This window comes from Somniosus microcephalus, chromosome 8 (assembly GCF_052327205.1).
Source record: "Somniosus microcephalus isolate GS21.2 chromosome 8, FLI_Smic_1.0, whole genome shotgun sequence".
Taxonomy (NCBI): Eukaryota; Metazoa; Chordata; class Chondrichthyes; order Squaliformes; family Somniosidae; genus Somniosus; species Somniosus microcephalus.
This window is the reverse complement of record NC_140994.1, coordinates 181389823-181461911: the sequence shown is the minus strand read 5'-3', so window position 1 is coordinate 181461911 and position 72089 is coordinate 181389823.

The window sequence follows — 72089 nt, the reverse complement described above, 5'->3', positions numbered from 1 at the left end:
CAGGTGAAGTACAGATGACAGAAGCATTCTGTCAATGGTGAGAGAGTTCTTCCAATGAGGTGAGACTGGATGGACACTTTGCTGGAAACACTTGCAGCCTGCAGAATCTGTGCTGGAAATGGACTGAGCAACAGGTTCTGCCTGAGAAAAGTGATCATCTGTCTGCTGGGAGCTTTTACTGTACATTTCATGCTGTCAAGTAATCAGCTGAAACAATGGCCACTGAACTCCTGCCTCAGGTTGACAGACATGGTTCCCGAGCTGCATGAATCCTGTGGCCATGCAGGGAAATTTAAAAAGTAAGTGAAAAAAGGCTCTTAAGTGCCTGTAAGGTACCTGATAATCATCTCAATTGGGTCGCCCGCCGCTGCTGGTCGGGTCGGCTCCGTGATGACAGACGTGCCACCCAACCCGCCACCGATCGCGCTCGCTACCACCCCAGAAAATTCCAGCCTATATGAGGTGTTATATGGGTAAATAGCTACTCAGTGCTACCACTAACAACAGTGTGACTCAGTTCAAACTTGAGAACTGAGTCAGAATTGGGACTGTCCTGGACAAGCATAATGGTTTTATTATTTTATTTCTGGACTGCTCAGGCTTTAGCTGCCAAAGGCAAAGCAGGTTTGTACAAGTGATTCAGTTTTCAACACCAATCAGACAGAAGAAACCTTGATAGAGTCTTGGAGAAATCCTGTTTTATTTTAAATTACCTCCAGGTAGGGCAGTGGAGGCATGAAACCCTGAAAGGTTCCTGTTGACCTAAACCCTTTTTCTTGGTTCCAGGGCATTATATAATCCAGTAATAAATACTAATTTGTCCATTATTGAAAATAAAGCAATTGAAGGCTATTTGCATTATCAAAAAAGACCTTTCCTGTTAATTATATATTAAAGCAGGTATACTGTCATATACTCACTACTCACATAACCAAATTCACTTTTAGATTTAAATTACCTCATCACTTCAGGCAGGCCCAGTATCTAGCATTTAGAACACGCAGGGAACACTGAGGACTTCAATAAATTTGTCTCATTTAGTCGGGCCCTTTTGTAGTCTGGTTTACTTCATCTGCTTGGAGCAATCATGGTGGGTTTCTACTCCAACTGAAAACACTGGGTGAACAAGGAAGTCATCAAAATCAGAGAATCTCATAATGGCAGTAATCTCCGACAACAAAATGGAAAACCATGCAAGACAAGAATGAAAGCCAGCCCTTTAAATTTCACGGCAAATACGTATTCACCATACAAAAGTAACAAACTTTGCTTAAACTGAAGAAAAGTGTTTAATTTGATAATTGTGAATAATGGATACTGGTAATTGAATTACAAGGTAATAATCCAATCAAAGGCCCATAGATGATGTCTTAAATTGTAAGAGTGAAACTTGATTACAATCTATTTCTATTCTGAACCCAGGATTGAATTGCTGCCTGAAATTCACTTACGGCTATTAGTTATCACTTGTACGTCAAGTACTGCAGTCTGGTCTCTACTCTAGCAGTGGTCCATTTACTTGCTAGACAGGTTTCCTGATGTCATCTGAATTTCAATTTTCTGTGTTTTGTATAATGTAGGGCAAAAAATGTGTCCAATGTTATACTGTATAGCTAAAGGTGCACTGGGTTCCACGATAGGACGTGCAGTTCGCCAGCTTTTGTGAAAAGAAGAACACATCTCAGTGTAAATATTACAATAATTGCACTTCACACAGAGCTTTTAGCAATGCCACACAAAACTCATTACGGCAACGTAACAAAACCTTGACTACACTCCCAGAAATCTGAATCATACCAAAGTACATGGTGAATCTTTTAAAAAATGGACAGTTTGTTAAGTACTTCTTGTTTTTCTGTCTTTGTGATATGATAGATGATATATCGTCAGATTTATTAAAGTGGGAATTTAATTGAGGCAACACTAAATTAAAATAAATATTTAATGATTCCTATACAGCTTTTAAAAAAAAATCTGTCAAAATATTGCACTTCTGACTAATGCAAAAAACCTTATGAAATGCCAGAAGGGTTATGGGAAAGGTTATTATGGGTTGGTGTTGCCATCTATTGGGTTTGATTTGGTCTACTCACTGCTTTCACTTCATAACATCAGCTTTGTGGTTTCTCTTCAGACCAAGACCAGTGTGTACATCCTTACAGATGTGAACTTTAATCTCCTCACCACTGGCATGCTGAGTGAGACTATATGCACTCAAACATTTTCATTTCATCAGAGTGACTCACAAACATACGTGTTTCTTTCCTTAAAACGTACTCAAACTTGAACCTAAAACAAATAAAATGTTTTGACAAAATATGCTTTTAAAAAACATCCGTAATTGGTCTTTAGATTGTGCTCTTGTCAACTGCTCATTTGTGTACTTGAATAGTCGACAAAGTATTGAAATGATTAATTGAAGAATTGGATGCATTTCACTGTTGTAAAAAAGGACGCGATGACCTGGGTTAAATGTGGATTAATTCCAGAGATGAGTACTGCATGTGAGAAGGGTGGGGGTGGGGTGGGTGTGAGAACAGGAGGGACTGAGGCAGTCAACTGGAATACAGGGCACCGCAACTGTCAACATTGTTCTGGGAAAGTATAACATATCCTCTGTGGAGTGGCTGCAAGTGGGAGGGAAAAATACACTAAAAGCCATAACATGCTCCCAACATGTTCTATCACTTAGAAGTACATGAGAGCAGCCTACATAATATTGCTTGCCTTTTTCCTGCATTCTGTCTCACCTCCATTTAGTGTGTCTTCCTAGTGGTGAACATGGGACGGAAAAGACACTAATGTGGAATCTTATCACTTCATGGCCAGCCCCAAGAAATAATTTTATACCCAAATCTTTTTCCCTTTCTGCCCTCCTCTTCTGGAGGGATTCACTTGCTGGGCACAGTTCCATGGATGCTGCCAATTCTCAGCTGCCTTCTATATGTAAGAGTGTAGACACCGAGTGTGATAAGGCTATTTGATAATGAAGGGTATCAGAGTTAAGAGCAATCATGTACGCATGGGTGCACTTCTTCCAGCAGGAGTGCAGTCAGGAATAGAGACTCTTGCCGATTGTTCCCTCCTTGGCCCAAGGACACTGAGGCAAACTAAAACCCTCAAGCACTGCCCCAGCAAAAATCATTCTTTTTTCTTTCCTTCCTTCCTTCCTTTCTTTCTTGCCGTTAAAATGAAGCAGTTCCATTTCCCACCGACCTGCAATTTTAACACTGATGGTTTTGGTGATCGATGAATCTCCCACTGAACATCGGCTTACATGGGACCCCAGTGGAATTTTAATCGGCTCCTGAGTGGACCACCTGTTGCGGCCACCCTGCCAGGTGTACTTGTTGGAAAGTCAACGAGAGCCGCTAAGATAAGTTTAAAAAAACTTCCCTTGGTGGGGCCTGAAGCAGCACACTTGCTCCACAGGGCCTAATGAGGAAAGTCAGTCCTCTGTTGCCCCGGGTTTTCCCCCTCTCTCCAACCCCGAGATGATTGGAACACCCCCATCCCAGATTTACCTTGCTGCTGGTAATGCAGTTCTGATGCTGGCAGGCCAGTTGCTGCTTTCTGTCCAAAACAGCTGACCAGCTGACCAATGGCATTTAAGTGAAGCCTGGCAGGTAAAATTTGCCGGGCCTCCGACTCCCTCTCCCACGCGGGACAACCGTCCTCTCCTGCTGGGAGTTAAAAACAGCATTGTCATCTTCCACAGATATAGAATTGGATATTGGCTTATCAGGCCTTAATACCTTGGGGCAAAACTTAGCATACAGCCACATAATTACAACCAAACTATATGAAATAAGGATTTTCTTTTGGACAAAACAAGATTATTTATGAAACAAAAAGAAAATTTCCCATCCCCTTTAACACAAAAATGTGAATAAACGAAGTAGTGTAATGCAATTCAAATTTCTCCAAGGGCTATGAACCCACAGGGAACAGCACTAACTCTCCAGCCATTCATCCCCATAGCTTAGGAGCCCACAGGAAATCACTCAGAGTGCACTCTAGCTATTCATCCCTGTAGCCAGATGACCCACAGGAAACAACACAAAGCCATTCAAGGAAAAGCAAACAAAACTACTCCCACTGACTTACAAGTTCCCACAGGATTGTACTGTTGAGGTCCATTACTTCTTTTAAAACTTACCACATCCCAATCGATTTTGAGATTTCTGTGGTTAACATCTTGCTGCATAATTTATGAAATCTGACTGAAATATGGACAATTCTACCCTAATGTTCTGGAACGAGGGATATAGAAAAAGGATATTTTCCAAGTGAGGTTGTTGGATCTCCTTCTTCTTAGGCAGTCCCTCAGAACCAAGGATGACTTGCTTCCACATTAAAGATGAGATCTCAGGTGACTGATGAGTCCAATGCAGGACCTACAGTCTCTATCACAGGTGGGGCAGACGGCGGTTGAAGGGGCGGGTGGGTGGGGTGTTTGGGTTGACATGCGCTGCTTGCGCTGCCTGCGCTTGGTTTCCGCTTGCTCCCGGCGAAGAGACTCGAGGTGTTCGGCGCCTTCCCGGATGCCTCTCCTCCACTTTGTGCGGTCTTGGGCCAGGGATTCCCAGGTGTCGGTGGGGATGTTACACTTTTTCAAGGAGGCTTTGAGGGTGTCCTTGAAGTGTTTCCTCTGCCCACCTGGGGCTCTCTTGCCGTGTCGGTGTTCCGAGTAGAGTGCTTGTTTTGGGAGTCTCGTATTGGGCATGCGGACAATGTGACCCGTTCATCAGAGCTGATTGAGCGTAGTCAAAGCTTCGATGCTGGAGATGTTGGCCTGAGCAAGAACACTGACATTGGTGCACCTATCCTGTCAATGGATTTGCAGGATCTTGCGGAGGCAGCGTTGGTGGTACCTCTCCAGTGCTTTGAGGTGCCTGCTGTACATGGTCCGTGTCTCTGAGGCATACAGCAGGGCAGGTATCACTGCTGCTCTGTAGACCATGAGCTTAGTGCCGGGTTTGAGGTCCTGGCCTTCAAACACTCTCTTCCTCAGGCGACTGAAGGCTGCACTGGCACACTGAAGGCAGTGTTGGACTTCGTCATCGATGTCTGCCCTTGTTGACAGTAGGCTCCCGAGGTATGGAAAGTGGTCCACGTTGTCCAAGGCCTTGTCATGGATTTTGATAATCGGGGGGCAGTACTGTGTGGTGGGGGCAGTTTGGTAGAGGACCTTTGTCTTACGGATGTTTAGTGTAAGGCCCATGCTCTCATATGCTTCGGTGAAGGTGTTGACGATGGTTTGGAGTTCAACCTCCGAGTGAGCGCAGATGCAAGCTTTGTCTGCATACTGTAATTCGATAACAGAGGATGGGATGACCTTGGATCTGGACTGGAGGCGACGGAGGTTGAACAGTTTCCCGTTTGTTCTGTAAATTAGCTCCACTCCAGCGGGGAGCTTACTGAGGGTGAGATGGAGCATTGCAGCAAGGAAAATCGAGAAGAGCGTTGGTGCGATGACACAGCCTTGCTTGACCCCTGTTCATACGTGAATTGGGTCTGTGGTGGAACTGTTGGTCAGGATTGTATTGATTTGTATGTGGGTTCAATGACGACACATTAATGAAAGAGATGTCTTTTTATCTAAAATATGTTCAACTCAGTTAACAGCATTACAGGAGACACCATCTTAGAGATCCATCTAAAATGAAACTAAAACTAAACTGCTTGTCTCTCACATGCCCTCTGCTGGTCAGGCATAAATAATCAATCAGGCAAATATGCTGGTAAGGCATAAATAATCAAACAGGCAAATACCATCACTATTTGCTGATATCATTACATCTCCCTTTCTTAAAACAAAAGTATTTTACTTTTATCTAACAACATGTTTTCTTTGTATTACTCTGCATTTTAACTGTAACACTTAATGAACTTACATTATCATTATCATGATCAAGGTTTTTTAACCTTGTTTTGTGTGTTCACATGAAATATGAAAATACACTAGAACTTGAAGAGAGAATAAGATAACATTACTTCCTTCTATAACAAGACTCCTTAAATTTGCTCAATGAGTCTCTCAGGAGGCTTCACGCGTCTTGAGGATTTTCTGATTGATTGTCTTTGAATCTGAGTTGTTGCCTCAGATGATGATTTCTCAGCTGTGTGATCAGGTTGTTCAACAGTATCAGTCTTTTGACCTGCTGTGTGATCAAATTGTTCAACAGTATCAGTCTTTTGACTTGCTGTGGCTGGTCCCATGAGAAGATCTCGACGATTTCTTCGCAGAACAGCACCCTCATCTGTCTGAATGGTGTATGATCTTGGTTGAACTTCACTCAGGACAGTTCCCTTCTGAGTCCATATGTTTGTTTTGTCTTTGAACCTTACTTGGTCACCAGTGTGGAGTTCAGGTAGGTTTTGTGTTCCTCTGTCATAGTAGTACTTTTGTTTTCTTTCTGTTGTTCTTTGAACTTCCTCACTTTCTCCCCCTCTTTTGTTTTCAGGAGGTTCTCCGGGATGGGTAGGTTTGACCTTAAGCAGACGTCCCATAAGGAGTTGGGCTGGTGACATACCACACTCGAGCGGCGTTGTGCGGTATACAAGCATGCTCTGGTAGAAGTCAGTTCCACTGTCTTTTGCCTTGTACATCAGTCTTTTCACTGTCTGGACTGGTTTTTCCACAAGTCCATTGGACTGTGGAAAGTGAGGACTTGACGTTGTGTGGACAAAGTCCCACTCTTTGGCAAAGTGTCGGAAACTTGCATTGTAAAACTGGGGTCCGTTGTCTGTGAAGACCTCGCTTGCCACGCCATGTCTGGAGAATATGGCTTTCATACATGTTATCACAGCATCTGCAGTGGTGGTGTACAGTCTACAAACCTCTGGATACAGGGAGTAATAGTCTGTGACTACAAGATAGTCCTTCCCTTGACATATGAATAGGTCAGCGCCTACCTTCTGGTAAGGTCTGTCTGGCACTGGGTGTGGCTTTAGTGGTTCTACCGGATTGCTTGCACGATATTTCAGGCATATTGTGCAGTTTGACACCTCATTTGTCACATCTTGGTTGATTCGTGGCCAGTATATCACCTCTCGTGCTCTTTTCTTACACTTTTCAATTCCCAGATGTCCTCCATGGATCCTTTTTAGCATCTCTTTTCTCAGACTCTTTGGGATAACTATTTTACTTCCTTTGTAGATGATGTCTTCGACCACTGATAGTTCCGCCCTGCAGTTCCAGTACTCTGCCATGTCAGGTGAGCAGTCTTGCTTCATGTTGGGCCATCCATCCAAGATGCTTTTCCTCAGTCGTCTCAGTGTTTCATCTTTGTTTGTCTCAGTCTTTATGAGCTCCATTTTTGCATCTGCTATGGGCAGTGCACTTGTGATCATGTCCACGTAGGCGTTCACTTTTTCATCCATTGTGGTGCTTGCGGGCTCACTTGGGTCAACAGCTCTGGACAACGTGTCTGCTGTATACATCAGCTTACCCGGTGTGTACGCAACATTCAGTGTATAGCGTTGCAGCCTGATCATCATTCTTTGTATTCTAAGCGGACATCCATTTAGTGGCTTTTGGAACAATGCAATCAAGGGCTTATGGTCAGTCTCTACACTGATTGCTTGTCCTGCCACAAACTGGTGAAATCTTTCACAGGCGTATGTGATGCTGAGCAGCTCCTTTTCTATTTGAGCATATCGCATCTCCGCGTCTGTCATTGAGCGCGATGCATATGCAATAGGTTGCCAGTAGTCATATTTTTGCAGAAGAACAGCACCGAGCCCACTCTGTGATGCATCTGATGATATCTTGATGGGTCTCGCTGGGTCATAAAACCTCAGAACTGGTTCCTCTGTGAGCAGTTTCTTTAGATCGCTCCATGACTTCTCATGCTCATGATTCCATTCCCATTCTATGTTCTTTTCAGTTAGTCTTCTCAGTGGCGCCATCTTTTCTGAAAGTTTGGATATGAATTTACCCATGTAGTTTATCATTCCATTAAACCTCTGCACGTCCTTTTTGCATTGTGGCTTTGGCATATTCTCAATGGCGGACACCTTTCTGGGATCTGGTCTGATGCCCTCACTGCTAAGGATATCTCCCACGAATGTCAGTTCTGTCACCCCGAGCTGGCATTTCTCTCTATTCAGCTTCAGGTTTGTTTTTCTTGTTGCTTCCAGCACTTTTTTCAGTCTCTCGTCATGCTCAGTTCTCATGGTTCCCCATACTATGATGTCATCCATTGATGTATCAACTCCCTCCAGGTGCTCATAGATCATATGGATAGTTTTGTGATACACTTCAGGAGCTGAGGCAATGCCAAATGGTAACCTTAGGAATCTGTATCTGCCAAATGGACTGTTGAACGTGCACAGTCTTGAACTTGCCTCGTCCAGTTTCATCTGCCAAAATCCTGATGATGCATCTAACTTGCTGAAATACTTTGCATTTGCAAACTGTGACATGATTTCCTCACGTGTAGGAAGCTTGAAGTGCTCTCTCTTTATTGCTTTGTTTAGATCTCTTGGATCCAGGCAAATTCTGAGCTTTCCATTCTTTTTGTCCACAACGACAAGGGAACTCACCCACTCAGTTGGCTCATCTATCTTCTGAATCACGTTCAGGCTTTCCATCCTGTCCAACTCTGCCTTCAGTTGCTTTTGAAGAGCAAACGGAACTTTTCTGCATGGATGTATGACCGTTGGCATACTTTTATCTACTCTGATCGTGTGTTCTCCTGGAAGGCATCCTAGACCCTGAAATAGGTCGTTGTACTCTTTCATGAGTTCATCATAGACTGTCTCTCCTTCGCTTTCCACAACGAGGACTCTCTTTACCAGGTTCAGTCTCTCACAGGCTATTAAACCTAGTATGGCCTGCACATCCTTTGGCACCACGATTAATGCTAGCGTGTGCTCTCTGTCCTTGTGTGTCACTTTGACAATGCATTTTCCTTTCACTGGTATATCAGTACCTGAGTATCCTGTCACTTTCACTTTTATTCCATGTATCTTTGGTCTGGGTCTAATTTCCTTAAAATCAGTCTCTGATATCACATTAACTTGTGCTCCAGTATCCAATTTAAATGGAATGTGTATGTCATTCACCTTTAGTGTCAACATCCAGTCTCTTTTTTCTTTTTTGTTTTCAGACACAACATCTACAATAGAACTCCTCTATCTCGCTTTCATCCACTGCATGGACCTTGCTTTGCTGTGCTTGGTTCTTACAGCAACGGGCATAATGGTTGTTTTTGTTACAACTATTGCATGTTTTACCATATGCTGGACACTTTTTTGGTGTATGCTGTGTACCGCATCGACTACATGACTTTCAATTGCCCCTTTCATTTTTGTTCGCTGGCCACGCCTCTTTTTTCACATTGGCGCTCTTTTTGTTAAACGGTTTGTGTCCGTTCTTACTCACTGCATCCACGTTGCAGCTACTGTCACTGAACAGCTCCTTTGCCTGCGACTTCACAGTCTCTGTCGCCCTACACAGTGCTATGGCTTTTCCCAGGTCTAGATCTTGCTCTCTTAGCAGTCTTTCCCTTAGACCATTATCTGGAATACCACACACCAGTCTGTCTTTTATCAGCGAGTCTGTCAGTCCCCCAAATTCACATGTTTTGCTTTGGTTTCTCAGTTCAGTCACATACTGATCAATAGTCTCTCCCGTTTTCTGTACACATGTGAAAAATCTGTGCCTCTCAAACGCCACGTTATGTTTAGGTATACAGTAGGCCTCAAACTGTTCCATTATTTTATCCAGCTTCATTTTGTCTCCATCAGCAGCGAATGTGAAGTTATTATACACCTCCAGCGCTTCATCACCCACGACATGTAAGAACACTGACGCTTTCATTTTATGACTTTTCTCGTCAGCTCCGATTGCCGCTAAATACAACTCCAAACGTTGTTTGAATCTCCTCCAATTTTCAGCCACATTACCTGTCAACTGAAGCTTCACCGGTGGGTGTAATCCTACCATTTTTCACTTCATTAGCTATTCTCCAAAGGTAAGTAACGATGTTCTCTTTTGGCTTGCTAATATGTGGAGAGCTGATTTAACTTCAGATTTTTCCTCTTCATCTCTTTCAATCACTTCTGTCACCATGTATTGATTTGTATGTGGGCTCAATGACGACACATTCATGAAAGAGATGTCTTTTTATCTAAAGTATGTTCAACTCAGTTAACAGCATTACTGGAGACACCATCTTAGAGATCCATCTAAAACGAAACTAAAACTAAACTGCTTGTCTCTCACATGCCCTCTGCTGGTCAGGCATAAATAATCAATCAGGCAAATATGCTGGTAAGGCATAAATAATCAAACAGGCAAATACCATCACTATTTGCTGATATCATTACAAGGATCACAGCTTGCATGTTGTCGTGAAGCAGGCGGAGGATAGTGACAAACTTTTGAGGGCAGCCGAATTTGAGGAGGACACTCCATAATCCCTCACAGTTGACAGTGTTGAAGGCCTCTGTGAGATCAATGAAGGCCATGGACAGCAGTTGGTGCTGTTCCCTGCATTTCTCTCGTAATTGACGTGCAGTGAAGACCATGTCCATTGTGCCCCTTAGTGGGCGGAATCCACATTGCAACTCTGGGAGGAGCTCTTCGGCCACTGGGAGAAGACGATTGAGGATGATTCTTGCAATGACTTTCCCTGTGGCAGACAGCAGGGAAATGCCTCTGTAATTACCGCAATCAGACTTGTCACCTTTCTTGAAGATGGTCACAATTACGGTGTCACTGAGATCCCCTGGCATGCTTTCCTCCTTCCAGATAAAAGAAATGAGTTCATGAATTTGCACCAGTAATGCTTCTCCGGCATGCTTTAGTGCCTCGGCAGGAATTCCATCTGCTCCTGAGGCCTTGTTGTTTTTCAGTTGTCGGATGGCCTTTTCAACCTCATACTGGGCTGGGGTTGTGCTGAGATGGTGGCGGGTAGCATGCTGTGGAATGGAGTTGAGGACACTCGTGTCGAAGACAGAGTCATGGTTAAGGAGATCTTCGAAATGCTCCTTCCAGCAGGCACTGACAGCCTCTCTGTCCTTGATGAGTACCTCTCCGTTCTTGGCCTGCAGTGAGGTAGGGCCTTGGGTGCTTGGGCCGTAGACGGTCTTGACTGCGCTAAAGAATCCACGCACGTCGTGGTTGTCGGCTAACTGCTGGGTCTCCTGTGCTTTCTCCACCCACCATCTGTTCTTTATAGAATATAGAAAAAGGATATTATCCAAGTGAGGTTGTTGGATCTCCATCGACTTTACATCATGCGCAGTTTTCAGAGGTGGAGAACACCAGTGTTGGAAGCACCCACCTCAAACAGGCAGATGTTTTATTTAAGTATTAATTTGGAGGGCTGGGTCATCCTACACACAAGGTTCCAATATTCAAATATCTTGGACATCATTTCTAAGTCGTGTCCCTGTGAAATAGGTGACCAGAGTTCGTAGGCTATGGTGAGTACAGAGAAGGTCATGGAAAGGACACAGTAATTTTATTTCACCCACTTCGTCTCCATTTTTTTGCTTTCATTTTTGTTTTTCCTGTTGGCTCTTAAGTTTTCAGGTGTCTATGTGGCAATTGTTTTTACTTTTTTTGCCCTCTGCACCATTACTGACACCAATGGGTTTCCCAATGAACATTCCCTATTTGAGGTGCTTGGATAAAGATGAGGAGTGCCACTGGAGGAATGCTAGACAGAGATGCCCACATGCCCAGTTGCCAGTTCTCATATCTGTAGAGAGAGGTAACAATTCCCTGTTTTTCCCCGTAACATGTTAATTTGGGGATCAACCAGGTAATTTGAATTTCCATTTATCAATCGATATCAGAGATTCTGTGTACCTTAAGGATTCCAGATCAATTTGCCAATGACTGGTACCCATAATGAATGTGGGGGAGGGGGCAGACTTTATACAGACAAAAGAAGCACGTGCACTGCCAGGTTAGCCTCACCAACAGTGTATCATCCACTTCCTTAGCATACCCTGTGTGAGAAAATTTCACATGTATTTCCTTATTAAATTAAACTATCACTGTCGATTATGTAAAGTTATCAATTATGGACTTGAAAATGATTAATTAATTAAAAATAGAAACACAAAAATAAAACAAAATTAATTTTGATCAATTTCTGAATTTTTCAAAATAATTTGTTTATTCATTATTTTACTTAGTTGAGTTAGTTGATTCAGCATAACATCAATTGATTTATATTATGTACTAAGCTGGCAATCGTTTTGTAACTGGGTAAAACTTTACAACTTTTTACTTTGATAGGTTATTTCCTATTATCTCTGTATGGATGAACCAATCAACACCCCAGGAGAAAAATCCAAGAGGGATGGCTAACATTTTGAGGTGGGAAAAAAAGCATACTTTGTGCTCAGGTGAAATTCATTGAACTAAATCATTTCTTACATTAGTGATACTCGAGCACAGTGCATCCTCCTCCAAGGATAGTTTAACAGACACCAACGTCATATAAACCCAATCAACACTCTCTTTTCATTTGAAGTGTAGCTAATGATGGAGTATCTTCAAAATATCCACATACATGCAAGGTATCCAAATCTTGCTGTATAATTATATTTTGGGGGTATGAGACCCTTCTATTCCTCATCTATTTTTCTCTCTGCCATTATTATGTATCAATGGTGTACAAATTTGTCTTGTTCAGTAGCACAAAACAAGTGACAGAGAATTGGCAACCCTTTTTGCACTCGGTCTGAATCAGGTGAAGTGTGTAGGGTTCTCAAAATTCCCACATTCCCCAAAAGTTATAGATAAAGGGATCCTGTATGGACAAGTTATTAAAAAGGGTACCAAAATGGCTTCTGAAACCTCGTGACCAAGGCTTGCAGGATTTTAAAAGCAAGGCCCTGCAGAAGGCAGGCCCATTCAAATCCTGAAACAAAACCTAACATGCATGGATCTGTGAAAGACTTTGTCCTTTTCTAAAGCCAGACAGCTAGGTAAGCACAGAATATGCATTCTTCACCTTGGAACAGATCAAGTCAGGATGGCCCTAATCTTAAGGCCATTAATTTCTTCGCATAAATAATCGGTAACAGCTCACAGGTAGCTGCCAAGCCAGGAAAGACGATTACATTTTCATAAATAACAAACGGCCAGGATATCGAAGCCATTAAACAAGGAGACAACCGCCCCAGAAGTCATTAAAGTAAATGACTGTAATCATTTTAGACGAGCCCGGCAAAAGTTAGACAAAGAACTGACCTGATTTGGCGTACAGATAAGGGGTGAAGAACCGGGTATAATTGTAGGCCCACCGGTAGCTCTCGCTCTCTTGCCTCTCGCTCTCTTGCCTCTCCCGACACCGAGGATGCCCATTACAACACCGGGAGCCAAACATGGGGAGGAGAACAAAACCGAATCGAGCACGCACAGGACACACAGGCCGCAACCGGGCAGACGAGATGAGGCGAGACGAACGGTAAAACCGATAGGCAGAGAAGGGCAGCAAGAAGAAGCGTTGGGGGACAAACGGCCTAGTTATAAGCTGGCGTTTGATGCATGGATAGTAAAGTCAATCAAGAATAAACTGGCGTTTGAAGCTTGGGTAGAAAAATCATATTAACGGTAAAAACCGCCAACCGAGCCCCAACCGCAGCAAAACCGTTGGCGACCAAACCGCCTCCAGAAGAACAACCATTTCCCGCAAGGTGAAGTACCCCACAAAAGACTCTTAACTGACAAAGAAAAGGAGGGGTACTTCGCACAGACAACTCCATCACCGCACCCTGTGACCACGTGATGACGGTAGGCCCCAAAAGACAACACAAGCGAACCCCAAAACCAACCAGCGTAATCGACAGGTTTCGAACCGTAAGAGAAGCCCCATCTGGTGAGCATGAATTCCTGGCCCCTCGTAGCTTAATCTAGTTAGGTATTGGGGGTGGCATAAGGATAAGGGGATTCTTAATGTATTTGTTTCCCTCGATGTGCCGTGTGTTCCCCATTCCCAAATAAGTGTAATTTTATATGCCTGTAATTATTCCAGTAATTCTCAGTATTGTGTTTTATTGTGCCTTTAATAAAAATTGCGGTTTTCTTGCACCAAACCACTTGTCTACTCGATTTTCTGTATCGCCGCCTGTACCTAAGTCCGGTGTCTAGAACCCAGGGGTGTGGGAGCGATTCGAACTGGGCACATGCCACCTCCTACAAGTGTAAAACAGGCTGCTGATTTGTGAGGCTGGTAGAAATGGAATCAGGAAAAACTGGCAAAGCACAGCAGGCTTCAGTGGGCCAGAAGCCTGGGAGAAGTAAAAAGCAGGTCGACACTGTGCTGGCAGTGTGGTCTGCACCTGTTCTTTTCTTCTGCAGGCTCCTGGTCAATGAGCAAAAAGTCTTGTCCATATAAAGTGGCCCAATCTCACAGAGGCAGGAAGGCTTTGTATTCTATTGAATGTTCCCTTCAAGTTTTAACTGCTGTTGCTCCCGCTTGTAGTATCAGCTGAAATTTGATGTAACTGCCAACAGAAAAATCCTGGATAGTCAAATATGTTTTTTTAAAATTAATGCCCAGGGGCTGGGAATCTCAGGATCTCTGTTTGAAGCCTGTTTATTTTTTTTGCCAGTAAAATTAGAACACAAAATATCAAAACATCTTCTAATCACGTGTTAACCAAACCTAAACAAATGATTCTCATCAGAAACTGCGGCAGAGGTTCATCTAAGTTTGGCTAACGCCTACGCTTTCACTCAGGGTGAATACAAGTTCATCCAGTCCTCATCAAGTCTAGTACTACCACTGCAGGGTCCTGTTTTTACAGTCTTCTTCCTTTTGTTTGCTTCATATGTTTACGATTTGGAAAGCATAAACTGTGCACAACTGTACAATGACATAAATAGTAGAGGGTGGGTATAGTGGTGTAGCACAGTGGAGGTCTAATTCATGGTTAAACATGGTCTCATATCTTTATAAGGATCGCCTATAGACACTAAGCTCTTCCCCACCATGAGAGAAAACGATGAGGGCCAGTCACACCAGGCTGCTGCCAGACATCCCTTAGTTGCTGATAACAGTACAGTTGTGGAAGTCTAGGAGGTCTCCACTCTCTCCGTTTGGCCAAAAATGGTGTGTAATATAGGGAAATACCAAAGCTGACAGGAAGAAAATAAAAGGATCTATGAATGGAGAATTTACTGATCATAAGAAAGTTATAAAGTTCTACAGGAAACTTTTTTTTATCCGGCACCGATGGGACTGACGTGGTGCCGGTTCATCAAAAATTCCGGATAACCGAAAGCTATAGTAAAAGATATGGAGAGCTGAGAGCTCCGTATAAAGCAACAAAACCTGTTGCTTAGCAACAGGTTCAGAACAATGGCCACAAGTTCCAAGCATCTCTGTAGCTTAGCAACAGCTGCAGCCACACCCTTGCACAGCAACAGATGGAGGAAGGCAAGTACAATATGAAGTAAAACTTATCTGAACCTACTCCTGAATTTTGCCGGTTAACCGAGATTTCCGGTTATTTAGGTGCCAGTAAATCAAAAGTTTCCTGTACCATATAAGTTTAATTAAATGTTCTATTCTGCAGATCCTGGCTGTGTATTCTATTGATACAATACATGCTTTATATGACAAAACATGAAATGTTGACTATTTCATACACTATGGGGGCGATTTTTTCACTGGGGGCACATTGGAGGCGGGACTGCTGCTTGTCGGGTCGATGTCCCGCCTTCATCGATTTGTGGCCAACCCACACTATTTTCCCTTGATTGACCTTGTTAAGCCCGCCCAGTGGGCTTAGCAGGCCAATTAAGGGAAAGCCGGTTGCAGAGCACGTCAACGTATGACGAGTCATCTGTCAAAAATTTTTGACAGATGAATTGTCATCGTTTGACAGCTCTGTGAAGCTGTCAGACAGTGACATTTTCTGCAGTTTGATGAGATCTTGAATACAAGACCCCATCAAACTTCTTTCTTTAACAGAATTGAGATGGTTGCTGCATCTGTGAATGCAACAGCCACCTGTCAATCCCAACGCGGAGGTCCGAGAGTCTCCGCATACAAACCGACTGAAGCCTGCAGGAAGAAACAAAGGTAAGTACAATTTTACTAACTCTTTGCACTTACCTCAGATACTCACCTCTCCACACTTGCACCCATCACTTACCTTCACACCACACCTTTGCAACTGCCCCCCCCTCACGACCCCCACAGACCCAGTACTCGCCTTGCTGAGTTGGTGGGTTTTAGCGCCTTCGGGAAGCCCGCACTTGGGAGGGCAAAAAGGGGGTAATCCTACTTTCTGCCTGTTAACTACCTGTTAATAGACTATGGGCTAGATTTTCAGTATAGGCAGTTTTGGGGCGCTAACCTTAGCGCCCGCCCGAAGTTAGCGCCCGCCCCAAAGTAGCGCCCCGTTGCCGGGAATTCAGTGGCTTTGCCCTAAGAGGTTGGTGGAGCGCTAAAAGAGGCGTTCCACTACTATCTTTAGGCGCTAAGCCGGCGGTCCAGAGGGATAGCGCCCAGGCGGGGCGCAACGCGGGTGCGGTCATTTTTGGACTGACAGCAGACCCCGTGGCGCCGACCAGCTCTTAAAGGGGGAAGGGACGAATTGGTCTGCTGCCACGCCCTGCACACTGCAGCCTTGCAAAGAGGCCTTAACACTGCTGCTCAGCCCCAGGGAGTCATGGCAACGCCAGAGAAGGCCCGTCAGCGTGCCCTGCGCTTCTCAGAGGGTGATCTGGACATAATGGTCACAGCTCTGGAGGTGAGGCGCAAGATCTTGTTCCCAGAGAGTGGGAGGAATCCAACCCACCATGACTACACCAAAGCCTGGAAGCAGATCGCCCAGAGGGTGACGTTCACCGGCGATGCCCCCAGGACCCACAAACAATGTCGTAAAAAATACAACGACCTGACCAGGATTGTCAAGGTGAGTAGCCTTTCCAGTCTCCTCCTCATTCTTGCATGTACACCTGACATGATGGGCAAAGGGAGCTGAAAGTCCTATTGGCCAGCCCTCAGCCAGCAGCATTGGGACAGTCATGAGCATCAAATGGCCATTCGGCACTCTGCACTTTGGCCAAGCTATTCCACCATGGGAGGCTGTGCACACTACATCAGGGCTTCACTCTGGCCAAGCTATTCCACCATGGGAGGCTGTGCACACTACATCAGGGCTTCACTCTGGCCAAGCTATTCCACCATGGGAGGCAGTGCACACCACATCAGGGCTTCACTCTGGCCAAGCTATTCCACCATGGGAGGCTGTGCACACTACATCAGGGCTTCACTGCGCACTTACAGCCCGTCCTTTCTCTTGCAGGCTAAAGTAGCCTTTAATCGCCAGGCCCGTGCCAGGGGTGGCCGCGCCAAGCTGCAGAAGCTCACTCGGCTGGAGGAGCGCGTGTGTGTGCTCATGGGAGCCCGTGTGATCGTCCCCACAGCGTGCGGAGTATCCGACCCTCCACTGCCCGGCAATGGTAAGGACCTCGCCTTTTGGCCCTCTCGCGTCGCACTGGCCTATCCGAGCTACCTCCTTTGCCACTGTCCCACCAATGCGCTGAATGCCACCAGTCCTAACTCCCTCGCTGACGCCGTCTCCTCACTCTGAAGCTACTCTTGTGCATTCCTGCTTTCAGCTGGTGACGACCAGGACCCTGAAGCTGCCAGTGACAGCACCTCCGAGCAGGAGGAGGAGGAGGAGCAAGCCGGACCATCGGGGGAACAGTCACGTCCCGCAGGAGAGGAGGAAATGCTTGACACCTCCTCACTGGACGAGTGCCTGGAGGAACTGTCGCAGGGCAATGCAGCTTCTGGGGCCAGTGGCGTCCAGCCACCCAGGAGCCGTGCGCGTGGCCCGCGGCCTTCCCCCCAAGGGGGGAAGGATCAGAGGGGAGTGCTGCTGATCGGCACACTCGCCGCCACCAACGTGGCAAGGGTCCCTTAGTTCGGCCCCCTCCTCCCCAGCGGGAGAGTCGCGACTCCAGTCCGGACACCTTCACCTCGGAGGAGGTGCGGAAGCTGGATAAGATGGCCGAGGATTCGGTCCGGCGCCACACAGAGCTCATGAGCGTGGTGGGGCGCATGCCTGAGGCCATCGAGTCGCTGGCGACCAGTGTGCGCGAGTTCGGGGCAGCAACTGCCGCGAGTGGCCGCATGCTGACTGATGCCGTCAAGACCCTGGCGGATGTGATGCGCGCGCACACCAGGAAAACAGGGGCACTCACTGCTGCCACACGCGCTGTCTCAGGCAGGCATCGCCAGGGCAGCCGCCGCGCTGGACCATCCCAGCAAGCCGCCCCTCGGCTGATTGTTGCGGATCCTGCAGTGCGGGCCCGGCCGAGTGCCACCGCGCCACAGCACCAGCCAGCGCATCCCAGACGCCAGCTGGCCCACATTGCGCCATCCATCGCCGCCATTCCCCCACTGGGGCGTCAAGGGCAAGCGGCTGCAGCTGATGGTGGCCAGGCTCAGGTGCGCCACTCAGCAGACGGCCCCTCGAGGCCCAAACGCCGTGTAGGCCGCCCCCCAGCGGCATCTGGCGGAAGGGCATCTGAGCCTCAGGCACCTTCCCCCAGCCTCGCAGCAGCCACTGGGCAGAGCTTGCGAAGGAGCAGCAGGCTGGGCAGGGGAGGCAAAAGGCTGGGCAAGGTCTCGCCCTCGCGGGCCACTCAGTAGAGGGTGTGGCCAGCTTTCCTTTTATATGGCAGTGGCCATCTTTATTTTGCCCATGGTTGTGTTGTTGGAGGGCTTATTTTTTGCGTTAGGCCGACGTTGAGGCCCGGTTTGCAGAAAGGTGGAGTGACTCCTCCCCAGTTTGTGGGAGTGAGTCGTTTGTTGGGCTTTTTGTGGGGCCCGTTTATTGTTTTTGGGGATTCATGTGGGAAGGGCTTTTCATTTTTGTGTAATAAAAAATTATCTTTATTCATGCAGTCTCCATGGTCGCTCTTCTTAGTGTTTGTTGGCTTCGCCGGCTGAGGGCTTGCGGAGCGGCTGCATTCATCTTCCCTCATGGCCCCTGGCCATTCCCTGACAGGGGGCTTAGAAGTACCGTGTAATAAGGTGGCGTCGTGCGGCCCTTGGCCCTGGTCGCTCCCTCCTGGGAACGTACTCCTGCTCCTCCTCCTCCTCCTCCTCATGCTCCTCCTGCTCCTCCTCCTGAGGTGCTGGTCCAACGTCAGGTGGCAGTGCCTGAGTCCTGCGGATAGCCAGGTTGTGTAGCATGCAGCAAACCAACACAAATTGGGAGACCCGGTCCGGCGAATACTGGAGAGCTCCTCCGGAGCGATCAAGGCAGCGGAACCGCTGCTTGAGGACCCCAATAGTTAGCTCGATGATGTTGCGGGTGGTTTGATGGCTCTCGTTGTAGGCCTCTTCAGCAGCGGTCCTGGGCGCGCGGAGCGGGGTCATGAGCCAGGTGCACAAAGGATAGCCTTTGTCCCCGAGTAGCCATCCTCTTGGGGGAGGCTGTGCCTGGAACATGTCATGCACAGTACTCTGCCGCAGGATAAAGGCATCGTGGCTGCTGCCTGGGAAGCTGGCATTGACTGCCATGATGCGCTGCTTGTGGTCACAGACCAGCTGCACATTCAGAGAATGGTAGCCCTTCCTGTTGCGATACTGCTCGCCATGCTCCAGAGGGGCCCGCAAAGCCACATGCGTACAGTCAATGGCGCCCTGCACCAAGGGGAATTCCCCGAGTCTGGAAAATCCCAATGCGCGCTGATGCTGGCTCTCCAGGGCCATGGGGAAGGAGATGAATTGGCTTCTCCTTCTGAACAGTGCTTCGGTCACCTGGCGGATGCAGCGATGCGCGCCGTACTGGGAGATGTTTGCTATGTTCCCAGCAGCGTATTGGAAGGAGCCGGTGGCATAGAAGTTCAATGCCACCGTCACCTTCACTTCCACCGACAGAGACGTCCTGCACCTGAGCTTTGGCCGCAGATCTCAGCGAAGCAGGTGGCAGATCTCTGCAATCACCTCCTTTCGGAATCGGAGCCTTTTAACACATCGCGCGGCACTCATGTTTAGGTAGGAGCGCTGCTGGCGGTATAGCCTGACTGGGTAAGGCCTACGTGGCCGATGCCTGTAGCCCCCTCTGCCTCTAGCCAGGGCTGCCCCTCTCACAATGCGTCTGCGAGCCCTACGGACATGGAGCTGCAGCTCCGCGTTGGCACCCCATGCAACCCCCATCAAATCCTGGCAAACACTCAAATTTCCAAAAGGCCACTTGCAGCGCTCTGGCCTGAGTCCAAAAATACCTGAGCTCTTGCTGCTTGAAACCAGTTAGCTATCCTCCTTGTTGTGTCTCCAGAAATGCGTTGCACAAGAGTGTTTTCTGAAAAAAGGCTGGCCTTTATACTGGAGAGCACGTCCCCTTTAATTTGCGCCCCCCGGGGCCCACGCTGGTTGTGTTGCGTTCCTTTTTCCAAACGCTCCGGCCGCCAGCCACACAATGGGGCGGTCCGACTGAAGTTTGGAATCGGGGCGCACAAAGGGCGTTGCACGAGGATGTGACGTCATTTTCTGCGCGCGCATCCGGGCGGGCGCTAAACTTTGCGCCGGCGCTAACGGGCAACTTAATTTGGGGCGGGGCGCAAACTGCGCTGCGCACGGGCGCTACACGCATAGCGCCCGAAAATCACTTCTCTTAAGGCGCTAACTGCTGGCGCTATCAACTGAAAATCTAGCCCTATAATCCCTTCCCGCCTCCAAGGAGACAGGACCTGGCGCGGGACGGCTACCCGCCTCCTGGGAAGATGGAAGATGGCATAGAGGCAGGTTGGGCACCCGCCCCCCATATTCTGCCATTTTCCCAGCAGTCCCTCCTCCATACCCGCCCCCCCCAGGGCTGGCAAAATCACCCCCTATGACTTAGAAATTCATTATAGCCCAGGAATGGGCAGTATCTTTAGAAAAGTTTGAGAATTTGTGCCAGGCGCTAATGCTTTAGATTGCACGCAAAATTCATTCTCACCACTGAAAGAAATTATTGGGGTGCTAAATCAAATTTTAAAGGCCTAGCTCAGTAGCATTACACTCAAAGGGTGGACCAATATCGGGTGCAGCCTAATCTCAACTCATCATTGCCACGGGAATTTCCCAATACTTAAAGGGGAGGTTCATTGATACTGCAGTACCTCATTCTCAGCATTGCTGGCTGTGCAGCTGCCTCAGCAAGGAGAAGCACAACAAGCAGAAGGAGCTGGAGGAATGAAACAGGTGTGCTCATGACAGAGCCACCTCACTCAGGTGGTCAGTGTGATTGAGTGCTTCAACAAATGCTGCATACCACCATCTGTACCACAAGCTTCACACACTGCCCAAAGCAGCAGACCCCCAGCACTCACCCACCAACAATCTCTACCTACCAACACTCACACCCACACCTCACGCCTTGCTCACAATGACAGCTATTCAACTATGGCAGGCACAAGAGTCATTAGTTGTTAGAATGAATGTGATATGTATGATATGTTTATGCATAAATTTATTAATGGAGTTTGCCATATTTTGTGGTCTCTCTCATTTCACCTTTGCACCCAGGAGGATGCTGTGATATAGCACAACACAGGGATGGTATGATGGGCATGTGGTGAGCAAAATGGATCTGGGGTATAAGTCATCCTGGTGTGAGGCTGGAGATCTGTTTGGAGGAGTGAGCAGAGTTCTGTGACTACCACCTTGGTGATGCAGAGCCATCTAATACACTGCTCCTGGCTTAATTGAAGGTAGGAGAGGCGCTGTCTGAATAACCTCAGAGAGTATGGCCTCCTGGTGAGAGCCCTGATGTCCCTCCTCATCTCTCTGCGCACATGTTCCCTTATTGCTGGCTGCCTACACTCCCTCCACCATAGATCCTGGAGGGTGAGGTGGCGCCAGTACAGCCCCCATTAATGTTGCCAAGTGTAGCAGTTTGAATCTTTGAACAATAAATGTAGGCACTTTGCACTTGCCAGAACACTGCTGATAAAAAAGAACCTTGAAATTATTCATACAAAGTGATCCATTAGCTGAAACTGACAAGAAACTACTGAAACTAACATGCCCTGACAGCTGCAAGTGATTAATGCAGATGCCTCTAAATAACATCCCTGGAGCTGGCATCCTGTAGCCATGTGCCTCCTCTCCCTGTTGCTGTCTGGTCGAGGTGCAAATGTAGATGGCTGTAACATTTGCATATTGAATTATCATTGGCCCGCAGGCATCTGTAAAGAATACCTATTATATTCACATGTGATCACATGCTGAGTTGTCATTGGCGTGCAGACATCTGTAAGGACTGCCATTGTTTAGAAGACCCAGGGGGTCCTGACTCCATCTTGTCCACATGGTGCTGTATTGATTGAGAAAGCTTACAGACCTGATGCTTCATTAAAAGAGTTTAAACTGTAATACTCTGTTGTCCTGCAATTTATTATTTTTGTACAAAGTGTGCAAAACAAGACATGGTGTCAGAACAGGGATGTGAAATGGACATCGTTGGAGCTCCCTTACCTCGAATGAATTGGGAATCTTTGAAATTAACTCGAGAATGGTGCAAGTTCAAGCAACACGTGGAATTGATGTTCTCGGGTCCACTGAAAAGCAAAGGGGAGGAAGAAAGATGCAGCTACCTACTCTTGTGGATCGGAGAAAAAGGGAGAGACATTTTTAACACATGGTCTCTCACCGCAGATGAAGCAAAGGTACTGAAAAGTTATTTTGACCGTTTTGAATCATATGTGATGCCCAAGACAAATACGATATTCGCTAGGCACAAGTTTCAGGAGAAAGTACAAGGAGCTAGTGAGTCGTTTGAACAGTTCGTGACTGAGTTAAAACTGTTGGTAAAAGACTGTGAATATGCAGATAAAGATGAGATGGTCAGAGACCGCATCGTGTTTGGAATACATTCAGCTAAAGCGAGAGAGAAACTTTTGAATGTTGGGTCCGGGCTAATGCTGGACAAAGCTATAGACATAGCTAGATCGCATGAGATAGCCCAAGCACAGTTGAAAACCATAACCGGTGCCACGAGCAGCTCGAGTGAACAGACAGTGCACACAGTTAATAGACACACACCAAAGAACACTGCCCAGAGAGCGTGTTTCAGAACAAAAAGAACAGCGAGAGTTCTAAAAATGGGCGACACAGACATAAAACGCTTCAAAAACTGTGGATATTGTGGAAACAACTGGCATGGAGAAAAGGAGTACTGCCCCACCAAAGGAAGGCAATGTACTAAATGTGGTAAACGGAACCACTTTGCTAAAGTTTGCAAGACTGTTTTCGGAATAGCAGTACACACAGTGAGTGACAGCCAAATGCCAGATAGAGAGCCAAATGCAGAGGAACTGTTTATTGATTCTGTATCACAGAAAAAACAGATTTCAGAGACTGAGCAAGCCTATGCCGATATTGAGATAGGAAAACAGGGCAAAGAGCTTAAGTTTAAACTGAACACTGGATCTCAGGTTAACGTAATTCCTCTGAGTGAGTATCACAGCTTGAAGGATGAGTATGAGCTACAGCCCACCTCACGCAGACTGACAAGCTATGGGGGTGAGCAGCTCATTGTAAAAGGCACATGCGTGGTGAAATGCAAGTACAAAGAAAGTGACATGATATTGAACTTTTACATTGTTGACACTCAAGCACCTCCAGTGCTAGGTCTAAAGGCATGTTTAGACATGGACCTCGTCAAGCTAGTGCTATCATTGACAGCACCAGTTGAGAAGCAGACAGTCATGGAAGAGTTTGCTGATGTTTTCAAAGGGATCGGACTATTCCCAGGTGAATGCACTATTCACCTTGACCCAGCAGCAACCCCTGTGGTTTGCCCACTGAGAAGGATACCCCTTGCTCTACATAGTCACCTGAAGGAGGAGCTGCAGAGCATGGAGAATACAGAAATCATCGTCCGGGAAACAGAACTGACAGAGTGGGTCAACGCGTTAGTAGTGGTTGAGAAACCACGTACAGGCAAGCTCAGAGTCTGTCTCGACCCCAGAGATTTGAACAAGGCTATCAAACGCCCTCACTACTCTCTACCAATGCTAGATGACATCACACCCAAGCTAGTGGGAGCAAGTTACTTCAGTGTAATGGAAACACGATCAGGATACTGGACTATCAAGCTCACGGAAGAGTCATCTAAGCTAACAACGTTCAACACACCATTTGGACGCTACCGATTTCTGTGTTTACCATTTGGTCTTATCTCAGCTCAGGATGAATTCCAGTGGAAGATCGACGAAACCTATGAAGGCCTCGACGGAGTAGTCACAATCGTAGACGACATCCTCATCTATGGCAGGAATAGAGAGGAACATGACAGGAACCTCCGTGCGATGCTACAAAGATCACTGGAGAAAGGTATCCGGCTCAACCCCGAGAAAAGCACAATTGGATCCACCGAGATCAGTTATTTCGGGCATCGCCTCTCAACTGATGGCATTAAGCCGGATCCAGAGAAAATCTCCGCCATGAAGAAGATGGAGCCGCCGAAGAACCGCGCAGAGCTAGAGACAGTACTAGGCATGGAAAACTACTTAGCCAAGTTTGCCCCGAGCCTCTCCGAAATCAACGCACCCATGCGTCAGTTGCTCAAACAATCCAATGAGTTCCTGTGGGACAAACAACATGACACAGCATTTCAGAAAATGAAAAACCTAATCACCAGAGAAACAGGACCAGTTCTTGCCTACTTCGACCCCAACAAAGAGCTCAGACTACAAGTGGATGCGTCAAAGTACGGACTAGGCGCAGTACTACTGCAAGAGGGAAAGCCCATTGGCTATGTTTCCAGATCTCTCACAGACAGTGAAATCAACTATGCTCAAATCGAGAAAGAGCTATATGCAATTCTTTTTGGATGTAAGCATTTCCACCAGTATGTCCATGGCCGACAAGTCACTGTGGAATCCGACCACAAGCCCCTCGAGTCAATCATGAGGAAACTGTAGTGTATGTGCCTTTAAGGGGAGAACTACTTTTTACAGCTCCTGTATACTGTAGTACCGGCAGTGACCACACCTGTATATAACCCTGAGTAGGGATCTGTACTGTTTAGTTTTAGAGCAACCCTCATCCAGTAAACACCTGTTGATTGTTCCTCTGCAGCCTCTGTCGATTATTTGAAGGACACACTACCTAAAGATTCACGGATTCAACATTGGCGACGAGGTGATTCGAACCTACCTGCAACTCTGCAGAAGAAGGCCGATTCCATCAGTGCGGGCGTCGACCATCCTGAGAGGACTTGAGCAGGCAGAGGAGGCTGTGGAGAGCTGGGCTTGGTTCTCCAGCTGCGACGATCCAGCGCAGCGGGCTGGCAGCAGGTACGGCGCAGACCCTTCCCGGACAGCGGCGGCGGGAGCCGACCGACGGCACAGAAAAAGGCTGAGCAGCATTGACGGGTAAGAGAGAGGGTAAAGCGCACAGGGTGCAGCCGGGGTTGAAGACCGAGCGGCGTCAACGAGAGAGGGTGAAGCGCGCAGGGCGCAGCCGGGGTTGAAGACCGAGCGGCCTCAATGAGAGAAGCACGCAGGAAAATGTGCAGAGCACGGCCGTTGTTCAAGGGCTGAGCAGCGTCCGCGGGGGAAGAAAAGAAAGCGCGGGAGATGCCATTTGGGCCGCAGCGGAGAAGAAAGGGAAGCGCGGGAGACGCCATTTTGAGCCAGCGAAGAAGAGGGGAGAACGCGGGAGACGCCATTTTGAGCCAGCGGAGAAGAAGGGAGAGCGCGGGAGACGCCATTTTTAGCCAGTCTAACCACACCCAGGGATGCAGAAGAGTGGCAGGGTCATAGCGTTCGACAATGAAGTCGAAGATTGGGCGACATATGTAGAACGCATAGAGGTGTACTGCAAAGCGAATGAAGTGCCAGATGCCAGGAAAGCACTGGTATTGTTGAATTCCATGGGTGCAAAAATGTACGGCTTACTGCGAAACCTAGTCACCCCAGAGAAGCCAGTGGAAAAGGATTTTGAAAGCATAGTGGCAGTCCTACAGGACCACTTAAACCCCACACCGCTGCTGATAGCAGAAAGATTTAAGTTTTACAAAAGGAACCAGCATAAAGACAAAAGTAATGCTGAGTATTTAACGGAACTGCGCAAGCTATTGAAACACTGCCAGTTTGGAACGGGACCAGCAGATACTTTAAGGGACAAGTTTGTGTGTGGACTTCAAAGTGAAGGAACCCAGAAACGGCTTCTATCAGAAAAGGATCTTACGCTGGACAAGGCTTTCAACATGGCAGTATCACATGAAGCAGCCGCATGGGGCGCTGCAGAGATACAACGGAGACGGCAAGAATATGGCACAAATAAAATGTCATATGGAGCAGTGAAGTGTTATCGCTGCGGCAGAACAACACACGATCATAAGGATTGTTGGTTCAAGGACCAAGTGTGCAGACAGTGTGGAAAAGTAGGACACATAATAAGAGTCTGCAGGTCGGGAAAGAAAACCAGCAGCAAGAAACCTCCACAGGAGAAGTACAAAAAGGTACATAAGGTGACGGAGAGTAGTTCAGACGAACAGAAAAGTGATACAGCCTCCGGAAGCAAGGAGCTGGGTTGTCTGAAACTACATAATGTAACCAAAATGGAGCATCACCAAACTATCTGGGTCACGCTCAAGATAGACGGAGTCCAAGTGAAAATGGAATTGGACACAGGATCAGCCCTAACAGTCATAAACCAAAGGGACTACAAGCGGCTATTCTCACATATACCCTTGAGAGATACAGAGATTATCTTGAAGACGTACACGGGGCAAAAAGTCTACCACAAAGGAAAAATAAGGGTGAACGTGATCTACAATGGCAAGGAAACACCAAAAATGGACTTATATGTATTGCCAGATGGAGGACCACCACTACTAGGACGTGAATGGCTCCGGAAGATACAGTTCGATTGGCATGCCATACAAGCACTGACGGTAGATGCCAAAAAGGATGATGACATCACACCTGGACGACTGTCAAAAATGCTAACTGACGCACAAGAAGTGTTCCAGGAGGGACTCGGAACACTAAAATGCATAACAGCGACGATCAAAATAGAGGAAAATGCAAGACCAAAGTTTTTTAAGGCCAGACCGGTGCCTTATGCAATCCGCCCAGCCGTCGAAGCAGAGCTGGAAGGTTTGGAACGTTCTGGAGTACTGTCTAAAGTGGACTGGAGCGAGTGGGCTACACCCATCGTTCCTGTAATGAAGAGGTCGTTGAGTAATACGCCTGGGGAACCAAAGAAGATTCACATCTGTGGGGACTTTAAAGTGACAGTGAACCCAGTCCTTCACACGGTACAATATCCGCTTCCGAGGATTGAAGATATTTTCGCCTCGCTATCTGGAGGAAAACGCTTCACTAAGATTGATCTGGCCCCGGCGTACCTGCAAATGGAGGTAGAAGAAGCCTCGAAACAGTACCTCACGATCAACACTCACAAAGGTCTCTACCAATACAACCGGCTGGTGTTCGGGGTAGCATCAGCTCCGGCTATTTGGCAAAGGGCAATGGATCAAGTCCTGCAAGGGATTCCAGGGACCCAGTGTTATTTGGACGACATCCTGGTCACGGGCGAAAATGACAGTTATCACCTCGCCAACCTGGAGCAGGTGCTCACTAGATTGAAGGAATATGGGCTCTGAGCTAATCGCCACAAATGCGAGTTTTTCCAAAAGCAGATCTCGTATTGTGGCCACGTTATTGATGAAGAGGGGTTACATAAGTCCGCTGAAATGATTGAGGCAGTAGTCAAGGCTCCAGCACTGGAAAATGTGTCACAACTGAGGTCGTTCCTCAGGCTGGTGAACTACTACCATAAGTTCTTGCCGAAATTGTCTACAGTACTACACCCACTGAACACCCTACTGCAAACGGGGGTACCTTGGAAGTGGAATGACGAATGTAAACGAGCTTTCCAGAAGTGCAAAGAATTGATCACATCAAAAGAGGTGTTGGCTCATTTCAACCCAGCACTACCAATTCGGTTGGCGTGTGATGCATCACCCTATGGTATTGGAGTGGTGCTGTCGCACAAATTCCCGGACGGCTTGGAGAGGCCAGTAGCTTTTGTGTCTCGGTCACTAACCTCAGCCGAGTGTAACTACGCCCAGATTGACATGGAGGCCCTCAGCCTAGTGTGGGGAGTGAAAAAGTTCAACCACTAGCTGCACGGGCAGAAGTTCACCTTGCTGACTGACCACCAACCACTTGTCTCCATCTTTAATCCAAAGAAGGGCGTTCCGGTGATGACTGCGCAACGGCTACAAAGATGGTCCCTTTTTCTAGGGGCGAACCAATATGAAATAGAGTATAAGGGCACAAAACAGCATGGAAACGCTGATGGGCTATCACGCCTGCCACTGCCTACTGCGGAGGAAGCACCAGCAGTGGACCTTGTCGAAATATTTTATTCGACTATAATTGAACGCTTGCCAGTAACTAACGCGGATATAGAGAAGGAGACCCGAAATGACCCGACACTGTCTCGGGTATATGATTTGACGGTGAAGGGATGGCCAACACATAGCGACTCACTGTTGCCAGCATTCTCATCCAGAAGAGAACAGCTGTCAGTATGCCAGGGGACCTTGATGTGTGGATCCCGAGTGGTAATTCCACCCAAGTTAAGGGAGAGAGTGCTCAATGAGCTTCACGAAGGCCATCTGGGAGGGGTGAAAATGAAAAGCCTTGCTAGGGCTTATGTGTGGTGGCCGGGGATCGATCAGCAAATCGAGGACCTGACAACGAGTTGCTCAGGATGCCATAAGGTCCAAAATGCACCATCACATGCCCCTCTACACCCTTGGGAGTGGCCCTCCTCTCCATGGCAATGGGTGCATATTGATTTTGCTGGTCCATTCATGGACTCAATGTTTTTAATATCCGTGGATGCGCACTCGAAATGGCCTGAGGTGATCAAAATGTCCTCCAACACCACGGAGAAAACTATTGCAGTCCTACGGACCATTTTTTCCAGGAACGGCTTGCCAGAGCAGATTTGCTCTGATAACGGACCACAGTTTGTGTCTGAAGAGTTTCGAAGATTTATGAAAAGGAATGGGGTAAGGCATTATACATCCGCCCCGTATCATCCAGCCACAAATAGATTGGCTGAGAGGTTCGTACAAACCTTTAAAAAGGCAGTAAGGGCCATGTGCGATGACGACATTCCACTGCAGCATAAGGTGGACAATTTCCTGTTAGCCTACAGAAATGCGGCACATGCAGTTACCAACCAGACCCCGGCCATGATGTTCTTTAACTGAAGGTTGAGATCTCGTCTGGATTTGCTCAGACCAAATGTACGAAGAAATGTTGAGAATAAGCAATTCCAGCTCATCAATGAGAAGCCGACAAGGAGCTTCAATGTAGGGCAACCAGTCTTGGCCCGCACCTACCGAACAGAGAAATGGCAACCAGGAACAATATGCACATGGCAGGGGCCACTAATGTACACAGTGAATGTTGGGGAGAACATTGTGAGATGCCATGTCGACCAGATCCTAGCGTTACAGGAACGAGTCAACCCCATGTCTCGCGTACCTGGTAATGAACCCGACATACAGGTAGCATCTACCCCAGAAACAGTAGTATCGGAAGCTGATGAACCAACTGACGACAGGGGGCCAGAATCGCCTCTGCACCAAGAGCAAGACACTCAGGAAAGGCGCTATCCAGAAAGGATCAGGAAGCCGCCCCAAAGACTGAATTTATAAATGGACTATTTTCAGTTGATGTTGCATGCTAAAAGTGTTAATTGTTAAATGAATGTTAAGATACTGTTAATCTAAAAGGGGAGGAATTGTAATGTATGTGCCTTTAAGGGGAGAACTACTTTTTACAGCTCCTGTATACTGTAGTACCGGCAGTGACCACACCTCTATATAACCCTGAGTAGGGATTTGTACTGTTTAGTTTTAGAGCAACCCTCATCCAGTAAACACCTGTTGATTGTTCCTCCGCAGTCTCTGTCGATTATTTGAAGGACACACTACATAAAGATTCACGGATTCAACAGAAACCACTAGCCGCAGCCCCACCAAGGCTACAGAGAATGATCCTTCAGCTACAGAAGTACGACTTCACAATCATTCACTGTCCAGGTAAAGACATTCCTGTCGCAGACACGCTCTCCAGAAAGTCTCTTAGCCACCAGGACAGCAGCCTCAGTGAAGGCATGGATGTACAGGTGCACATGGTTTACAACAGCTTACCAGTGAATGATTCAAAACTGAAGGAGATCTGAGCAGAAACAGAGAAAGATGCACAACTCACACTGCTGAGCAAAGTCATACATGAAGGATGGCCTGAGGAAAGGAGGAAATGCCCTCAGAGCATATCTGAATTCTGGAACCACAGAGACGAACTGTCACAAATCAACGGAATTGTCTTCAAAGGGGAGAAAAATCATCATTCCTACCAGTCTCAGAGAAGAGATGTTGAAAAAAATTCATGCTGGACATATGGGCATGGAAAAATTCAAACAAGGAGCACGTGACATTATGTTTTGGTCCGGAATGTGCAAACACATTGAGGACCTTGTCGGAAAATGTTCCATTTGTCTAGAACGCCGCCCATCAAATGTCAAAGAGCCCATGATACCTCACCGTATCCTAGACAGGCCCTGGCAGGTCGCGGCAACGGATCTGTTCACATGGAACAACGAGGACTACATAGTGACTGTTGATTACTACAGCAGATTTTTTGAATTGGACAAGCTTCACAGCACCACATGTGCAGCTGTGATCCGCAAGCTAAAGGCAGCCTTTGCCAGACATGGCATGGTAGAGACTTTAGTCTCAGACAATGGCCCCCAATACAAATCAAAAGAGTTCGAGTGGCTTGCCAAGGCATGGGATTTCACACATGTCACATCAAGCCCATATTACCCTCAAAGTAATGGCCTTGCTGAAAAAACTGTCCAGATGGCAAAAACACTCATGGACAAAGCCAAAGCGGACAAAAGAGACCCCTACATCAGTCTCCTTGAGTACCGCAACACTCCGGTTGACAACTTCAAGTCACCAGCACAGCTGTTGATGAGCCGCAGACTTTGCTCAATCCTTCCAAGCACCAACCAACAGCTGCAGCCAGAGGTCGTCAGCTGCAAGCAAGTGCATGCAAAACGTGTGCAGAGACAGCAACACCAAAAGAGATACTATGACAGGTCAGCTAGACTACTGCCACCGCTGCACAATGGAGAATCCGTCAGAATCCAGGAGCAAGACTACTGGAAGCCAGCAGGCGTCATCCAGCCAGCTGACACTAAGCGATCATATCACGTCCGCACCCCAGAAGGACAGGTGTACTGCCGCAATCGCAGGCACCTCCTGAACACCAAGGAACAACACTGTCATTCTGACGAGAGGATCAGTGCAACAGAGTGTGATGAACAGAACAATACACAAAACACATCATACTTACCTGAACCTAAACCTGAAACTGATTTGTTGACCGATTCAGGAGCATGCTCAGTTCCATACCACACAAGGTCGGGACGAGCGGTCAAGCCTAGAGTTATCCTTGACTTGCGAACTGTCAAAGTGTGTAGGCAGATCGCTGCTCTAAAAAAAAAGTACATTGTTATTGAAACGTTGAGATGTTTTCAGTGCTAGTTAAATGTTGTGTCTACTTATATGTTGATGCTGCTGAGAACATTATGTAGAAGAAAGGTTCAAAAGTAATGCATAACATTTTTCTTTTAAAAGAAAGGGGATGTAACATTTGCATATTGAATTATCATTGGCCTGCAGGCATCTGTAAGGAATACCTATTATATTCACATGTGATCACATGCTGAGTTGTCATTGGCCTGCAGGCATCTGTAAGGACTGCTATTGTTTGGAAGACCCAGGGGGTCCTGACTCCATCTTGTCCACATGGTGCTGTATTGATTGAGAAAGCTTACCGACCTGATGCTTCATTAAAAGAGTTTAAACTGTAATACTCCGTTGTCCTGCAGCTTATTATTTTTGTACGAAGTGTGCAAAACAAGACAATGGCAAAAATCAATTTTGCAGATCGGGCACCATGCTCACTGACGTCACAATCTGCTTAGCGTTGAAGTCCCTGGCCAGCTGCTCACGCTAATGGGAGGTGCTAACCAACTGAATTTTTCCCCCAGAGAGTTTGAAATATGGACTTATTGCAGGATACTCAGCATCAAGTGGGCATAGTGCATGATAACTGACTAGGTACACAACTTGGTGGACAAAAATGAGAAGACTAGCTAACTAAAGACTAGTTAGTTGAGAATCACAAGGATTGCTAATGTGTCAATTAATAGGGAAAAAGGGATGAAAGAGAGTAAGAGAAAAAAGAGTTATGTACAGCTCGATGACATCAAGGAATTGTTCAAAGTAAATAAAGTCAATCAAACTGTTCAACTGGCTGAGAGATATTTGTTATTAAGGCCACCAATCTTAGAATGAAGCTTATCACACACTTCTTGCAATTTGAATTGTTGTTTTGCAGATGAGCCTCCTAACCCTAAGTATGAAAAAGCAGATGCTGATGCTCATTCTCTTCTAGCATTACTAAATTGCTACTGGTGGAATGCACCTCTGAGCATATCTGCAAGTACACATGTGCTGAATTCTCTCCTGGCAAGCACAGCGTAATTCACTGCCAGGTGCAGTATGTACTATAAATCCTGTCTTGCCAGCTGTGCTTATCAGTCTGAGATTTAATGTAACGTAATTACAGGCTAAACTTGTGACTCTTACTCAAAAATCTTTGCTGAATTAAAGCCTATTGACTTCCGCTCGCTCCATTTATCAATGACTCATTGGATTATGCCAGATAGGAGTATTCGAAATAAAAATCATGTAAGGTGTATCTTGATAACTCCTGCTTCAAAGAGTACAGAATGGAGAAGCGATACAAAATAGAGAAGGAGAAACAGTGGGATGCAGAACATAAAATGGCAAAATCATTTAATACAAGCAAATTTAAAGCCAATATATAAATAGAAAAATTATTTCTCTCTTACCTGGATATTGGTATCTTGATTAAATGAAAAGGCATCCATTACTAAGTCCCACTGATATATCAGTAGGTAAAGGTACTACATGACATTGAACTAGTCTAAACTGACAAATAGGTTCAATCCTTTAGCTGTACTCAGTTTGCTGATCTTAGATTTTTGTTTAAACTGTTTTTTAATGAATTTTGTGCTCAAGGTGAGGGATAATAGTGCTGAGACTTTCCATTTCTGTACACCCAGTGTCAGCAGTAAATGCTCTGAGGCCAGGTATAGCAAGAGTTAGATGCAGAAGAAAGCCCCTGTAATCTATCCCAACAGTTTGCTTCCGGCCTAAGCTTATAAGATCACCCCCCTTGTCAGTGTTTTTTCCATCTCCCACACCAGGCATCTTTTGGTCTTTCTGAGTGGGATTGGCAATTAGTGATGGATTAAAAGTAGTCTTGTGCTGTAGGCTCATGCCCAGGAGGAGCTGTACTGAGACTGCCTACACTCATTTTGCATATCCAGCAGACAGAGGAGACTCCATTCCATCAATCTGGGCTGAATTTGAAACTAGTTCCCAGGTTTGGAAGACCAATGCCGAACACACTGCATCACCTAGCTCCACAAATTGGTTTTAGGTGGGAGGGAACAGGGAGGCACTATAATTGGCCTCGGCATTATGGAGCTTCTTCTTCTTAGGCAGTCCCTCGGAACCGAGGATGACTTGCTTCCACATTAAAAATGAGTTCTCATGGGACTGATGAGTCCAATGCAGGACCCACAGTCTCTGTCAGAGGTGGGGCAGACGGTGGTTGAAGAGGCGGGTGGGTGGGGTGCTTGGGTTGACATGTGCACCTTGCGCTGTTTGTGCTTGGCTTCCACTTGCTCCCGGCGAAGAGACTCAAGGTGTTTGGCGCCTTCCCGGATGCTTCTCCTCCACTTTGTGCGGTCTTGGGCCAGGGATTCCCAGGTGTCAGTGGGAATGTTGCACTTTTTTCAAGGAGGCTTTGAGGGTGTCCTTGAAGCGTTTCCTCTGCCCACCTGGGGCTCTCTTGCCGTGTCGGAGCTCCGAGTAGAGCGCTTGTTTTGGGAGTCTCGTATCGGGCATGCGGACGATGTGACCCGTCCATCGGAGCTGATCGAGCGTCGTCAAAGCTGCGATACTGAATGAACTTTGATGAATTTGAAACTAGTTCCCAGGTGTGGAAGACCAATGCCTAACACACTGCATCACCTAGCCCTACAAATTGGTCTTAGGTGGGAGGAAACAGGGAGGCACTATAAGTGGCCTCAGCATTATGGAGCTAAGGAGGAGATAAATAACAGTCCTGTCCCTGAGACAATCTAGTCACTCCTGCTCCAATTATATGTGAAGGTAAAAATATATCCACAGTTGAATAGCCAGCTGACATTCACTGTCCAGGCTCATACATGAAGAATGTATTGGAGGATTGTTGTCTATGGAACCGTACACAAGCTTGCAGGAACGGGGAGCTAAGGGGGAAGAAAATCAGAAGAAGTGGGGATGATGTCCATTCTTAGAGAGATATAGTAACAATAATACAACAGAGTTTTGGTCTCGGGATCAAATCGGAACCTGACTCTAACAATATCAAACTTATTTTCGTAAAGAAAAACTGTAAAACAATCTGTCCAGCAGCAGTGAAATCTAACAGTCTATCAGCTTCAACTTGAGACAATCAAATTTCTTTCCTGTCAATTCATGGAGCCATTCTGAGCCTGTGGAGGACTCTTCACTCCATTTACTTATCTTTCTACTGAAGAGTGAATGCTTACAAGTGAGAACTAAGAGAATGGTGAAACCGAAAAACAGGAAATGCAAAAATATTTCTACAAAAATGTCTTCCAATAAATTTTTCCGGTTACACACAAGCTTTCATAAATGATACCAGCACCAGCATTATTCAATAGAACGTCATCAATAACCAACTGTCAGGAAATTTACAGCCTCAGCTGGTTCACATTTAGAAACCATGTAGTCTGGTATTTATTCAGAGACACTGCGGGGGATGCTGGAAGTTCATTTTGCACATCATATTCCATACTAATAAAAAAAATCTGCATCACTCATTTTATTCCAATGTTGCAACAACATGCTAACAATTGGGTTGCACTCCAAATATTTTCATTTATGGAAAGAGAGAAAAAAGGAACTTTTGCTGAAGAAAGTTTGACCTTTTCCATATTATTGCAGTTTCCTTTCAATTCCTCTGCTGTACTTCATAGAACACTCTCCACTGGGTGTGGTTTCATCTTCCTTTAATTTAGCACAAATTAAGGTAACTAAATACTGTTTTGCTTACAAAATCTCACCCAGTTACTAACAAAATCTGTTTTAATCGATATCATTTTTATGTATTAAAAAGAGATGGCATTGATTTTGTCTTTACATTTCAGTTTGCCTCATCCACTGTGTTTAAATAGATTAAATGCGGATTTCGCACTCCATCCCTTGGTGTATTGACTGAATTTTGAAACAATCCAAAAATAATTCGGCACAGCATTATTATTAAATTCAAGGTGACACTTAAACTCCTAGAAATTCCCCTCGAGCCCCATTTAGGGCACTAAATCAGAAAAGCTGGAAAAGTTAGCGCCAGGCTCTAACCTCGTCCAGCCTTTCTAAAATTCCCACTTTTTACTCCAAGAGGGAAGTGGAGCACTAAATCAAACGCTTCACTTCTTTCTTGGAGCACAAAAGGGGGGATGTTCAGCGTGGCACTGATGCGTTGCAGGGGCTCTTCCCTGATTTAAAGGGAAGGGCCCCAAGCTGCAAACTCTGCAGTTTTTTTTAACTTACCTGCAACACCTGCGAGCGGAGGTGCCACGTGATCAGCCCGGCACTCAAGCAGAATGTCGGGCTGACCGATCACAGCACGGACCCTGCATCCGGAGCAAAAAAAACATTGTTCAAAAAAGTCGCCTTTTTTCAGGGCGACCACCTCACCTTTAACTTCCGCCCCGCTAGCGGCCGGCCGCCCTGCTCACGTCCCCTGCAGCAGCCGCTGCCATTGCCTGGCACTGCCGCAGGGGGCGCTACCGGGGTGATGCGTCATGATCTCAGGGTGCAACCCGGAAGCGCCACCGCTAACCTCCCATCGAATTTGGCGGGATGTGCGGTCAGTGCCGCAACTGGGCAAAAAGGCCTTTGCGCCCTGTTAATGCCCCCCATGGGAGGCGCAAAGGAGAAGAATTTCTCCCCCCTAGTTACCTACTCTGTTCTACAAACTGCGTTGAATCCCAATGGTGTCATATGCATTCTGTCCAAAGAGAATACAGCTACACAGTACAAATTCCATATGATCTTTATTTACAAGTCAATAAAACTGGCTTAACGGTACTTGGCCTAAATATTTATAACAACCACATGCAACTTTTTCAGAAAGCTTAACCACTTTAAAATACGAATACTATGGCCTAGAAATTAGACTTGCTTCAACACTGAGCCAGTTTGTAGGAATGTTTGCGTTGTGTAGGAATTAGCACACGCTAGCGGGGTTGGGGTTATTGTCTCTGGTCAGTCAGAAGCCTCTGAGCTGCTCCAGGGACCCCCGTGTGGTTTTGAAGCGCTCCCCTATTCCTGGTTCTGACCGCCGGACTTATTCGGTAGCGATGTGGACAGAAAAACATGACTCGTGGTTTGGGTGCAAAACAGATCAGTATTTACTGAAACAAAAAGAAAGAAACAACTTAAAATAATTGATACAGCACTTATGCCTGGTAAAGCACTTTTGCTTAACGCAGTACACTCAGTGTCCACTAGAGCGCTCCTTGCTCAGTGCAACATTCCTTTATTTAAATATACAGCACTTTTAAATACAGCCACTCAGTGTCCACTGGAGCACTTCTCTGCTCAGTGCAACACTCCTTTATTAAAATACAGCACTTTTAATATAGAAACACTCAGTGTCCACTGGAGCACTTCTCTGATCAGTGCAACACTCCTTTATTAAAATACAGCACTTTTAAATACAGCTACTCAGTGTCCACTGGAGCACTTATCTGCTCAGTGCAACACTCCTTTAATACAGTTTTAAATACAGTACTTTAAAAACAGCTACACAGTGTTTACCACAGCACTTCTCTGCTAGATGCAACACCCCTTTTTAATACAGTTTTCAATATAGAAACACCTTGCTCACTATAGCACCTTTGCTTAGTGGCTTTTATTTAAAACAGCACTTTAGTACAGCTACTCTCAGTGTTCACTACAGCCTTATCTGCTAGTGCAACACTGTTACTTAAATAGGGGAGGAGAGAATGGACACAATGAGGGAAGATTGACTAAAATCACAGTTCTAACAACATTTCCACTTAATTCCCACCCCTATACCTATTCTAAGTTGCCTTGTAAAGGGGCCAGAAAAATATATGCTCACCAATGAAAATGCCTTCCCCGTGCCCTGCGATCTTTGATCTTCACTGCCCTGAAGTAAAAACACCCCAGTATTTTAAAAGTAAACTGCTGGTGTTCTACTTCTTCAGGCAGACTCCCACGTTGTAGAGGGCACAGAGGCGAGGCCAGAGAGAGAGAGATGGCTTCTGAGAAGTTATCTTTTATACCCCAATTTGAGGCCGAAATGTTCCCGCCCAGATCTGGATGTATCTGGGCTAAAACAAAAGTGATCCAAGCTACCCCATTGTCTTGTAATGGGTTTGGATGAATTACCCATTCGTTTAAACTGTTCCTTTTCAGTTTAAATGTGTCTTCAATTGTCTGTGAATGGGCTTTCGAGTAAAGCTGCAGTGGTTTGAAATGTGTCCATTTCCTTGATTGCTTGAGTAAATAGCCTTGAAGGTATTGTAAACAGAAAGCCATTGTCCTTGTGGTCAGACTGAAACCAGTCTCAAGTAGTTAATCCTTTGTGTAGCAGTTTCTGTAAACACATTGATTGTCTCTGCAGGGAGGGGAACTCCCCTTTGATTGGCAGATCTGACTGCTCCATTGAACCTTTTCCACAGACCCAGGCTGCTCTTTCAAGTCCTTTATCTTCTGCCGTGTGGTCTGATGGCCATTTTGATCCCCTGGATTTTTTAAAGGTATATTACCCAGGTATTCTTTAATCAAAATTAATCTTCAGAACTGTAGGAAATTTCAAAATTATTGTGAAATCCTACGGTTGGGATGGGGGTGGGGGGTGGGTGGGTGGAGGCAAAGTAGAGGGGGCATGCCTTGCCCTCCTGCTCCTCCAGGCTCCATCTAAATGTAACTACTAAAGGAATTTCTGGCCCTTTTTGAGCGACATTCAATGATCCCTTTAAGGACCGCTGCTTATGCCAATCAAAAACAAGGGAGCAGAGCATGCTCAGTGCAAGCTCTGTAGAATAATTTCAATCGGTGTCCTACAATGCCGTTAGGAACCCAGTTTGCAGATGCAGGACGCCAATGCCTATTTCAGGTGGGCGTTTTGCACACTTAAAAATTGCTGGCTTCCAATTTGGCAACCGACACACCTCCGGCGGAGATCAGGTGCGGGAGATTGCGCCCTGAAATTCATGCCCCTTTCCTTAATTTTTCACCCAAAAAAAGGTGAAACAATGTTACATTTCTCCCTCTACTTCTCTTCTATATTCTGCGTTAATTCTTATAAGCTAACACAAAACTATTTATTGAAAACTGTGTATAGAAATGGCATATGAATGTAGTACTTAGAAGGCTTCAACAAACGACTCATAATATTTATTTGAAATGTTAACTGAATTAACTCAAGGAGACAGCTTCCAGAGGAAAGATACACGTGGAGAAAGTTTGTAAAGTACATTAAATTACTTTTACCTTATCTAGCAGTATTACACAATCTGCTTTATGATTGAAAAAAGAAATCAATTTTTCAAATCCTCATTTGTATTTCCAAAAGGCTTGGCAAACTTTCGCTCACTGTGAAATCTCACATGAGTAATAAACACAATATATTATCAAATGGTAAACTTCAGTAGAATAGTTTTCCGTTCCCATTTGGTGAAGGACTTTTTGCTCTGCACAATGCAATGATTTTTGACAGATTGTTCACTTGTACTTTTTTTTAATGAAACAATCTTCATCAAAAGCAATAGCTTCAACAAACAGAAATATCGATATTATACAGATTCATGAAAGGGAAGGTATAGTTGTGTTCTACAAATAAAAGCCTCATTTTAAAAATTCTCATCCTTGTTTTCAAATCCTTCCATGCCCCTCCCTACTCTGTAACCTCCTCCAGTCCTACAACCCGCTGAGATTTCTACATGCCTCCAACTCTGGCCTCTTTCACAACCCTGATTTTCTTAACTCCAGCATTGCTGGTCATGCCTTCAGCTGCTTAGGCCCTAAGCACTGGACTCCCTCTCTAAAACTCTTAACCTCTCTCTCCTCCTCCTTTAAGATGCTCCTTAAAACCTACCTCTTTGACCCTCTGTTCTAATATCTCCTATGTGGCTTGGTGTCAATTTTTTTTTTGATAATGCTCCTGTGAAGTACTCTGGGATGTTTGACTATGTTAAAGGTGCTATATAAATGTAAGTTGTTGCTGTTGTTTTTGTTTTTGTTTATTTGTGCAACGTTCCTTCATTTTGAAATTATACTTTTTCCTTTCTATCCCTGTTTAACAAGGTATTTCTTCCCTTTGCTATAATTGCAACTCTAGGTAAGTTTAGCTTTCCAATTAAATACAACCTAAATCAGGTGAATTAATAAACTTAATGGCCTAGAAATTAGATTGCGGCTGAAAATGGACATACAGGGGACAGGGACCATGTGAAATTGGTGCTGTCAGCTCATTATAATCAGCCAGGCATGCAGCCAGCACTACCCGTGCTACTTATTGGCCACACACCTGTTTGGGGGGGACATCAGGAATTTGATCATGACTGATGCTACTTGAAGGCAGTCAGCACCTCTTAACCTGCTTCTTTGACAGCACCTCCCAATCCTGTAACCTCCACCAACTAGAAAGGCATGGTCAGCAGGCGCACGGTAACACCACCACCTCCAAGTCACACACCATCCTGACTTGGACATATATTGCTCACTGTTCCTTTTTCATCACAGGTTTTAAACTCCATACTGTAAACTATACTTCAGAGCATGGGATAGGCTAAAGTGATTGTTTAGCCCCTTGTAAAATAGTGGGGCTCTGTTATATAGTGTTCTTTTATTTTTGTTATAGAGATAGAGCAGCATTGTCTCATCTGGCTGCTTCTCTTCCAGCTACTTAGCTAGCTAGTTAGTTTGGACAGTGAGCTTAGAACTCAAGGATGTAATTGCAAGAGCCACAAGCTTCAACTAAGATTAGAGAGTAGGATCCCCTTAGGGTGGAGGATACATGGAACAGACTACCGGGATAAAGGAGTTAATTCTGAATCAATTGATGCCTTTAAAAAGGATCAATACCTGTCACAAAAAACAGGGTTGAGACTTCTAGCAATATTACTAGGTCATATTAAGGTTAGGAAGAGAGTATAGAGATCTTGAAAATGGTTGGGAAGGAAAATAAGAGAAGTCTATGGGAGCAGATTTCCTCAGAGCTTCTCCTGCTCCGTCGCCGTAACTTTGCCATGTAAACAGGACCTCCGCCAAGCTTCCCCTGAGGTTACACCAGCAGAATGAGAAAACCCCGAGGAAATTTACCTCCCCCCCCGCTCCCGTGATTGAGGTGGCCACATATGGATTGAGGAATCAGATGGCTCGATGGGTGAATGGGCTTTTCTCATTCCAGGATTTCTTATTTGTGGTCAGCAAGGTCACAGGGCAAAGAATACAAAATGAAAAGGCCAACAAAAATAAAGTTTACAGCAAAAATCAATTTACAACAAAGTCAACAAGCACTGAGTGTTTGGCATATTTAACCCAATGAGTCACAGTAAATAAAAAATAACCATTTTGACAGACATTTTAAATCAATTCTAAAACTGGGCTTCTGTTCAAGATAGATGTAGAAAAGTTATGTAAAAACTAAATACAGCCAGTATGTTGTATTTTTGTGGAACTGTTCTTATTTGTACTTTATATGTAATCTAAATTCAAGATCTTCAGTTCAATACGAGCCCCAAGACAGTTACTTGAGAAACTTTTATTGGCAAAAACATCAGCAATACTGACTGGTTGGCTACAATTCCCTCATCTATTGAAAATACTGCCCTTATTTTCTGTTTCATATCAAACAAACCCTTCTAATTGCCAAAGTGTGCTGGCAGGTTAACCCTTTTCCTACACTGGAGAAGAAAAGCTTCCTCAGACTCAATGGCAAGGCAATATTGTTGCCGAGAGCCTGAAACAGCCAATTTAATTAAGTATCATTTTGCTACACTTTGGGATGAAATTGGCCCAGTAATTCCGGGCACAACGCGTGAGTACGGACGGGGTACTCACGCGTGTGCCTGGAGGAATTGCTGGTTTTTAGCATGCACAGCGCATGCGCTGAAAACCGTCATTTCCTGTCCTCTGACCCAAGGGGTTAAGAGGCAGAGCGCGCGCGACTGCACAGGCAGCGCATGCGCAGTGAAATTCCTTTTTTTTTTCAGAGTTGCGCGCGTGTAAAGGCCTCCGGTCTTTACGCGTGGAAAAAACAGACGTAAGTATTTCGTTTTTCAGGTAAGTGGACTTTTAGTACAATGTAGAAATTTTTTCCACAGGTTTGTTATTTTTAAAGAATTTACAGTAAGGTAAGTTTAGTTTTAGACCCTATTTTTTAAAAATTTATTTTTTTCAAAAAATTGATTAATTGTTTAAAACATTTTTAAAAACTTATTTATAGTTAATATAATAAGTGGGATGTTTTTTACAATTTTATTTAAAGTTAAAGTAGTGTTTTGGCAGCCCATACTTTTCATGAGTTTGACAGCTCTTACTGTCAAACTCATGAATGAGTTTCCCCTCCCCTGATTGGCTGCACAGTGCTCACCTGATCCCAGCCGGCACGTCACACTAACTACGCCGCTGGATCAGGTAAGCACAGCGCGCCGACAGCTGAACCGGGCCTGTGACAGGAAATGCAAGTAGGCCTGGGCTTCAGATGTCGGCGCGCAGGGTGAGTGCACATCGGGGGCTTGCACGCACGGCAAGCCCCCGATCCTAATTTCAGGGCCAATATGTTCTGTGAGGTATATAATTTCAGGTTGGAATCAAACTTGCTTTAAGTAAAGAGGTCAAGACACTGCAACAATTGTCACTGCTTTGGTCTTCTCTGTTAGGAAGGGCTACAACGCACAAACATTAATAACATTTTGCCAAAGTCTTAGGAGAAAGATTTCACAAGATTTATTTTAAATTATTTTGATAATGAAGGATGTTGACCCTCTCGTACAAATATGTACATTATACATTTCTGTTAAGTTTAAACATATACAACAGCCAAGTTGCAGCTCAGTTGATGATTCTCTTCCTACACACTTAATATAGCTCAAACCTTACTTTCCACTTTGGGTTTGCTTGCGTTGCATGGAGTTGCACAGATATGTTCAATAGACATTGTAAAAACATTTAGGGGGAAAAATTCAGTTGGTTTGCGCCTCCCGTTAGCACCTTAAGAGGGCACTAATGGGGCACAAAGCAACGAGCACCCGGGCCCGGCGATGTCTGCGCCGCTCGCAAAATTGACCAGACATTTTGCGGTGGCACTAAACAATACCGCCCCGATCTCCTGCGCACGCAGATCTTGACGTCATTCAAGCATGCAATGCCCTTGTGGCTGCAGGGGGGCATCCTTTACCTGATTTATGGTAATTTACCTGGTCAGGCAGCCTTTTGCCACTGCACTGTGACCAATTCCAATCAGCGGTTTCGAATCGCTAAACCACCCCTTCCAGTTCTGACTGGAGGAACTTATAATTAATGATATATTAAACATGGACAAATGGTCTGGATGCAAGAAAGTCAAATTTTACTAAAACTAAAGAAACTACACCACACAATCAAAGTAATCACAGTAACGTTGCTTAACAGGGGAAGGCAGATGGCAAAATGAGGGATAAATGGCTACAATGTTAATTTTACAATCTTAGCAACAGTTCCCTTAAATTACCACCCCTTTACTTCTCACTAGATTGTCTTGCTAGTGGGTCAGAAGCATTGCTCACCTGCAGTCCAAAGAGTAAAAGAGAAGAGAGAGATGCTTCTGGGAAGCTATCTTTTATACCCTTTTTTTAGGGGCCCGCCCAGATCTGATGTTTCTGGGCTAATACAAAAGAAGTCCAAACTGTCCACTTGTCTGGGATGGGTTTGGATAAAGTTGCAGTTTAAATGTGTCCATTGTCTGTGAGGGCTTTTGAATAAAGCTGCAGTGGTTTGAATGTGTTCTTGATTGTCTGTGATGGGCCATCAAAAAAATTATTTCCTCGATTGCTTGAGTAAATAGCCTTGAAGGTATTGTAAACAGAAAGTCATTGTTCTGTGGTCAACTGAGACTGCAGTCTCAAGTGGTTACTTCCTTGTGTACACAAAGTAGCAGTTTCTGTAAACAAATCGATTATCTAACTTCCCGAACTGCCTTTGATTGGCAGATTCAAACGGGCTACTCCCCAGCGCAAACAAGCAGCTAGTAGGTTACCGGACCCGCCCAATACCACAGGGTGACTGACAGCTCGGGCTCCATTCATATGCTAACAGCCTGTCTGCCCTTTTGAAATTCTGTTTCCATGAGGTCTGTTCAGCCATTTTTAACAGTTCAAAACTCAAGAGTACATCTTTTAATAAAATGTACAATCTTAAAGTGTGCGATTTTCACAAAGTTCTTTGATTCCAGTGTCCAAGCGCCGCCTAGCTTACGAGCTTTTTAACGCAGCCTTTTTTGCGGTTCTGGGTATGTTTTAAAACATTGTCCAACCCAGAGACAATTTAAATCACACAGGTCTTCGTCCACAATGTGGATTAATATTTCCCGATCTTCGGGGGCTGAGGGGATTTTGCGACTCCTACATGGCATCCTTGGACACTTCCAACTTGCTTGTGGCATCCTCTTGAAGAAGTGAGCAAAATTTTCTGACCCCCCACAAACAATCATCCCTGCATTTATCTATAGCTACCTACCACTGATCCCCCGACCCGTCTCTTCCCCTCAAATCCGAGAAAAACCGTGTTATGGTAGGCATCTACAGATACATCAACTACAAAATGTTACAATAGGGGCCTCATACCCCTGCACCACTTGTTACATTATAATATATTACAAAATGTTGCAATCTTGGTTATACAATGTAATCAAAATGATCCCAAGCGTAGAAAGGGTCCTACGTCTCTGCACCACTTGGAATTGTAAAACAAAATACAAAAATCTTCGTTAAACATTTGAAACAAAGTGCTGAAACATTTGAAACAAAATGCTGAAATAAACCCCGACCATCACGTGCCAATGATGCGTCACGAAATTCGCGTGGGTATTGCTCCTCCCACCCGGGAAGTAAATGTTCCTTCCACACCCCCCCCTTTAATGGTCTTAAACTTTTAAAACATACAGAGTGGATTTTACAGAAGAGTCTGACCCGCCAGCCCCGAGCCATTCCCTTGTCCCTTTGTGGAGGCAGGGTACCCATCATGTTTCACAGACCGAGACCGGAGAGTATGGGATCGCGACTCCCAGTCCCTCCCCCTCCTGTCTTCCCTCGACTGGCTGCAGAAAATGATGGGTGCCTGTGTGGCGGCTCTCACTGGCCGCACACTCAAATTTGGATCCCACATCTGGCCACCCAGTCATCCTTCCCAGCTCTAACTTACACTCTAACTTAGCCCGTGGGCCCCGGGTGAGTTCCTTCCTTCCCTGAATGCACCCACGCAACTCTTGGGTCTCCCCCTCCCCTTTACAATCTTTCTCGGGCCATCACCACCCACTCCCGGGGAACGCGTCCCTATCTGACAAGGCGCCCGCACTGCCCCACCATGACTCCTCAATAGCGAGGCCTCCCGCAAGTGAAATTTGGTCAGGATAGTGCTAGGTTGGGGCCATATCCCACCCAGCTGGGGCCATCTCTTCCACATAGGATGAGTAGGCAGGTTCCTCCGGACCCTGTCCGGTTTCTCCCGAAGGTCGCTGCGGGGTCTCCTCCGGGAGTTGTCCAGTGGCGAGGTGATCCCCAACATTCTGTATAACCATATCTTCATTCGATGCCCAGCTCGGGCTGGGCGAACAGAGCTGCTCCTTTGTCCACTCTCCTGCAAAAGAAGTTAAAAGGACATGCAGCCAGGTCTCTCCCTGACCTGCTGTCTTAGGTGGAGACATGGTCGGGTCCTTCGACCTCGGACCAAAATGCAAGCATTTGGCACACTTATAAACTTAAACTTTAAACTACTAGTTACATTCTAAACTTAAAATTTAAACACCTTAAAAGCAAGCTATAAACATTGCTAACTTAACACAAAGCTATAATACAAATGCCACCCATCTCCGGATGGCCAGGCTAATCTCTGGTGTCACTGTTGCAGATTACTGCTGCCTGCAGCGAAGCTGGACTGCCTCCTGCTTCAGGTCCCTGGCAGCTTATGGCAGCTAGTTGGGGACCTCTGTGATCTGTTTCCTCCCGGGCTCAGGAGATTGCTCTTTGTGGCGGGTACTCGGGTGACCATCTTATCTTGGGCTTGGGGACCCGCTGAGACCTTCTGAGGGGCATCTCTGTGGGGGAAACTTTGGCTGATGGACCCTGAGCCTGGGTCACAGCCCTAGCTGGCTGGGAACCTTCTCCCCCTGATGCAAACAGCCCGCACTGTTTAATATACCTGGCAGCCTGCCAGTAATCTGGGTTTGTCTCCTTTTCCCTACCCACTCCCGTACTGGGGGCAGGTATCCCCTCACCACCCGCTGCTGGTGGCTGAAAATCTTCCTCTCCAGGTCCAAAACCTGGTACCAGCTCCTTCCATATGTCCCCTGCAAGAGGAATTGCTATCCCTTCCTCCCCAGAGTCCCACACCATAGGGGGAACCACACTAGAAGCGGGCTGGGAAGCTTGTCCCTTTAAACAGGCGACTGCACCTGCGCGAACCTCCTCCCCGGAGTCCCATGGCAGAGGCTGTGAAACCTCTGTATTCAAACAGGCGACAGCGCCTGTGCGGGAAAACTGAAGAGGAGCCGCTGTGGTCACTGGCTGGGGAACTGCGCCTGCGTGAACCTCCTCCCCGGAGTCCCACGGCAGAGGCTGTTAAACCTCTGTATTCAAACAGGTGACTGCGCCTGCGCGGGAAAACTGAAGAGGAACCGCTGTGGTCACAGGCTGGGGAACTGCGCCTGCGTGAACAGGCCATTCAAAAGACTGGGGAATTCCTGTCTCCAGACCAGCGACTACGCATGCGCAGGCAGCCTCTTCAAAAGGCGGCTCCTCCCTGGAGCCCCCCAAGCGATTTTCTGTGAATGAACTCGCAGCAGCCTGCAGATTTCTACTCTCAGGCTGTAGTTTCTCTGTTTCTGGACTAAATAACTGGTTCAAATTTAAACTTTGGCCAAAACTTAGGTCCCACTGATGCGGGGAAGTGTCCCGATTGGTGGGCCAGACAACCTTTCCCTTGAAACAAGCCACAGCGCCTGTCTTTACAGCCTGTGAACTTGAACATGTATGGTCAGATTTATACAATTTACATTGGTTGACGTGGAACCACTTTGTGCACTGGGGTAGGTTTACTGCATAGACCATGGGGCTGGCCCTATCAACTATACTATAGGGTCCCATGTAGAGTGGCTCTAAACTTCCCACCCAGGCATAGTTTCTTACCATCACTAGGTCTCCTATCTCCCACTGGTGGCTCTTGCTAGGCTCGAGAAGCAGCTGCTTATTCCGATGCTGCTTCCCCATGCTGTCTGCTGCCTGCCCATAAATTCATTTGAGGTGTACTGAGAGGGGTCTGGAGCATACCCCTGCCTGCTCCTGACCGGTGAATCCCGATAGTATGTTTGGAACCCCGTTAGACAGAGGTGAGGTGGTGGGATTATCCATATGGATCACGGTGCATGATGTCCCCGTATCCAATAGATAAGTCCCTGTAACCTTCTCTACCTCCATCTGTACGAGCGGTCTCTTCCATTCATCGTGCCGGAGACTACACAGACGGACAGGCTGTGCGGGCTCCAGTCATTGTGGGGAGGCAGAGGTGGGCGGGGGCTGCAGCACCACTGATGGCTGCTACCTTTCCCTGATTGGCCCTGAGGAAAGATTTTATTGACTCCATGACGGACTCGACTGTATCGGGAGGAGTTTCTGTCTCTGCCTTCTGAGTTGGGGCTGCGGGGGTCCTGGCTTTATCGTCTCTCCCAGGCTTTTCACAATCCCTGTGCCAGTGGCCATCCTCCCCGCACCTGTAACAAGTTACCTTGCTTTGGGAGGGACGGCTCCCCTCCTGGCGCCACTCTTTCTTGTATTGAGCCCCAGGTTTAACCTCGTGGACCATACCCTTTTGCTGGAGGGTCCCACTATTCCTACCGTTCCTATATGCTAATGTGAGCTGCCGGATTACAGTCTCTTCAGTTGCTAGGGGGTCTCAGTAGTCAAACCAAGTATCAGCCTTTGCTTTTATCTGGGGCAGGCAATTGGACACCAGGCAACGAAGCCATTGGGTCCGCTGCCGCTGGTTCAGGTGTGCCCTATCTTGTCCCCCTGTACACGCGCTGTTGTAGACTGGCCACAGCCTGTCTGCAAATGCCTGTGGGGTCTCCCCTTCCTTCTGCAGTGTTTTCCCTATGCGATCGAACGGACTGCCATCGCTCGCACCCATGGCTTCCAGTATTCCCTCCTTTAGGTCCTTAAAACCCTTCTGCCCTCTCTTAGCCTCATCTGAAAGGGTCTGATAGAGCTTACTATCCACAGAGAAAAGCAACATTTTGGCTTTCTCTTCGTCATCACAGCCGTTAACACAGGCTGCCTGTTCTATCCCTTGGAAGTGCATTGAGGGGTCTCCCTTTTCGGAGAGCAGGAGAATATGTTTCACCAGGCCTCTGAGCTGTTGGGTATCATAGGGTACCAGATAGGTATGCTGAACAGCCCCTGGGTCATTATCGTTCACGGGCGGACCGTACCTCCATTGTTAGAGGGGGTACACTGGTCCTGGTCCCCGCCTGCCTAGCGGGACCTGCTGGCATTCTCCTAACACCCCATTGTCCACCACTTCTTGCTGCCAGAGCTCCTCAAAACTCGGAGCTGTGGGCTGCGGTCTTGGGATCTCTAATTCCCTAGCCAGCTCTGTTCTGGGTGCTGCCTGTGGGGCAGTTTGATTTGGGCTGAGACATACCATCACTTTAGTCCTTAATAACTCCACACCCAAACTCTCTATCTTTCTGTTACAGGGGGTATGATCTGCTCCACTAAACCTTTGGTCGCAGGCCAGCTTATAAGTTGCCTTTACCTCCCTAACCATTTCCTCCTGCTCTGTTACTTCTGAGGTGAGGCGGGCATTATCTTCCCGCAGTTCCATCTCGTTACTCTTTGCTTCTGTAATTTGGCACTTTAGGAACTCTATCTTGTGCCTCGCGTGGCTTTTACTCTCGCTAGCTTCTTGCGTGAGGTATGCATTTTCCTCCTGTAGCCTCATCTCACTGTCCCCAGCCTCTGTGACTTCCTGCACAAGGTGCTATATCTCTGCCTGGCATTTCGTGACCTCTAGTGTGAGGTATGCATTTTCTTCCCACACCCTCATCCCACTATCTCTGGCCTCATTCACCTCTCTTATGAGGCGTTCTACCTCCGCCTGGCATTTTTCAAACTCTGACTCCCGATTCTTGGCCTCTGTAACCTCCTCCTGCACCCTCATCTCACCATTCTTAACCCAGCCACCTATACCACAATAGGTCAGCTTACACGCTGACACTAACTTCTGCAGGGCTACCCACAGACTGAAAGCAAGAAAAGCAAGAGCTGATGCTTTCTCCAGGTCCAGACCACTTATCATATCAAAAACTGCCTCCAGTCCCTTTGTGGTCGCCAATTTGTAGGGGGGCATCCTTTACCTGGTTTACGGTAATTTACCTGGTCAGGCAGCCTTTTGTCACTGCACTGTGACCAATTCCAATCAGCAGTTTCGAATCGCTAAACCACCCCTTCCAGTTCTGACTGGAGGAACTTATAATTAATGATATATTAAAAATGGACAAATGGTCTGAATGCAAGAAAGTCAAATTTTATTAAAACTGAAGAAACTACACCACATGATCAAAGTAATCATGGTAACATTGCTTAACAGGGGAAGGCAGACAGTAAAATGAGGGATAAATGGCTACAATGTTAATTTTACAATCTTAGCAACAGTTCCCTTAAATTACCACCCCTTTACTTCTCACTAGATTGTCTTGCTAGTGGGTCAGAAGCCTTGCTCACCTGCAGTCCAAAGAGTAAAAGAGAAGAGAGAGATGCTTCTTGGAAGCTATCTTTTATACCCCTTTTTTTTGGGGCCCGCCCAGATCTGATGTTTCTGGGCTAAAACAAAAGAGATCCAAACTGTCCACTTGTCTGGGATGGGTTTGGATAAAGTTGCAGTTTAAATGTGTCCATTGTCTGTGAGGGCTTTCGAATAAAGCTGCAGTGGTTTGAATGTGTTCTTGATTGTCTGTGATGGGCCATTGAATAAAGCTATTTCCTCGATTGCTTGAGTAAATAGCCTTGAAGGTATTGTAAACAGAAAGTCACTGTTCTGTGGTCAACTGAGACTGCAGTCTCAAGTGGTTACTTCCTTGTGCACACAAAGTAGCAGTTTCTGTAAACAAATCGATTATCTAACTTCCCGAACTGCCTTTGATTGGCAGATTCAAACGGGCTACTCCCCAGTGCAAACAAGCAGCTAGTAGGTTACCGGACCCGCCCAATACCACAGGGTGACTGACAGCTCGGGCTCCATTCATATGCTAACAGCCTGTCTGCCCTTTTGAAATTCTGTTTCCATGAGGTCTGTTCAGCCATTTTTAACAGTTCAAAACTCAAGAGTACATCTTTTAATAAAATGTACAATCTTAAAGTGTGCGATTTTCACAAAGTTCTTTGATTCCAGTGTCCAAGTGCCGCCTAGCTTACGAGCTTTTTAACGCAGCCTTTTTTGCGGTTCTGGGTATGTTTTAAAACATTGTCCAACCCAGAGACAATTTAAATCACACAAGTCTTTGTCCACGATGTGGATTAATATTTCCCGATCTTCGGAGGCTGAGGGGATTTTGCGACCCCTACATGGCGCCCTGGAGCGGATATTGAGTGATGCCCCCCTCCTTTCCACCTGGCGCAAGCAATGACAGGGAGACTGGAACGTTTCCCAGTCGGTGAGGGGCTGGGGGGGCGCTATTTAAAGGCAGCTTCTTCCTGGCTTTTTCTGTGGTAGACATTTTTGCACTACTCGTTCTGACAGAGAGAGAGATTCTGAGAGAGAGAAGGAGAGACTTCCGCATAGAGTCAAAGCTGTGTGAAGTAGTTTTGGCTACTGCGCATCACTTTGCAGGTACTTTTGTTTTTGACCTTCATTACTTTGATTGCCAAGAGACTGTGGCGGCTGCAATGATTCGGGGCATCGTCCTGCCTCTACAGATTCGGAGGCCACAGAGATGCAGAGAGAGTGGCAATCATGGCCAGACAGAGGAGGGCAAACAGGCCTCTGTACAGGAGACCTTACCCTCCCAGGGTACTTCGCCAACAATTCTCCTACATTAATATGTCTGAGGAGCAGTGTTTGCGAAGGCTGCGCTTCAGCAAGGAGGTGGCTACTGAGCTCTGCCACCTGCTGCAGCCTGATCTGCAGCCTCTACTGAGGACCATGATGTCTCTGTCGGTGGCAGTGAAGATCACAGTGGCACTGAACTTTTATGCCACCGGCTCCTTTCAAGCAGCTACCGGTGACATCGCCAATATCTCCCAGTTCGCGGTCCATTGCTGTATCTGTCAGGTCAAAAATGCCCTCTATAAAAGGAGACGACAGTACACCTCTTTCCCGATGACCCGGGCCAAAGAGCATGAACGCGCATTGGGCTTTGCGAGGATAGCGGGCTTCCCCATGTTGCAGGGTGCCATTGACTGCACGCATGTGGCATTGCGTGCACCGCATGAGAATGCGGAGGATTTCCGCAACTGAAAGGGATTCCACTCCTTAAACGTCCAGTTGGTCTGTGACCACAGACAGCTGATACTCGCTGTCAATGCCCGCTATCCTGGCAGCAGCCACGATGCATTCATCCTGCGCCAGACTGCTGTGGCAGAACTTTTCCAGGCACCGCATCACCCAAGTGGTTGGCTCCTCGGAGACAAGGGTTATCCACTGTGCACCTGGCTGATGACAACGCTCCATAACCCCAACACCCCTGCTGAGCTGCGGTACAATGAGAGCCATCTCGCCACCAGGAACATCGTTGAGCACACAATCGGTGTGCTCAAGCGACGGTCCCGCTGTCTGGACCACTCAGGAGGAGCCCTGCAGTACTCGCCTGAGCGAGTCTCCCTCTTCACAGTTGTGTGCTGCATGCTGCATAACCTGGCAATCCTCAGGACCCAGCCAATATCACCAGGCCTTGGAACACCACCGGAGGAAGAGGAAGAGGAGGAGGAAGAGGAGGAGGTTGATCATCAGCAGCACCAAGGCGGGAGGGAGGCCCACAATGTTGAAACTGGAAGGGCCGTCCATCAACGGCTGATAGCAAACTGCTTCTAGGCCCCTGCTGAGGAAATGGCTTCTGCCATTGAGAACAACATGAATGAAACCAACCTGCAACCCCTAAGCCGGCCAAGGCAGCAATTATTCCAAAGACCAAACATGTACATTTTGAATACAAAACCTTATTTATTTAACAAACTTTGTGTGTGTCTTTTCTTTATGACAAACTAATAGAAAGAAACACACAAAAGGAACAGTCATTAACATAACTGGTTCTCACAACCTGGCGATAATGTCCAAAACACTAAACAAAAGTTTGAACATGAACCTCGGCCTTTAATAAAAAATTGACCAACATTTTGTCACACCTCCTACTTTTTGCCCTTCGAGGGTGATCTCCTTCCCTTGCGCACTTCCCCCCCTTCCCAACCTGCTGTTCCTCCGTAATGGGACCCCAGTGGCTGCAGCAAGGCTGCTGGAAGGCTGCTAATTGTCAGAACCTGAGACTGCAGATGCCCTTGAATGACGGCCTCGACCAGCTCTGGGCCTGGAGGGCCCGGCTGCAGACTGCACCAACTCTGCATGGGCGGCAGCAGTTTGCTCTACAGGCGGTGGCAAGTGCAATGGGGAAGTGACAGTGGTGGCAGCAGGAATGCTGTCATCTTGAGAGAGGACAGCAACTCCCTGCTCGACCGACACACTGGCACTCCCACGGGGCAGCACTTCAGCATCCGGAGCAATCTGCTGGAGCACAGGTTGCAGGCCTGCTGCGGCACGGTGAGAGTACCGGGGAAATGTGTCCAAACCAGCGAGGATGGCAGTAGTCAGTGCTCGCGTGGCCTCAATCTGAGTCTGCATGAGAGCAGTCTGAGATGGGGTCATGGCGGCCAGTGAATTGCAGCACTAAGCTTTAGTGTTGCATCCGCCTGTGCGACAGCGAAATGTTCCACATTCCTTGCCAGTGATTCAATGGATTCGGGCACCCTTCTCACTGCACCCATGAGCTGAGTGTGTATGTCCACCACCTGGGTGTTCATTTCAGCAATGATCCGCTCTTCCTCTGCGTCGAGTGCAGCAGGACTCACTGGCCTACTCCCCTCCGAGGAGAAGGCCCCCAAGCTTCCCTACCCCCATCACGTTGCTGCAGCCCGCTGGGTCCTGGAGCTTCACCCTCATCAGACCATTCCCCCCGCTCCCCTCCAGGGAAGGCATATTCCCAGTGTGGGCATGGGCTTCCTCGGGAGAGGGTGACGCTGATGCTCCGGCTTCCTCTTCCTCCTCGCCTGCAGCTTAACTCCCACTGGCAGCTTGAGGGTCCATCTCCTCACCTGGTGAATCACCATCTGAAAGCATGGAGGTACAAGAGTGGCTTCAGCGTGAGGACAGGGTGGCAGCAAGGGAGGCATGAGTGCAGCGATTTAGTGATTTGGATTGAAAGTGTCAAAGGCTGGTTTTGTGAGGGACAAGTGGAAGGAGAGAGGAGAAAAAGCTGATGACCTTACCAGTGCTGTCCAGAGCAGGGTCGGCCTCTTCCAGGGGCGACGGGACCGATCACCCACCTTGCTACAATCCTGTGGACGCGCACCTCAAGATCGCTGAGGGGTTGCAGCTGAGGCCGCCCTCCACCCGTCCGTTGCTGCTGTCTCCTATTATGAGATAGCTTGGCCTGCAAGATAAAGGACGGCGTCTGAGTATGTATACAGCCATGGTCTTGCCTGATGTGCCTCCCATAATTGAATAGCACTTACTGTATGCAGCCATGATCTTGCCTGATGTGCTACCTATAATTGAATAGCCCTTAGTGTATGCAAAGTATGGAATGTGCGTGTGTGTTTCATGAGAGGGCCATAGGTGTTGGATGAGTGTTGGGCATTGGGGTTTTAAGACCCTCTGGCCATAGAGTGAGGTTGAGATGGAGGGATGGAGAGGTATTGAAAAAATGCCACTCACCTTGATGACCCGAGTGAGGTCATTGAACTTTTTTCGACATTGAGTATGGGTCCTGGGCACCATGCTCCTGGAGGAGACGCTCTGAGCCACCTCCCTCCACACTCTTCTGTACTCGCGTGGCAAAGGCCTCCTGCCACTCTCAGGGAAGAGTATAGATCTTCTGCGCTCCACCGCGCCAACCAGAGCATCCAAGGCCCGTTCGCTGAAGTGCTGAGCTCGTTCTCTCACCCTCTCCATAGTCCTTGACTGGAAGATTTAGGCACAGGTCACTCCAGGCCAAGATTCAAGGCTCCAATGAGCAGGGTGTGGCTGGAGAGCAAGATCGACCCTCCCCTTTAAGAACGGTCTGGCGCCAGTGTGTCTGTGTTCTATCGCTAACTGACATCACCTGCGCTGCACCCACGCTCTGAGTTAGCACCTTGCTCCTCGGCCTTTGCGCCTTAAGACAGGTGTGCAGCACCTGATTTAGCACTGCAACCACCTCCAGGGGCGATAAAAGCCAAGTTTGCAGTCGGAGGCGATAATTAGCACTAGGCGCTAAACTTTGCACAGAGCCGATAATCGCGCCCCAAATGGGGCGATACTGAATTTCTCCCTCTTAATCCTATGGTAATTTCTTTAGGGCTGGTTGAACAATGATAAATATTACAGACTATTGAGTAATTATTTCCATATCGATCTTTTCAACTATAATGGCCTAGAAATTGCAGTCGGAGGCGCACCGCCGGCGTACGCCTCAGACCCACACAACATTTATGAAATTACCTGTTGGCGCCCAGGCTGCGAAGAGTTGGGGTCTCAGGCCTCAAGGCGGAGGGCAGCGTAATGGCCCATGGAGCCCAGGGACACAGGTGGTTGGGAATCACATGGGCCCGGTCCTCCAATGACAAAGGAGAATTCCATTGCAATCATTTAAGAAGGGAATCCCCTAATGATATGCAATGGAATCCCCAAATCTAATCATTATACAATGTACAGAATTGCAATTTTATTCATAAGTTACTTCATTGCATCAACCTCATTAAAAATGTAATTTTTTGATAATAATTTTAAACATCATCAAAACTGTAATCGGGCCAATATTTTCATTAACTAACTTAATAAAGTGTATGTGCATAATGTAGGATATTAAAATGTTTAATTTAAGGCTGAGATACCCTGTTACGTTAATGCAAGCACAGCCTCTTCAGAGGAGGAGGAGGAAGAGCAGGAGGAGCATCAGCTGGAAGATGAGGAGGAGGAGCAGGAGGAACCTGCGGTCCAGATCCCATCAGCACCCGAGCACATTGCTGCCCAGGAGGCCAGAGATGGGCTTATCATGGACCGATTTACTTTACTTTATGCATTACACCCAAAAGGCTGCCACATGCTGTGCCAGGTTCCCACCACCCCACAGCAACACCATAAAGCATCACTACAATGACCAAGCCATTCCTTTCACACTGAACACCATTGCTGGAGGTAACATTATATCTCATTACGTGTGACATTACACTAATAGAAACTTTACAGAATCATTTAATAAAACATCCAAGTGCCTACTCTTGTGAATCTACTTGTGTTTCATCTTTCTCTTATGCGTGCTTCTACGAGGTGCTACCCCCTGGCTTCAGCAGAGGTAGAGGCAGCCTGCTCACTTCCCTGCTGTGATTGCTTAAATGCTTTTGGCGGATGTTCTCTGGGTTTGGGAGTCTCTGAAGGCCCACCAAAGTCTGCTCCTCCTGCAACTGTGCAGGGGCAGACTCGGTCATCACGATCCGAGGAGGCATCTGGGCCTCTGACTGAGGGGGTGATAATGCGGAAGAAGTGTGAGCACATTGAGAGGATCCCCCACTTCCATGTCTCCTCTCACCGTCATCCTTCTCATGGGCCACCCGCACTTTCCTGCTAGCAAGGAGCTGGAGAGCACCTTGCTGCACAACAGTGGGGCCATGAAGACCCAAGTCTACATTGACATCCCCCATAGAGAGGAGGTCTATGAGCCTCTGCCATCTATTCTCCATAGAGACCATGTGCTTCTGTGAGTGGTGCATTAGCTGCATCCATGGAAAAGCCTACAGTCGCCATCGCCTGCGACACGGTAGTGCTCGTGTTGGAGATGGACTCCTCCATTCTCTGGACATTTTCAGACATCGTACTCGCAAAACCTGTCAAAGCCTCCTGCACGGCTTGCTGCATCTCCAGGAATGCCATCTTTCTGGATGGCCCCCAAGGCTCAGCATCTGCATGCAGCTGAGCAGAGCTGGGAGCATCCTGCGCACTCCAGTGAGGTGTCTCCACTGCTGTCCCTGTCACTACCATCTCCTCTTTTTCACTTGTGAGTTGTAAGACACCAAGTGACAACACTACTCTATCTCGTGTGGGACCCACTGAGGTGTGCGTATCTGCGCTGGTGCTGGGTGCACTTATGTCTGGTGAAGGTGCACCCTCAGAGGCTGGAGGCTCCTCTGATGAGTCGTCTTCTTCTTCCTCCCGGACAGTGGTGGAGGACTCTTGATAAACCTGTGGGATAGTAAAGAGATGATTTAGATATGTCATATGAAGAATGGGTAGATGCCATTATGCACATGATGACCATTCAGTGGCTGCTGATATCAGTCCCCATATGAGTAACTGATGTATGCCATGCAGCTGTATGATATGTAATTCTGTCACCAGGTTGTTGAGATGTCCCCCTCTCTCTGTCTCCCACCTTCAGCTGCTCGGCGACTCCCAAAACTTCCAAGGCTGTCTCCTCGGCTGATGTTAGGGTCGCCAATGATGGCGTTTTTCTCCAGTTTTCTCTCTCACCCTCTTATTGTGGGCTCTCTTTTCCTGCAAGAAGGGAAAGAAGAGAAGGTTGAGTGAGAGTGATGGAATGAGTGTAAGGAATGGATGGGCTACATCTTTAGAGGGAGACTATGATGGAGTGGGGTGCCAAAGCCAAGTGGCCTCCTTATGTGTTGTTAGTTGGTATGATTGCACTAGGATGAGGGTGAGTGTGAGGGGTGGCTAGTGAGATGGGGATGTGATAATGTAGATAGAGAGGGATGGGCGGACGTGCAAGGTATGTTGGTGTGAGTAAGGATGTGCAGCAGCAGGGTTGGGAAGGCAGAGTAATGGGGATGTGATGAGAGGCACAGCAGGATGAAGTTGAGTGTGGCTTTGTACTCACCTTTCCTGATCTAATGAGATCATTGAAACATTTCTGGCACTGCACCCAGGTCCTCCTGACCAAATCCCTATTGTTTACCTCCTCTGCTACTTGGAGCCATGCTCTTTTGGTCTCCTGGGGAGGCATATGGAGGGAGTCATTGGAGAACCTGGGTTCAGCCCTCTGTCTCAGTGCAGGTGTCATATTTGGCACTCTTTCCAGCAATCCAATGGTGCAGTGTGCTGCCTGCACACTCCTAGATGATCCTGCATCTATGTGGCCACGGCTCCTTTAAATATCCCGGTTGAAAATGTGTCATCACTGACGTCAGCAGACCCGTATCATTTAATAGGGACGGAAAATGCGCAGGGCGGCCGTAATAAGCCCCATTAACGCAAAGTCGATCTGAGGAGCAGCATGGAATCAGGAACGGGGTTGCAACCTGCCACAGCGACCGCCCACACCCAAACTGCCCAGGTACGGAAAATTCCAGCCTTTGAGTTTGTGTTAGACTTTCTACACTTAAAGTGAATGTACACTGAGATAGATGGATGAGAAAGAAAATGAATATTCAGCGGCAAATTCTATGGGCTCGATTTTAACGCAGCCGACAGGCGGGCTTTTAGGCGTGTGGTGGGTTAAAATCGCAAAACCTGGGGGTCGGGACCCCTCCCGCCTGGTTCCCGCCTCCACGCCTGCAACAAGCGGGACTGGTCTTTAGGGCCCTTAAATAGCACTCATTGGCCTTTATAATCCCATTTTAACAACCGCTTGCCTGTTTAACCCTTTTCCCACGTAAAACACGCCTGGTAGGGAAACCTGGCGTGAACACTATTGGCTTGCTGACTATCAGCTGCAGGCCCAACATTAAAGAGGAGATTTGATCAGCCATCATTTGCAGATGGCAGGACTTTGTTGTCTCAGGTCTGGGGCAACTTTTACCAGGCTTAACCACACCTGTGGAAGGTTGGAGCCTCACACACTTCTCCAGTGTGACCTCCTGCGAGACCCCTCTCGCCACCCTCACTCAGTGCTTCCTCAACTGAGGCATCTACCAGAAGCATGGGAGGCCTTTTTTTCCTTCCCCTCTTGGCATTAGAGGACCTCCAGCCCCATTCGCGAAATGACGCATGCCACAACTGCAGAAGTTGCCATCAGAATTTTTATGAAACACAAACAACTAATGGCATTTTTACAAAATACACAGCATTTCACCCAAGTGACTACCCTTGTGACTATTAGTGCTTTATTATTCCTCTTACGCGTGCTCCTACATAGTGGTTCCCCTGTGGCTTCAGCAGACGTGGAGGCCCCTTGCTCACTTTCCTGCTGCTCCTGTCTCGACACCTTTGGCGGGCGTCCTCTGGAGTGGCGAGCCTGTGAGGGCTCACCAGCAGTCTGCTGCTCCTGTGGCTGTGTAGGAGTTGAGACGTCTACCTCCGTTGGGTGTGGACTCCAGCGGGGCTCTGTCCGAGGGCTCTGCAGTGGCATGGAAGTGTGAGCGCTTGGAGAGGAGCCCTCACTTCCTTAAGGTCTGCCACCAACCTCGCTCTCATGGGTCAGGTCCCCCTCAGTGCCTGCAAGTGGCTTGAGAGCAGCTTGCTGCACATCAGGGGGGCCATGGGGATCCGTTTCTACAATGGCAGTCCTACTCAGAAGGACTTCCATGAAGGTCTGGTTTCTCTGTTCAATAGATGCCCATCGCTCCTCAAGAGATGTCATTCTATTCTGAACGCTCACCATGTTTTCCATACCCTGGCGACTAACCTCCTCCATGGCCGTAGCCCTCCTCTCCTCTACCGTAGCCAGCCTTACCACGGAGGCAGCAATCATTTCCACGTAGGTAGCCATCGTTTCCGTGTTGATGCGTTCATGCGCCACTGACTCCACAAAGGCTCTGCTCATGTTCGCTATGGACTCCTCCATTCGCTCTATACTTGCAGCGACCCTGGAGACAAAACCTGCCAGAGACTCCTGCATCTGTGCCTGGAGTTCCATTACCTCTGATCTTATGGATGGACCCAAAGGCAGAGGGTCGACATGCAGCTGAGCCTCCGATGAGGACTCTCCACTGCTGTCCCTGTCTGCACAATCTGCTGATGCTCACTTGTGAGCTGTGATACACCAGGTGACAACTCTACTCTATATCCCGAAGGTCCTACCGAGGTGTGAGTGTCTGCGCTGGTGCTGTATGCGCTTATTTCTGCTGACGCTGCGCCCTCCGAGGTTGCAGATTCCTCTGAGGAGTCTGGAATCTCAGGCTCTTCCTCCTGCACACTGGGGACGGGGGCTCTCGATGGTCCTGTGGGGGAGTCAAGGAAAAAGTTAGAGATGTGATGCCATGGTTACATGCACATTGCATTTTGCAGATGATCATAAGTCCATATGATGTAGCTTCAGAATCATCATCAGCGACTCATGCAATGCCAATGAGAGAGAGGGAAAACTATTTTGTCACCAGCTTGCGGGGATGCTCCTGTCTGTCCTTCCTCAAATTCCACATCTCGGTCAGCCCTGGCAATCTCCAGGACGCCTTCCTCCCAGGGGGTGAGCTGGGCTAATGAGAGCGGCCCTCCTCCTGTCCTGGCTTGCTCTCTCCTGTTGTGAGCTCTCTTTTCCTGCAATGAGGGAGACAAGTGGAGGTTGAGTGAGAATGAAGGAGTGAGTGCAGAGATTGAATAGCGTAGATACTTAGAAGGAGACAAAGATGGAGTGAGCTTGCAAGACCAAGGACCCTCCCTGTGTGTTGTCAGTTGTGTTCAAAGCATCAGAGTGAGAGGGAGTGTGAGGGCTGCATGGTGGAATAGTTCTGTGAATGTGAGCATAGAGTGAGAGGGAATGGGTAAAGGTGCATGGATGTGAGTGTCTAGTGGGATGTGCAGGAAGAGATTGCTAAAGCTGAGTACTGGTGAGAAAAGGCAATGGGGATCAGATTGAGGGTGATGGAAACTTCATACAGTACTTACTTTTCCAGTGTGAAGAAGGTCATGGAATCTTTTCCTGCACTGCAACCACGTTCTTTGTGTGAGCCCCAAGGAGTTGACTTGACCTGCCACCTGTAGCCACACAGCCTTGGTCTGACTGGGAGGCCTCTTCCTCCCTGAAGAAGGGAACAGGAGCTCCCTGTGGGCCCTAGCACCATCCAGTAATGCCTGGAGTGAAGCCTCATCAAATTTGGGGGCAGATCTGGCCCTCCTGCTGGCCGTTGCTCCTGCAGGCTCCTGTGCCATCTTAATGGTGAAGTTTGGGAGCCTGCAGAGGAAGCAAGGCTTGCTGTGGACCATAAAAGCAGCAGCAATGATGACGTCATATTGTGCGACTTTCTGTCTGGAAATACTCAATTGCCATTGCTTCCCACATGCTGGAAATCAATTGGCCAATTGAGTTAAAATTGCTTCAATCTCACAGACCCATTTAGAATTGTGTGGGAATCACTAAATTCGGGGAACCCGCCAATTCCCCGCACCTGAGTTAAAATCGACCCCGATGTTTCTATAAAAGTAGGGAAGTTTTGATGCAACTTTACAGGGCGCTGGTGAGCCCGCACCTGGAGTACTGCGTACAGTTTTGGTCTCCATATTTAAGGAAGGATATACTTGCATTGGAGGCAGTGCAGAAACATAGAACAGAGGAGCAGGAGTAGGCCATTCAGCCCCTCGAGCCTGCTCTGCCATTCAATGCGATCATGGCTGATCATCCAATTTCAGTACCCTGTCACTGCCTTCTCCCCATATCCCTTGATCCCTTTAGCCTTAAGAAATATATCTAACTCCTTCTTGAATATATTTAATGAATTGGCCTCAACTGCCTTTTGTGGTAGAGAATTCCACAGGTTCACCACTCTCTGGGTGAAGAAATTCCTCCTCATCTCTGTCCTAAATGGCTTACCCCTTATCTTTAGACTGTGACCCCTGGTTCTGGACTCCCCCGCCATTGGGAACATCCTTCCTGCATCTAGTCTGTCTAGTCCTGTTAGAATTTTATGTTTCAATGAGATCCCCTATCATTCTTCTAAACTCCAGCGAATATAAGCCCAATCGACCCAATCTCTCCTCATACGTCATTCCTGCCATCCCAGGTATCAGTCTGGTAAATCTTCGCTGCACTCCCTCCATGGCAAGAACATCCTTCCTCAGATAAGGTGACCAAAACTGCACACAATACTCAAGGTGTGGTCTCACCAAGGCCCTGTACAACTGCATCAAGACATCCTTGCTCCTGTACGCGAATCCTCTCGCTATGAAGGCCAACATGCCATTTGCCTTCTTAACCACCTGCTGCACCTGCATGCTTACCTTCAGTGACTGGTGCACAAGGACACCCAGGTCTCATTGCACTTCCCCTTCTCCCAATCTATTGCCGTTCAGATAATAATCTGCCTTCCTGTTTTTGCCACCAAAGTGGATAACCTTGCATTTATCCACATTATACTGCATCTGCCATGCATCTGCCCAATCACCCAACCTGTCCAAATCATATTGGAGTTTCTTGGCATCCTCCTCACAGCACACACGCCCACCCAGCTTTGTGTTGTCTGCAAACTTGGAGATATTACATCTAGTTCCCTCATCTAGATCATTAATATATATTGTGAATAGCTGGGGTCCTAGCACCGATCCCTGCAGTACCCCACTAGTCCCTACCTGCCACTTGGAAAAGGACCCATTTACTAGAAGAAGGTTCACTAGGTTGATTCCTGGGATGAAGGGGTTGATGTATGATGAAAGGTTGAGCAGATTGGGCCTATACTCATTGGAGTTTAGAAGAATGAGAGGTGATCTTATTGAAACATTTAAGATTCTGAGAGGGATTGACAGGGTGGATGCTGAGAGGATGTTTCCCCTAGTGTGGTATCTAGAACTAGGGGGCATAGTTTCAGAATAAGGGGTCACCCATTTAAGATGGTGATGAGGAAGAATTTCTTCTCTCAGAGGGTCGTGAATCTTTGGAATTCTCTACCCCAGAGAGCTGTGGAGGCGGAGTCATTGAATATATTCAAGGCGGAGATTGACAGACATTTGAACTACAAGGTAGTCAAGGGGTATGGGGAGAGAGCGGGAATGTGGTGTTGAGGACAAGATTGGATCAGCCATGATCTTATTGAATGGCGGAACAAGCTTGCGGGGCCGATTGGCCTAATCCTGCTTCCGTTTCTTATGTTCTTATCTGCGCAATACTGCACCAACACCTGGAGCCCAGAGGAGCGTGTGGACACTCCTTACCAGTTGCTGTCAAAGTCACCACTGCAATAAACTTCTTTGCTTCGGGCTCCTTCCAGGGATCAGCTGCAGATGTCAGCAGCATCTCCCAGTCGGCCACACACATCTGCATCACGCAGGTCACCGATGCCCTCTTTGCAAAGCCGCACAATTACATCCACTTCTCCACGGATGGCTCAAGTGTGACGGCATGCGTGGTTGGCTTTGCCAATATGGCAGGCTTGCCAATGGTGCAGGGTGTCATAGACTGCACACATGTAGCCATTAGGGCACCCCATCGCAACCCAGCTGTATTTGTCAACCGCAAGGGATTCCACTCCCTGAACGTCCAGCTAGTGTGTAACCACAAGAAGATCATCATGCACGTTTGCGCAAAGTACCCTGCCAGTTGCCATGACTCCTTGATCCTGCGCCAGTCTACTGTGCCTCAGCTCTTCCATCTGCCAACCCAACTTTCCGGATGGCTTCTTGGCGACAAGGGCTTTCCCCTGAAAAAGTGGCTTATGACACCAATGAGTAGGCCATCAAACAATACTGAGGAGCGGTACAATGTGAGTCACATATCCACCAGAAGCATCATCGAGCAAACCATCGGCTTGCTCAAAATGTGCTTCCGATGCCTTGACAGATCTGGAGGGGCCTTGCCGTATGTACCAGCCAGGGTGTCCAGAATCGTCGTGGTCTGCTGTGCCCTGCACAACATTGCACAGCAGTGCGGCTTAATAATGCCGGATGAATAAGTGGCTGAGCACACAGCCTCCTTGGAGGAAGAGGAAGAGGATGAGGAAGAGGACAAGGAGGAGGATGAAGAGGAGGTTGGGGAGTGATGCCTTGCGGGTCTGCATGTGGCTAATCCAGCAGCAGGCAACCACATTGCTGGTCATCAGGCAAGGGATGCATTCATCCATGCCAGATCCATGTAAGGTTACGCTTCAGCTACAGGTGGCTGGCACATGGAGATGAATATAAGTCTGACATTCTCAAAACCCCAGGCATCATCTGTCCAATAAACGGTGGTTTGTGCTCAGTGTCACCACCAACATTCTACATGGAATTCTCCCTGAGCCCTCACTCTTGAACTTCCATTTCCCAGAACACAGAGGCCACACTTTAGGTGATCTCAGCTGATCATTAAAACTTTTTTGACACTGAACTCATGTGTGTCTGCACACAGACCTCGAGCTCACCGACTCAGCAATTTGCAGCCAAGTGGCCTTGGTTTGCTGAGGAGGCCTCCTTCTTGCGTTTCCAGGGAAGAGGACCTCCTGACGTCCTCTAACTCCCTCCACAAGAGCATGGAGGGAGCCCTCATTGAACCTGGGTGCAGCCTTAGTTTTTGGGGTTGCCATTCCTGCAGCAGCCAGCACCTTTAAAAGGAAAAACCTAATGCTTTTGCAAAGGGGACATGGCCCCTTTAAATTTTTACCTGAACCAACGCATCATCAGAGGCGAGAATCTGACGCTCTCTAACCAATGGCCTGGAGGGACCTGCACGTCGGCTGTAACGAGGCCAATCAAGCGAAAATACTAACTGGTGGGAGGCGGCATCCGGGAGCGGGTCCAAAAGCTGCCAATTAGCAGGCCCACCCTCAGCCCACCTCCTCTATAAAGATCGCGGCCAGTGTATCTGTGTTTCTGTTAAGGCGGGTTCAGGGCTAAGAACCCTACTCTAATGCCCAATGTGGGAGGTGTGAAAGTCATAAATAATTTCTACAGAGTAGAAATTATTGACAAATACAGCCTCAGCTGCTGTATATTTTAATACAATAGAGCTTGTTTGAGTTTCTAGCCATGTGACTTATTAGCATTCCAAATGTTAGAAGATATATAAATACTATGCTGATTTCCTACTAAGTGCTGGTAGCAGAGACAAGCTTGAGTTATTTCCCCTCATATATTGATGTTAATCTGTTTTTATACTCTTGTAATATTTATAATATCATGCGTCATGCAACCTTAGGATGGGCCAGACAAAAAATAAAAACTTTGGGGAAAGTAGTTCTGGTAAATAAACATAGAAAAGTAATTGCAAACACAAAAACTCTCACAACCAAAACAATTCTGCAAATTTAACATAACAAAAATTCACTCAGAAATCTGTATGTCTTCACAAGTGGTGTAAACATTAATAAATCCTCAGAAGTAGGCCCAGATTTTCCAGATGGAAGTAGCACCCAATTATTTTGAGTTTTTTTTAGCAGAAGGTACAGAATAGGGTAATCCTGGGGGAGGTCTGTGGAGTTGATGATTCTCTTCTGATTTGTATTGGTTTCTCCAATGGTTGAGTTTTACATTTTATTCCCACAGTATTTGCATTAATATATTAAGTCTGTTGACATAGTTGTACACACTTGGGTGGTCTTGCATCAGTCTGTTTTATAGATGGTGGTCTCCTGGAGGGGGGTGGTGAAGGGTAGCTGGGCAGGGATGTCTCAGACCTCTGCTGCATTGTTTAAATGTTTAGTGGAGATGAGGTTATATCAAACTGCATTCTAATAAGTTTGCTGCAAATGATTTACAGTCTCTCAGTACCTGGCTTCGAAGTAGATCACCTACTTTTATGCATCTACTATTATCTAGAATACAGCTCCACAGGCAAGCTCCTGACAGTCACTGACAAAGGAAAGAGGCAATTAATCAGATTGTTTGTTCCACACAAGATGCTGCCAATTATTTGTTGGGTACGGGAGCTGCTTTGAATAGCTGCAGCATTCCCTACATTATAAATTTGATTGTGGCTGCTGTCACTACCTGCTTTGGTTCCCACCCAGCTCCAATTTGTTTAGGCACTTTGGTCTTTTTCTGGTTTCTGCAATATATTCTCTTGGTTTCCACTTTATCACTCCAGTGCAGACTTGAACATTTCTACACACCACCACAGTCACAGGATAATGTTTTAGTGGAGGCTCTTAGGCATAACCCTTTACCTCAGGTTTGGACGCAGAACAGGGCACACAGTAGTAAAGCAATTTCTTTACCCAAATACGCAGTAATTGGTTGTCCAGGTTGTTAACATTTCTTACAGAATGTACCAGATGCTAATCTGCAGACATGTCTATATGATAGAAATTTACCTATATTTCAAGAAGATATTTGTACCAAAACAGTTAATGGCGCGTAACTGTCTAATTAGGTCCATGCACTGCATGTGTTTGGACTTTGGAAGGTTTGTCTTTATAACAGCAAAATACTGGGCTGAATTTTAATGGGGAAGGCGGGTTGGGGGTTCCGAGGTGGTCGGGAAACTCGAGCGAACGGGTTTCCCACAGGCCCTGCCAAATTTAACAGCAGGGCCTGATATGAATGGGAAGCCTCTGTTTCCCACCCGCAGCCAGCCAGATTGGAGGCCTGGCCGGGGGAGGGGGAGGGGGTGTCTCTGACTGCAGTGGGTAGGTTAGGCAGGGTCCCTGGATCCAGGAGTTAAGTGTAAAGGCACTTAACTCCTGGATGCAGCAGTCCTCGCCTTGCATTAGCTGGTGGGTTTCACGAGGTGTGCAAAACCCGTCCAGCTAAAATTAAAGACAAAATGGAGGTTAAAGAAGAGGCTTCCAGCCTGATTATAATATCTAAATAGATGACCCGCCTTCTGCCCACCCCCTGTCCCACCTTCGTTAAAACTGGAAGTGGGCGGGTTGGAGAAGGGTTCAGGTCGGGATTCACATTTTTAGCACTTTAACTAAACCCACACCCCAAACCCACCTGTCTTTTTAGGTTAAAATTCCCCCCACTGTTTCAGAGAGAGGCTGATTTAAATTAAAATCTATTCCCCATTTCCCTGCCTCAAAACTACATTGGGCCAGAACTTCGAGTCCCCACGGGTGAGTACGCGCTGGGTACTCACGCGTAGGCCCAACGAAAGTGCCGGTTTCGTGCATGCACTGCACAGGCGCGGGAAACCGGAACTTCCGTTCCCTTAAAGGAAGGGGTTCACAGGTTGAATGCGTGTGCCGGCGAGGCAGCGCATACGCCTGGAACTTCCGTTTTTTTGCAGGTTTATCCGGAAGGGTAAGTCTCCAGGAGCTACGCTTGTAAGAAGCAGTTGCAAGGCCTCCTTTTAACAAGGTAAGTGGTGAATTAAGTTAAATTAAAACATTTTTTCCACAGGTTTATTATTTTTAAATACTTTAAAGAAAGGTATGTTTATTTATAGCCCTGTTAGAAATGGTAAATATATTTTTCAAAAATTTTAATTATTGTTATTATTGTGCGAGGCACCATTAGAAAACTTGCTTTGAAATGCTGCAGAGTTGTGCGTAGCATAGTGGCCCATGGATCCCAGGGGCGCACCATTGTCCGTAAGCCTACCTGGGATCACATGGGGCGGTGCTCCTTTCACTAACCAATCAGGAAACATAGAAAGCCCCGTTTGAGAGTTGAGCATAGTAACCTGACAGCCTTACTATAAATATAGACTGGCCTTCACTCTTAGATTTATTTTTCTTTCAACACATGTTTTCTTGCAAGCTTACAGCAATACATTTCCATTTATCTGTAAATGACCTGAAAAAAAGTTGAAATCTATTTTGACACCCTAAGTTTGATAACATTATTTAATATATATATAAATAACACATGAATTATTATGACCCTGGAATTGCAATTTTCTCATCCCCTCCCCCTCCCCTTACGTTGTGCAAACAGGCTCCTGCTCCTGTTTGCACCAGCCGTAAAATATTCCAGCATAATTGATGGGCAGTTGGTGGGAAATTAGCCAAACTTTTCGCCAGCAATGAGGATTTGACAGTCACAATGGATCATCTTTCTATTCGCAAATGCATACGGAAATCCCGAACTTGCGTTCAAATTCAAAGGTGGTATGACGGTGAACTTTGAGAGTACACCGCCATACCGACCACAAATTCAGGGCCATTGGCCCAGAAATTCGTGTCGGGGGCTTCCCGCGGGTGCAAGCCCCCAACCTACACTTACCTAGCGCGCCGGCAGTTGAGGCCTGGCCCTGCGTGGATTTCCTGTCTGTGGCCCGGTCCAGCTCCCGGCACGCTGTGCTTGCATGATCCAGCGGCATACTTAGTGCGATGCGTCTGCTGGGATCACGTGAGCCACGGGCAACCAATTGGAGGAGGGAAAAGCCCATTCATGAGATTGACAGAAAGAACTGTCAAACTTATGAAAACTCCAGGCGCCCAAAACAGTACTTAACCTTAAAATAAATTTGAAAAAAACATCACACTATTTAAATGAACTATAAATAACATTAAATAAATATTTTAAACAATAATTTAAATTTTTGAAAAAAATAATTTTATAAAAAAACGGGGCTAAAAATACACTTACCTTACTTTAAAGTATTTAAAAATAATAAACCTGTGGAAAAAATGTTCTAATTTTAATTAATTGACCACTTACCTTTTAAAATGAAGTCCTTATGCCTGGTTTTTAAATGTGTAAAATATAGAGGCCTTCACGCACGGAAAAACCTGGAAAAAAAAGGAAGTTCAACGCGCACGCTCAGACTCCCGCGCGCACGCGTTTGACCTCTGAGCCCCTTCGTTCAGAGGATCGGAAATGCCAGTTTCCCGCGCATGCGTAGTGCATGCAAGAAACCGGCACTTCCATCGGGTCCACGCGTGAGTACTCCGTGCGTACTCACGCGTTGGGACCCGAATTTCTGGGCCAATATCTTCTTAGATTCCAGCTGCTGTCAAAACAGGTTTAAATTATATATATTTATATATAGTATCATAGGTTCTGGTTTCCAATTGGAATAAGTATCTTATTTTAGAAGTGGTCTTTTACTAGAGTTCTCAAATGCTTGAATTATTATCAATTTCATGTCACACGTCAGATTAAAATTAAAATGGTGTCACTGCAGTAAATCTATAAAGAACAATCTCCCATCACTTGTCTAAGTCATTTATGTTTCCCGAGTGGCACTAGCTTTTTATGATGATTGACAAAGTGGGAACACATAGATTTTTTCTTCCACTCATTCTGTGAAACTCGTGATTTGTAAACCTGCTGTTGAGAAAGTTCAGTAGACTGTTTATTTTCTCACTACAAATCATCTGCCAATTGCTCTTAGAGCAGTCACATGCCAACACACGCCAGCATTTTAACACTGGGAAACTAAATGTGAAAACTATATGTGAAATGGACGTACCACCTGTTGTGTCTGTGTATAATAAGACACAGACTGCAGGAGAACGGTACAACAGGTGTTTACTCAACGTGGCTCACATTGGAACTGATCTGTACAGATTACTACTCAGTGCTATATACAGGTGTGGTCACTGCTGGTACTGCAGTATACATGAGCTGTAAAAGATAGTTCCCCCCTTAAAGGTATATACATTACAATTCCTCCCCTTTTAGATTAACAGTACCATAACACTCATTTAACAATTAAATATCAAACAATTACAATTAACACTTTTAACATGCAACATTAGCTGAAAATAGTCTATTTATATATTCAGTCTTTGGGGAGGCTTCCTGATCCTTTCTGGATAGCGCCTTTCCCGAGTGTCTTGCTCTTGGTGCGGAGGTGATTCTGGCCCCCTGCCGTCGGTTGGTTCATCAGCTTCCGATGCTACTGTTTCTGGGGTAGATGCGACCTGTACGTCGGGTTCATCACCAGGTACGTATGGGCGAAGCATGGGGTTGACTTGTTCCTGTGACTCTAGGATCTGGTCAGCATGGTGTCTCACGATGCTCTCCCCAACGTCCACTGTGTACATTAGTGGGCCCTGCTGTGTGCATATCGTTCCTGGCTGCCATTTTTCTGTTCGGCAGTCGCGGGCCAAGACTGGTTGTCCTACATTGAAGCTCCTTGTTGGCTTCTCATGGATGTGCTGGAATTGCTTACTTTCAACATCTCTTCGTACGTTTGGTCTGAGCAAATCCAGGCGAGATCTTAACCTTCGGTTAAAGAACATCATGGCTGGGGCCTGGTTGGTGACTGCATGTGTCGCATTCCGGTAGGCGAACAGGAAATTGTCCACCTTGTGCTGCAGCGGAATGTTGTCATTGTACATAGCCTTTATTGCCTTCTTAAAGGTTTGTATGAACCTCTCAGCCAATCCATTTGTGGCTGGATGATACGGGACGGATGTGTAATGCCTTCGGACACAAAATGTGGTCCGTTGTCGGAGCAAATCTGTTCTGGCAAGCCATTCCTGGCAAAAATGGTCCGTAGGACTGCAATAGTTTTCTCCGTGGTGGTGGAGGACATTTTGATGACTTCAGGCCATTTCGAGTGCGCATCCACGGCTATTAAAAACATTGAGTCCATGAATGGACCAGCAAAATCAATATGCACCCGTTGCCATGGAGATGAGGGCCACTCCCATGGGTGTAGAGGGGCCTGTGGTGGTGCATTTTGGACTTTCTGGCATCCTGAGCAGCTCTTGGTCAGGTCCTCGATTTGTTTATCGATTCCCGGCCACCACACATAAGCCCTGGCTAGGCTTTTCATTTTTACCCCTCCCAGATGACCCTCATGAAGCTCATTGAGCACCCTTAACTTGAGTGGAATTACCACTCGGGATCCACACATCAAGGTCCCCCGGCACACTGACAGCTGTTCTCTCCTTGTCGAGAATGCTGGCAACAGTGAGTCGCCATGTGCTGGCCATCCCTTCACCGTCAAATCATATACCCGAGACAGTGTCGGGTCATTTCGGGTTTACTTTTCGATACAAGCGTTACTTACCGGTAGGTATTCAACTATAGTCGAATGGAATATTTCGACAGGATCCACTGCTGGTGCTTCCTCCACAGTAGGCAGTGGCAGGCGTGATAGCCCATCAGCATTTCCATGCTGTTTCATGCCCTTATATTCAATCTCATGGTGGTGCGCCCCTAGAAAAAGTGACCATCTTTGTAGTCGTTGTGCAGTCATCACCGGAACGCCCTTCTTCGGATTAAAAATGGAGACAAGAAGCTGGTGATCAGTAAGCAAGGTGAATTTCTGCCCGTGCAGATAGTGATTTTTCACTCCCCACACTAGGCTGAGGGCCTCCCTGTCAATCTGGGCGTAGTTACGCTCGGCTGAGGTTAGTGATCGTGATGCAAAGGCTATTGGCCTCTCTGAGCCGTCCGAGAATTTGTGCGATAGCACCGCTCCAATGCCGCAGGGTGACGCATCACATGCCAACCGAATTGGTAATGCTGGGTTGTAATGGGCCAATACCTCTTTCGATGTGATTAGTGTTTTGCTCTTCTGGAAAGCTCGTCTACATTCGTCACTCCACTTCCATGGCACCCCAGTTTGCAGTAGGGTGTTCAGTGGGTGTAGTTTTGTAGACAAATTTGGCAAGAACTTATGGTAGTAGTTTACCAGCCCGAGGAACGACTTCAGTTGTGACACATTTTCCGGTGCTGGAGCCTTGACTACTGCCTCAATCTTCTCTGGGGACTTATGTAACCCCTCTTTATCGATAACATGGCCACAATACGAGATCTGTGTTCTAAAAAACTCGCATTTGGGGCAGTTAGCTCGGAGCCCATATTCCTGCGATCTAGTGAGCACCTGCTCCAGGTTGGCAAGGTGATCACTGTCATTTTCGCCCGTGACCAGGATGTCGTCCAAATAACACTGGGTCCCTGGGATCCCTTGCAGGACTTGTTCCATTGCCCTCTGCCAAATAGCCGGAGCTGATGCTGCCCCGAATACCAGCCGGTTGTATTGGTAGAGACCTTTATGGATGTTGATTGTGAGGTATTTTTTTGATGCTTCTTCTGCCTCCATTTGCAGATACGCCTGGGCCAGATCAATCTTAGTGAAGCGTTTCCCTCCAGATAGCGAGGCGAAAATATCTTCAATCCGCAGAAGTGGATATTGTACGGTGTGAAGGACTGGGTTCACTGTTACCTTAAAGTCCCCACAGATGTGAACCTTCCTTGGTTCCCCAGGCGTGCTGCTCAATGACTTTTTCATCACAGGGACGATGGGTGTAGCCCACTCACTCCAGTCTACCTTGGACAGTACACCTGAACGTTCCAGACTCTCTAGCTCTGCTTCGACGGCTGGGTGGATCGCATAAGTTACCGGTCTGGCCTTAAAAATTTTGGGCTTGCGTTTTCTTCAATTTTAATCGTCGCTGTCATGCCTTTTAGTGTTCCGAGTCCTTGCTGGAACACTTCTTTCACGTCAGTTCGGATCTTTGACAGTCGCCCAGGTGTGACGTCGTCATCCTTTTTGTCAGCCACAGTCAGTGCCTGTATGGAATGCCAATCCAGTTGTATTTTCCGGATCCATTCACGTCCCAGTAATGGTGGTCCTCCATCTTGCAATACATACAGGTCTAGTTTTGGTGTTTCCTTACCATTATATATAACGGTCACCCTTATTTTTCCTTTGGGGTAGACTTTTTGCCCCGTGTACGTCTTCAAAGTAATTGTTGTGTCGAGAATAGCCGCTTGTAGTCCCGTCGGTTTATGACTGTTAGGGCTGATCCTGTGTCCAATTCCATCTTTACCTGGACTCCTGCTATCTTGAGAGTGACCCAAATGGTTCGGTGTTCCTCTGTTGTGATCACATTATGTAGTTTCAGACAACTCAGTTCCCTGCTTTCAGAGTCGTTATCACTCTTTTGTTCGTCTGAACTATTCTCCGTCATCTTATGTACCTTCTTGTACTTTCCTTTGGTAGGTTTCTTATTGCTGGTTTTCTTTCCCGACCTGCAGACTCGTGCTATGTGTCCTACTTTTCCACACTGTCTGCACACTTTGTCTTTGAACCAGCAATCATTCTGGTCATGTGTTGTTCTGCCGCAGCAATAGCACTTCTCTGTTCCATATGACATTTCGTTTGTGCAATATTCTTGTGGTCTCTGTTGTATCTCTGCAGCGCCCCGTGCTGCTGCTTCATATGATACCGCAATGCTGAAAGCCTTTTCCAGCATAAGGTCCTTTTCAGATAAAAGCCGTTTCTGGGTTCCTTCACTTTGAAGCCCACACACAAACTTGTCCCTTAAGGTATCTGCCAGTCCCGCTCCAAACTGGCAGTGTTTCGATAGTTTGTGCAGTTCTGTTAAATAATCAGCATTGCTTTCATCCTTATGCTGGTTCCGTTTATGAAACTTAAATCTTTCTGCTATCAGCAGCGGTGTGGGGTTTAAATGTTCCTGTAGTATCATTACTATGTCTTCAAAACTCTTTTCCATTGGCTTCGTTGGGGTTACTAGATTTCATAATAAACCATACATCTTTGCACCCATTAAATTTAACAATACCGACGCTTTCTTGTCATCTGACACCTCATTTGCCTTGCAGTATACCTCTATTCGTTCGACATATGTAGTCCAATCTTCGACTTCATTGTCAAATGCGGTGATACTGCCACTCTTCGGCATTTTGGGTGT